The sequence below is a fragment of the Microtus pennsylvanicus genome, chromosome 17 (genome assembly GCF_037038515.1).
Source record: "Microtus pennsylvanicus isolate mMicPen1 chromosome 17, mMicPen1.hap1, whole genome shotgun sequence".
NCBI classification, from domain to species: Eukaryota; Metazoa; Chordata; class Mammalia; order Rodentia; family Cricetidae; genus Microtus; species Microtus pennsylvanicus.
The window spans coordinates 17,587,993-17,648,940 of NC_134595.1; the positions used below are offsets into that span (position 1 = coordinate 17,587,993).

Sequence of the window (60,948 nt, forward strand, 5' to 3'; positions counted from 1 at the left end):
AACTCTACAAAAGGGGAGGGTCAAAATCTTATTTTTGTTAATTTCAACCTAATGCTGAGGTTCAATATAACTCAGTGTTTCTCAAAATCTACCCTGAATTAGAGTTACCCGCAGTGCTCACTAAGTATGGATTGCCAAGCCCCATTCCCTCTGTGCCTGATTTAACTTGTCTGTTGATATAAGAGGCAGCCTCCAAATTTGAGTCTTCTCACAATTTCTGGGCGATGCTGATATTGCTTGGCCAGTGACAGCAATTTCAGAAGTACAGACATAATAATCTACAGGACAAATGATGTCAGAAGATGCAATTGATAGAGTGTTTCTAATTTATTTTTAAAACCTATTGCATGGGCCCTCAACCACCACTCAGCCGGTCACATAAGGCATTTGAATTAACAGTATAAAGAAGAGCTTCTGCCATCTCCCACACTCTCCTGCCGCTAGGTTAACTCATGAGTTCTACGGGGTTAAGCAATATTGATGTGGGAGTGATTTCTTATTAATAAAGAAACTGCCTAGACCCATTTGATAGGCCAACCCTTAGGTAGGCGGAGTAAACAGAATGGAATGCTGGGAGAAAGAAGCTGAGTGAAGGAGTCGCCATGGTTCTCCCACTCCAGACAGACGCAGGTTAAGATCATTCCTGGTAAGCCAGCCTGTGGGCTACACAGATTAATAGAAATGGGTTAGATCAATATGTAAAAGCTAGCCAATAAAAAACTGAAACTAATGGGTCAGGCAGTGTTTAAAAGAATACAGTTTCCGTGTAATTATTTCGTGTAAAGCTAGCCGTTCAGGTGGCCGGGTGCGGGGACTCAGCCCGCCGCGCCTACTACTACAGAGTGGCGCCCAACGTGCTAATGAACTCCACGTGAAACCTGAGAGGGCTTAAAAAGGAGATAGAGATAGAGAGAGAGAGAGAGAGAGAGAGAGAGAGAGAGAGAGAGAATATTTAAGACAGCTTTTTGCTGTTTGTGGGTTGCGCGCCACAAAGAAATTGTCCTGACTCAGCAGCAGGAAAAAACTGGCTGTTTTAAAATGCCCGCTTTCTGGGCTGTGCCGCCATTGCGATCTCTGTCTGGCTTCTGCAGCAGACAGAGCTTTTGAATGGAGCATTTGGAGTAAAGCTCTACGGCTTGGTTGATGGCAATGTGGACTGCTGTGTGCCTGGAACTGTTTGTGGCTCAGGGACACCAAATGGCTCTGAGGCAGGAGCTGCTCGGCTCCGCCATGATGAACTGTGCTGGTCTCAGGTAGGAACTACCGTAATTACCATAAAAACAGCGCAGTTAAGGTTTAGATTGGGCAGGAAACAGGCTGTACCTTATTACCGTATTACCTGTACATGGTGCAACTTAAGTTTTTAAGAACTGCTTAACATTTTAAGAAATGCTCCTGGATAGTAAAAAAAATGTTACAGATTCACAATAAAACAGATTCAGACATAAAAGACCATACTGTTGGATGAATGTACGTAGGCTTGAGAGAGAGAAGAAAAAGAATATAGAGAATAAAGTTAATGGTTTAAATCAAAAAAGGTCAAGTCTTTAAAGAGACAGAGCACAGATAGTTAAGAGATTAAAAGAAATAAAGAAAAATAAGCCACATAAAAATGGAAAATTCACAGAGAGTCTGGATTATGTACATTGTGCTTTCTTTAAAATTTTTGACTCTAAAGGAGCTAATTACAGAGAGACATTTCATTATATGGGCTGCCAAGCTAAACCAGAATGGATATAAGGGTATTACGATTTTGAAATTTGGATCTAAGGATATGATACTTTGGAAAAGAGATTCTTCTTTTGTTTTCACAGAGGATCAGACCTTGTGGATTGCATTTATCCCGATTTGGTATGATAGACCACGCCCTCCTGAAGTGTTTGTGTGAACACCTTCAGAAAATTGCTTCGCTCAACTGCCAACTGAGATGAAACTAGCACACAGGTTATACCATGAAAGACCTAATTAACGACGCCCCCATTCAGCATGAAGCAGTTTGGAGAGAAAAAACTGCGCCCATGTTCCCAAAATATTGTTTATAAATGTTCTTTTACATTTAAAGGGGGAAATGATATAGGTATGAATTTTGCATCGGTATGGATCTTAAGGTCAATTTTGTTATATGTATATGTATTTCTGATCTTGATTAATGTATTGTGATTGTGTAGTTCATTAAAAAATGTAATGTATAATTAAAAATATAGGTTAATGGATAATCATCAATAATAGTCAAGCTTATAGTCATGTTAGTTAGATTTTCTAGGTATATAGAAATATATTTCAATTAGATAGACATTCTTCATATCTTTCAAAGACTGCAGAATATGGCATTTAATGTTTTAATAACTTAGGACTTTTCATGACAATGAGACACTCTGCTCCTGGCAGCACCAATCTACTTCAAGAAGAAGATGGGCATCGAAGAGGATCCTTATGGAGTTTGATAGCCATTTGGGCAAGAAACTGCTCTTGCCTGGACTATTGCATAAACTGGACACAGAGAACCCTCAGAGAGAGGACTGCTGAACTTGCCTAAAGGTGAGATGATCTTTTGGGGTTCATGACTCATGAAAGAGTCTGCGAGACATTCTGCAGGACACAGCAGAAAGTGACTGAACTGTCTTTGGAATTTCCTGCTTGATGAAAATGTCTGCTGGATACTATGGGCCTGAAGGCTGAAGATGGATGCCCCAACGGTACAAAAGAACTTTGGGTGACTGTCCAGGCAGCAAGATGTCTTTGTTATTTCTAGAGTTTGAAGTTTCTTAGTTCTTGTTTACTTAGGTAATATTATATCCTTCTGGAGTCTTTGATGGAGTTGAAGAATGGATAGGTAGTTACAGTTTTCCATTGTTATGATAAAAGATAAAATAGATATAAATATTGTAACTGTCATTCTTGCTTAATAACTGTTTTTGCTATATGTAATTTTACTATGTTAAAGTTAAAGCCTTTCTTTTTTGTTTAAACAGAAAAAGGGGAAATGATGTGGGAGTGATTTCTTATTAATAAAGAAACTGCCTAGACCCATTTGATAGGCCAACCCTTAGGTAGGCGGAGTAAACAGAATGGAATGCTGGGAGAAAGAAGCTGAGTGAAGGAGTCGCCATGGTTCTCCCACTCCAGACAGACGCAGGTTAAGATCATTCCTGGTAAGCCAGCCTGTGGGCTACACAGATTAATAGAAATGGGTTAGATCAATATGTAAAAGCTAGCCAATAAAAAACTGAAACTAATGGGTCAGGCAGTGTTTAAAAGAATACAGTTTCCGTGTAATTATTTCGTGTAAAGCTAGCCGTTCAGGTGGCCGGGTGCGGGGACTCAGCCCGCCGCGCCTACTACTACACAATATCATTTCAGTCTTGAAAAGATATTAGCTAGAGTGCTTAATTATGACATGGTTTCTTAGAAGAAACGCAGAGGACTTTGGCATCTGATGATGAAATGATAGATATACAAGCTAGAGTCTCAAAGAATTAGGTTAAAGTAGCGTAACATGGACTGGATCAGTCTTGTGTAGCCCAGGGTGGGCTTGAACTCACAGACATCTGTCTGCCTCTGTCTCTAAGTGCTGGGATTAAAGGTGATTAAAGCTGTGTGCCACCACTGCCTGGCCTCTATGGCTAACTAGTATGACTTAGCTCCACATTGTGATCTTCAGGCAAATTTTATTTGTTATAGCACAAACAAAATATCACCCACATTCCATACATACCAGGTATATGTGTGGTACATACACATATATGTAGGTAAACACACATATGCCTGAAATAAATAAACAAAATTAAAGCAAAACAAAAACAACCCTGGCTAACACCATAGGGAGTTGTGGAGGTAGAGGCAGCTCCTGTGGCATCTGTAACTCCAGGAGCAGAGGCCTAGAAACTGGTACTACTGAGGCTGTCTAGAAAAGAGCAAGATGAATCAGATGAGCCCAGACAAGAAGAGGCTACTTCAAAAAATGGCAATTAAACAAATTCCAGAAAATCTGAACTAGAAATGACTAGAAACACGTGCCTCCAAACTGTAAGGTAAACAGACAAGGGGAGGTTTTGACCAACAGTTTAACCAAGACTCAGGCCTGCATTTTTACCCAAGACAGGCAAGGAAGCAAAGAATTAAACCAGATGAGAATTAAATTCGGGGTAAAGAAAACTGGAAGTGGATAATGACTCACAAAACTACCTTGTAACTGAAGGTTTCTTTCTTGCCCGTCAGTTCCCAAATTACCATTCTAAGGTTTAATATGAATCACAAACTATTTGGCCTTTTAGCTCAGTATTATTATTAACTACTTCTTACAACTTAAATTAATCCATTTATATTATTCTATATTTTACTGTGAGGCTCACGACTTGTTACCTCACATTTTGCTTCTCGGGTGGCTGCTGGCATCTCTCTGACTCCACCTTCTTTTTTCCTTTATCTTTGAATTTCCTGCCTACCTATATTCTACCCTGTCATAGGCCAAAGCAGCTTCTTTATTAACCAATGGCAATCAAACATATTCACAGCATATAGAGGGACATCCCACATCACTACCTGGAAGGGAATGAATCAGAAGTTTACCAAGATTTGGAAAGAATTCTATTGTTGAAGAAATATGTATCTGAGCCAAAAATGTGTTTCCCTGCTAAAAATTCAAAACTCCTATCTGTGGGATCCTGGTTGCAACTGCTACTGATAACTTTGCTCAGATGAACCTTCCTTCTGGAAGAAAAGACGAGAGCTGGGAAATCCATATAATGAAGGTCTGAGCACACCAAGGAATTAACAATGCTTAGGCAATAAATGAAAACACATGGCCTACGCTTCCCACTCATCCCAACATTGGCCAAAACGTGGTGCCAAAGAGAAGTCCAGGCAGAAGGTGACACACAATGTCCCTATTACCCAGGAGACAAAGATTTGGGTTCGAAACTGTCCAAGGAAATGTTTTAAAAATCCTCATCGGGAATGCTACAAAGAAGAACCTCTGTAGAAATCCCCTCAAATCACTGAGTCACTTAAGTCACATACAAAGAGCAACTGGAACACAACAACAGGTGGAATGCGGCAAGTCCACCTGTCACCGAGCTTGCTGTGCTGCAGACTGTCTTGATAAACAACCTTTTTGAATGTTGTAGGCTGTTGGTTAATTTCTAGAGTTCTGGGGAAGTTGCTTCTGACAGTTTTGCTAGGATTCTCCAAGCTTATAACAGTGGGTCTCACCCTGTGACCCTTTAATATGGTTCCTCATGTGGTGGTGACCCCCAAACATAGTTATTACCTTTGTTGCTACTTCATAGCTGTCATTTTGCTACTGTTACGAATTGTAATACAAATATCGTATTTGCAGGGTATCTGATACACCACCCCTGTGAAAGAGCTGTTTGACTCCCATAGGGGTCGCGGCCCACAGCTTGAGAACCACTGGCTTACATGTAAAACCATTATCAGAGGTCTTTATACTTCCATGCTTGTTGACTTTACTCTAAGACTGTGATTAGAACACAGTTCCTCTCTTTGCTGGTAGATTCTTTGGATTATGCCCACGGCTAATGATGTGTATGTGTATCAGGATTACCTGGAAGGTTTGTTATCTATAGCTGGGTCTTCATGGGAGTTTCTGATTCAGGCCCGAGACTATACCTGGAAACTTACATTTTCAAAAACTTCTTAGGTGAAACAGATGCTGTTGTTCCGTGTGAACATTTTTCAAGACTACACCATACTGTGTGGTTGCTGCTTCAGGGAGTCCTTGCCAACTATGCAACACATAATACATTTACACTAGTACATACCATTATCTCATGTGCGCACAATAATACAGCTCATTAACTCATATGGATTTAGTACTTCGTTCTAGGTATGATTTTTTCATTTAATGGGTTGTTTAATCTGTACCAACAATGTATAGATGTGTATTATTATTTTCACATACTAAAATAGTAAATCCAGGTCAGAGAGATAAGTAGATTACTCAGAAGCTATAGTAGGAAGCTGCTTGTTCGTTTCCCGGCCGCCCAGACTCCCAAAATAACCACACAAAAACCATATTATTTGCAATATTGTTTGGCAAATAACTTAAGCATATTTCTGGATAACTCATATCTTAAATTAACCCATCTTCATTAATCTGTGTATTGCCATGAGGTTGTGGCTTACTGGGTAATGTTCTGGCATCTGTCTCAGGTGGCGCTACATGGCTTCTCCCTGACTCTGCCTTTTTTCTTCCAGTATTCAGTTTAGTTTTCCCCACCTAGCTCTGTTCTACCCTATCACAGGCCTAAGACAGCTTCTTTATTCATTAACCAATTAAAGTAACACATACACGGAAGGACTTCCCACATCATCCCCCCTTTTCTGTTAAAAAGGACGGTTTTTAAATTTAACATAGTAATTACATATATCAAAACAGGTATCAAAAAAGAATTACAGTTATAATATTTATATCTACTTTATCTTTTATCAAGATTAAGGAAAACTATAACTATTTATAAAGACTCCAGAAGGATATATTACCTACGTAAACAGGAAGTGCATTGTAAACAATTTCCAAAATTCTAAAAATCACAGAAACATCTCGCTGCCTGGACAGTCGCCCAAAGTAATGCTACAGGCACTTATTATTAGACTACAGGCCCATAGTCTCTGGCAGACTTTTCCATGAAGCAGGAAATTTCAAAGACAGTTCCACCTATATTGGCAATTTGTCAGTCACTTTCTTCTGTGTACTGCAGAATGTCTGGCAGACTCTTTTATGAAGCAGGAACCCAGAAGGATTGTCTCACCTTTAGTGAAGTTCAGCAGTCATTTTCCTGTGGGTCCTGTATGTCCATTTCATACAGCATACTACTAAGCAGTCCAGACAAGAGCAGTTTTTTGCCCAAATGGTTAACAAGCTCCATAAGGAGCCTCTTTAATGCCCATCTTCCTCTTGAAGTAGCTTGGTATAACCAGGGTCAGATGTGTCTTATTGTCATGAAAAGTCCTAAGTTATTAAAACGTTTTAAATGCCATATTCTGAAGGTCTCTGAAAGATTTGAAGAATACCTATCTAACTGAAATATATCTCTATATATCTAGGAAACCTAACATGACTACAAGCTTGACTATTATAGATGAATATCTATTAACCTATATTTCTTAATATAGATTATAAATAGGCTTATAGGCTATATTTATAATATAGGTTATAAGTATATTTATACTTATAAATATAAATAGACTGAAGATGGATGCTCCAATGATACAGAAGAACTTTGGGTGACTGTCCAGGCAGCAAAGTGTCTTTGTCACTTCTAGAGTTTTGGAAGTTGTTTACAATGCATTTCTTGTTTACTTAGGAAATAGTATATCCTTCTGGAGTCTGTAATGGAGTTGTAAAATAGATAACTATAGTTATAGTTTTCCTTAGTTATGATAAAAGATAAAGTATAAATATTGTAATTATAATTATTTTTGATACCTGTTTTAATATATGTAATTACTATGTTAAAGTTAAAACCTTTCTTTTTATTTAGACAGAAAAGGGAAGGTGATGTGGGATTCTCCTCTGTGTACTGTGAATACCATTAGTTAATAAAGAAGCTGTTTCAGCCAGTGGCTTAGCAGAATAGAGCTAGGAGGGAAAAACTAAACTGAATGCTGGGAGAAAGAAGGCAGAGTCAAGAAAAGCCATGTAGCCCTGCCAGAGACAGACGCTGGACAGAACTTTCCCTGGTAAGTACAGCCTCGTGGTGATACACAGATGAATAGAAATGGGTTAAATTGAGATGTAAGAGTTAGCCAATAAGAAGCTAGGGCTAATGGGCCAAGCAGTGACTTAATTAATACAGTTTCTGTGTGGTTATTTTGAGTCTGGGCAGCCAAAAATGAACAAGCGGCCTCCTACTACAAGAAGTACACAATTATAAATGCAGGAGTTAGTGTGAGGATTTATCTGTCTGGGCTTAGAGTTCATGCTTTCAGCCCCACCCCAGCACTTCTCAGACTGCAACATAAATCACTTGTGAGGTTTTGGACGACTGTGCTTGGGATATGTTTGCGAGATTAAAAACAATGACTCACATAGTGAGTAAGTGATTGCTATTTTGGATCTATTTTTCTATCCTTTAATGGCATTGCAATAAAAATGTCATTGAAAGCCAGATGATGGTGGTAGCAGCACTCGGGAATCAGAGGCAGATGGATCTCTGTGAGTTCAAAGCCAGCTTGGTCTACAAGAGCTAGTTCCAGGACATCCAGAACTGTTACACAGTGAAAACCCATCTCGAAAAACCAAAAGAAAAAAAAAAAGTCATTCAAGTGCTGTGTCTTTATCATGTCTGTTTGATAATGTAACCTTTCAAGAACAAGCCTTTAGTTGGTATATTAGTCAGGGTTCTCTAGAGTCACAGAACACTATGTGTGTGTGTGTATGTACATATTATATAGAGTTCAATATATATATGTATGTATATATGTAATTTAGTGGAATAACTTACAGACTGCAGCCCAACTAATCCAAGTGTCTACCTGTGAATGGAAAGTCCGAGAATCCAGTAGTTGCTCAGCCCCATCACGCTGGTGTCTCAGCTGGTCTTCAGTATATACTGGAAACCCAGTGCTATTGAAGGAATGGGGTGTGCTAGCTAGGCCAGATCAAACAAGTAAAGACCAAAGCTTCCTTCTTCCTTCTTCCATGTCCTTTTATAGACTTTCAGAAGGAGGCGGGCAGATTAAAGGTGTGTGTCTTTCCACCTCAAGATCAGGATCAGAGGTGTGTCTTCCTACCTCCAAGATCCAGACTAGACGTGGACTCACCCACTTCAAACCAAGCAGACTGTCTCTTACAGGTTTCAGTTCCAGTCAAGTTAACAGCCAAGAAAAGCCATCACAGCTGGCAACCAGGTTTGAAAGCTCTGATTTGGCGTTCATTTTACTCTCAATTTAGTTGGAAGGTGATATTGTTTTCCACTTATAGTACTCTCATAATTCTCTCTTTAGAAGTTGAAGAAAAATACATTAATGTAAAAAAAACTAAACTGCAAGCAGTATACACAGCTATGGTATGAAAACTATTGAAATTTGAGAATCCCCCTGCTTGCCAGCCGGTTAGTGTATTCAACTAAACCCATCTGCAAGAATTTAAAGGGGAAATTAGAGGAATGTAATTAAAATATAAATTCTCTTTCAAGAAGGCAAGGACTTGGAAACGCGTAAAAGACAGAGTAATATCATTTTCCAATAAAATATATGCTACTGTAGTAGTCTGGGAATTAAACTTGGTTTCAAAAATGTCTAGCCAATTCTCGTGGTCTAGGTTTGCATCGGAAATTTCCCACAAATTGTTTACATCAATGGCGGAAAAAAAAATAGTTCCAGTTTACTGGCGGATTTTACAGTTAAAGGACATCACAAGAAGTGGGGTCTTAATTCGTGGGGGGAGGCGACGTGTTAAATATATCCCGGGCTTTAGGCACCAGGCAATGGAGCTGGAGATGGGGGCGGGGAGGTAGAGAAGAAGCGGGCCGGCTTCAGGATGAGAAAAGAGGACACGTGCATCACTGACATAATGAACTTCAACTGTGACTGCGTTTAAATTAAGCAAGGTGTCCAGGGACTCCAGCTGTTGTATTTATTTTGGTGATGTGTGACGAGAGCTGTTACCTCCCAGCCTGACAACCGATTTAGCTTAGAGATGTCAGCTGCTTAACTCTGGTCAGGCCAAATCTACTCTACCCGCCCTATGGGAACAGAATCGGAGACCAGAGCGGGGGAGGGGTCCCCCCCGATCGGTGGCGCACCGCCGTCAGGGCGAGCAAACGACCACCTTCCCGCTGCTATGGGAACTGCCATCGTTTGGCGTTTCCTTTCCTTGTACTTAAACTGCAAATATTTTCTTGTACTTGAGCTGCAAATTCTAGTGGCGTCGGCCCGGAATCCAGCACCTCCATCTTGCCGGGGGCTGCGGGAATGCCGAGAAGTGTAACTGCGCCAGTCCCCCGCTCGGCTCTCCACACCCCCTTTCCTTTCAGGAGACCCCGCCCTTCTCTCCCAGCCCAAACCACAAAAGGCTGAACCGGCGCAGCGGCCCGCGGCGCCCCGCCCCCGCCCCAAACGTCGCAGTGCTGCAGGGGAAGGCGCAGGGCCAGACAGGAGGCGGGGCCGAGTGCGGCTCCCCCGCTCGGCGTCCAATCAGCGACGGCCCTCGGAGAGCGCCTGGGGAGCCGGGCGGAGAGACAGCCCGAATTATTTTCCCTTTTTCTGCCACGTCCAGCCACTGACGTAAGCCCACTTCTCGGACTCCGATTGGACGCATGCGTTTTCCTTGTCGAGGGACGCGGATCTTATTGGCTGAGCCTCCAGGGGGCGGGACGAAAGCGCTGACTTCCTCCGCCTCCTTCGCGGCGCAAGGGGCGGGACGCGCTGCCGCCGCCGCCACCGCCGCCGCCTCTGCTTCCGCCGCCGCCACCGCCACCGCCGCCGCCGCCGCTGCCGCTGCTGCGCGTTCCGGCGGGGGAGGAGTCGGAGGCGGAGAAGAAGGCGGTGGTGGCGGGTGGAGGATCGAGCGCCGATCTCGCTCTGGAGCCGCTGCACATTCCGGTGAGGGGACATTTTTTTTTTCTCTCTCTCTCTTTCTCCCCAATCTGGCTGGTTTGGTCCGAGGGGATCCGGGTGACGGAGCGGCTGCCCCGGCGCCTGGGCTTCGGTGGTGGCTCCTGCGGAGCGGGCCGGGCCGCGGCCGGCCATGGTGGGTGGGGTTGGCGGCTGGGAGGCCGCTCGCCTCCCGGGCTTCATCCAGCCCGATCGGGGCCGCGCTCTAGCCCGAGCCGCCCGTCGCGCCCTCCGCCCGCCCGCCCGCTCCCGCCGGCTCCCCCGCCGTCCTTGGTGCCCGGGCCAAGGACCTGGCGCCTTCCCCCCTCCCCCTTCTCGCGGCCCGCCAGTGCCGCCCACCCCTCGGGCCCGACGCGGTGGACCGTGGCGTCGCAGGCCTGCGGGGCCCCTGTCCGTGGGGCACGCCTTCCTCACCGGCCCCTCGCTGTCCCCCGTTTCTGCGTCCTCCCCGGTTGTCACCGAAGCCCAGCCCAGGCCCCCAGACACCATGTCAGATGGTGCCAGTGGCCTAGCGCCTTCTCTGGCAGCAGCGTTAGGCCCGAGCACGCCTGTCAGTGAGGCACCTTCAGGGCCGCCCCCCCACCCCGCCCCCACCCCCACCCCAAGATTCCTCCTGGTTAATCATTTTTGCGCACTTACAAAATGGTGAGTTGAAAGCTGCCCAGACCAAGTTAGAGAAAAGGGGAGAAGGTAAATAGTTTTTTTTTTTTTTTTTCCTGGAAGAATCGGGGAGGTTTTTCTCTTCGGGCATTAAAAAAAAAAAAAAACAAAAAAAACGTGTCTACACAGTCACTGCTTTGAGTCTCCTCGTTCTGCCAAGTATACGATTTTCTTTTTAAAGAGGCCTTAGTTCTCCTATTTTCATCACGAAATATTTGCTCCTATTTCTTTTAAGATGGCAGTCACCGTGGCTGAAGACTCCCAGGTCGTCTGAAGAGTATGTCAATAAACATCAAAATTGCAGAAATAAACGTAACCGTTTTTGTGCTCGTCTTCTGGATTTCATGTCGTTTTTATATGCAGTAACTTTCATCTTTTATTACAGACATGCAGCCTTGGTGTGAAATTAAGCAGTATAAAGGAAGGAGTCTTAAGTAAAATGTGAACATTGTCCCCCTCCGGTGCCGCACCACTATTGAGATTTGGTGGGCGTCCTTCAAAGTGCTTTCCCAAATGCACCTTTAAATTAGACACATACACGCAGAGTTGGCCTATGCGGGGGTGGGGGTGGGGGTGAGGGCTATACCAACGGAGTACGTTTTGTGTAAAGCCTGTTTCTTCACGTAATTACATGTCTTGGACACAATCCCTTGTTTCATGTTCTAAGAGTCCAACATATTTCCTTAATTAGATGGACTTTAATTAAACTTTCCTATTGAAACCCGTGTAAATTGATTACAGTTGGAAGGTACGCTTTATACTGAAGGTAGCTCACTGATTGGTTGATGCTGAATTGTAAACCTAAGTCCTTGATTTTAGAATGGTTCACAGTGTGGAAGACTGGAAAAATACTACCAGTTTCCCTTGTATTCCCTTCATCCCAAGATCCAGCCACTGTTTATCCCTGAAACACTTTTCTGGAGCACAGGTCCATAGAAATAGATTTGCAGAGCTAAAGGACTTGAGTATTTAAATCTGATAGACATCTAACCCCCGTTATTACTCTCTTCAAAAGTATTTTGACTATTTCTTGAGTAATTCTTCTAGGTGATCTTCAGACCAATTGTAATTTAAATTTTAAAATCCCTATTTTGAATAAGGTTCTGTATGAATTCTTAGAACTATTTCGTAGTCATAAACCCCCTCTCAAGTTTGTGCTCAGGTTTTTCTTCACGTCCTGCTTTATAGTAAAGCTTTAGTTAGCCCCCATATATGGTTGACATTCCTTCCCAGTATTTCCACTTCTTTATGGTTGGTTGCTGTTTGTAGATGAAAGGTAACTTCTTTTTCCTGTCTCTGGAAATACGAAAGCTTATTTTGTTCCGTTTTTCATGGAGCTTATGTTTTTATTTAGTTTCTAATTATCTGAAAATAGGCAGTTTTGTGGTTTTCTTTCTAGTTTTTGTAACATTTTGTTCATTGAATTGCCGGGTAGGTACTACATATTATTGAATAGTATAGTTAATAGTTAAAATACGGTGTTATTTTTTATTTTAAGGTGAATGCTAGCATTAAAAATATTTCACAAAGCTTTCTAATAGCCAATACTAAGTTAAAACATGGCCTTCTATTTTTAGTTTTCCAAGATAACATTATTTTCATTTTTAAAAACAGAGTGTGCACATGTGTGTGTTTGTACACGTGTATATTGCTACAGCATGCATGTAGAGGTCAGAGAACAACTTGTGGGAGATAAGTCTTCCATCATGGGGTTCTGGGTATTAGATGCATATTGTCAGGCTTCGTGGCAAGCACCTTTCCCTAGTGAACCATCTTGCTGACACCTATTATTTTCATTCTTGTTGATATGTTTAAAAAACCTTATTTATTTTTTTGACATCTTTTCAGTTATATGTGTGGTTCTCTTTGGATATTACCAGTACAGCTTGTATACTAGTTTTCTGAAAGAGGTTATCTTTTCAAAGAGTCAACTTTATTGGCAGTAAATTAGACATAATGAAATGTACTTATTTAAAATGTATAACTCATTTTGTTTTCATAAAAGTATACTCTTAATGGCCACTACCACAGAATAAAATATAACACAATCAGGATAGTATTTTCATCTGTCTGAAAACATTGGTTTCTCTTGGTCTGCAATTTCATATAAGTGAAATTATTTCTTTTGTGTCTGCCTTTTCCTCATATCATGTTTTTGAAGATAATTGTGTGTGTCTAACTGCTTCACTTGCTTTTATTGTGAAGTAGTTGATGATAGTTGATTTACTACTCTTTTAGTCATCTATTTATGGGTATTTGGGTTGTTGCTGATTTAGGGTTGTTATTAGTAAAGGTGCGTGAACATTCAATCTGAGTTCTTATGTGAATTAAAAACATTTTATGCCTGAAAAAAATATCTCTACAAGTGGTATTTATGGGCTTCTATGGAAACTGAATGTTTAATCTTTGCCCTGTTTTAATTGTCTGCCAATGACATGTCTGCTTTATCTCTACATCCTCACACCCTTTTAGTATATATGTATTACACTGATGTTTATTTTCTTGGTCTTTCTGAAAAAGAGATTTTGTTTTGTAGCTGAGATCGTTGTGAACTCACTATATAGTCTAAGCTATTTTTGAACTCTTAATCCTCCTGCCTCAGGTTTCTGACTACTGAGATTATAGGCATCTTATCATTCCTGGTTCACAGTGAATTTTAACTTGTATTTATTTACTGGACAGCAAACAATGCTGATAACCGTTGTCATTTGTAAAGGTTTCCTTCAGATCATATAGCCATTTTTAGAAAGCCGCTTTTCTCAATGAATTTTAAAGCTTTTGAAATATGATCTTTATACAGCATTGACAGGCAAGAAAACACACATTTCAATATGAAGATTTTGTTTTGTTTCCAAACTGTAAATGTGAGGTGTGGCATAATTATTTAAAAAACAAAAAACCAGAGACAGATATTGGGGTTCAACCTGAAGACCAGAAAACCAAAGCAGCACTGTCTCGTACCTCTACCTCAGTCAGAAAAGGCTCTAATACTGATTTTATGTCCAGGCGCAGACTGAGCCTTTTAGGCTTTAGACACAGTAATGGGAAGTTTCTTGGATGTTTCAGGATTCTCACCTTTGACATTCGGAAGCTTTCTAAATGAATTAATCTTACACTGAACAACCTGACCATAATAGCCAAACACTTGTTTTTTAGGCTTGTTAGTATCCTGTTTGGGCTTTTCTGCAGTTACTCGCATCTTCTTATTGTTTTAAGGGGACATGTCTGGTCTGATGTCATAGTCTGAGCTTGGAAAGCATCTCTAGTTGATAATATTACCCTTCAAGTTGTGTATTTCTGAACTGATTCCTTCATCATGTTCTAATGGAATGCAGTTGTTTTCAGTATTTTATCGGCCATTTCAGTTTTGGTTTCATAACTTTCTTACCTTCTTGAACCTGATATTCAGTTGTCGTCACTTGCTGTTCTCTGGATATATGATTTTCTTGTTTGTATGGAAACATTGCTTTTCATATTAATAGATATTCCTTGAGTTTTTGTTTCCTGAAGGCCAGCTGGTCTCTCTTGGTCAGGGACAGGTGCAAACATGGTGTAGAAGATACATTATACCTAATTAGACAACATGCTTCGGTTTTTTAAATCAGGGGTTATAAAATTGTTGGTTAGATTTTTTGTTTCTTTGTCTTGATTGTTTCCACAAACTAACATTCCTCTGCTACTCATTTTCCTCTCCTGGATTTTCTGGCTCTAAATCGATACTTGTTTCTTCAATTTTTACTTCCTGGATATATCCCTTGATTGCATGAGCCTCCTCAGTACTTTCTCCCAAATTAATATTTTCTTGACTCTTCATTGTTAAAATATCTTTCATTGTGTATGACATCTCGTCAATAGGCTGAGCCTTTTTCAAATAGGATTTATGATAGGTTCAATACATATCCAATATTTAACAAGTTTTTTTGGCATATGGAATATGATGAATCAGGTCATTCATTATGCCTAAAATTTCTTTTGGGCATCTCTTATTAATCAGGTTCAGGCATTGAGAAATTGTTTTGTTTACTTTTTCAGTAAATAATCTTTGTTTATCTTCCTGATAGTCCAAAAGGATCTGATGGGGTTTTCATTCCTTTTAGCTCAGACTGATTTGTTATTCAGTTAGGAGGTATTTTCAGCTCCTTTCTTTTGCCAGTTCTCTACTCAGTCATCTGAGCTTTTCTCTCTTCTGTGGTTTCTTTGGGCCAAACTGATTTATAGACAGCTCCTGCTACTGAGTATCTGCCCTAGTCAATAGTTTTTGACCTTTCAATCAGTCTGGTATTAGACAAGTTAGTTCTAGCTGCACCTTCAAAATGTTATTATGCTTCTTGATGGTGCCTTATCTCTTTGTGTCCTGAGGATGGGTATTGATAAGAGATACAACTAGTTCTGATCATAGTAATTCTTTTTTCAAGAGGCTGCAGTGGCATTTCATTTGTGTTTTGATAAATAAAGCTTACCTGAGGGTCAGAAAAGTGAAACAGCAACACACTGGCCAGCCGTATAGACGAGGAAGCAATGACACACACCTTTAATCCCAGTAATCATACTAGCTTGCCATAGAAACCAGGTGGTAATGGTACACACCCTTAATCCCAGAACTAGAAAGGATTATAAGATAGAAGGAGATAGCTCTCAGTCTCAGTCTCATTCTGAGGTTTCCTGGAGGCAGGATCACTTGTTTTCACACTGAGATTGATGTAAAAGCTTTGCTTTTTTGGTCTTCAGGTTGATCCCCATTATCTGTATGAGTTTTTATTAATTGTGTTTCAATTTGGCACCCAATGTTGGGGAAAGGGTTTTGCTCTTGTTTCCACAGAAGAAAAACTATGGATATCACCAAAATTAATCAAGATTCAGTTTGAAAAGGAGAACCTCTTGATACAGAGAAATGACAACTCATCCACAGAGGTGACAATCATATAGGTTGTAAGGAAACCTCATAAGGGTGTCATTGCAGGAAAATACCCATCTTCAAAAAGTCAAGAGACCTTGGATATCTAGAAGCCTAAAGAAGAAAAGATAGCTATCCAGAAAGAATCACCAAGCAAAGAGAAATTGAATACCAATATCCTCTGAAGGATAATATCCCACTACCTAAACAAACATATGTCCCTACTTCTCAGTATAATGGTAGTTGCTACTCATTTAAAAATCAAATCTGGCTTTGGAATTGGCTTCCTTCTCTAAATCTAAGCATGTTGTTAAAAGAAAAATTCAGAGTTTCTGTCTCTTATCAGGAGCTACCTGGTGTGGGACAGAAGGAAGATAAAATCTAGGGACTAAGGTTATCAAAACTCCTGTTTTCAAAAATTTTATTTCTCCCATACCTATTTTCATCTTTGTGGTAACATTGTTTGAACATATATCTGTTGAAATTCAAACTTTCCGTTTTGATATAAATAATGTTTAAGTTTTCCACATTGAACAATAAATTTTTCTATAGTTATCTTTGAAGTCTCCAGAAAGAGGATGGGGCCCCGGAATAACAAGTCTACCATGTTAATATGATGCTGTTCAGTTTATAGCACCACTTCAGATCTGCTTTGGACTACACACTGCTCAGAACAGTTTCAAGGTGGCTAACTGAGATGATCCAGCCTCACAAATTACTCTAGCCCGGACTTGAGACAAACCTGCACTTTCCCATTACACAGAGACCGGACAACAAATGATAGAGCTACCTCTCCCAGTACTTGACATTTAAACCAAATTTTACTTTCAGGATCTCCTAAAGATACTGTCACCCCCCCAGACAACAGGACGTAAATTTAAGAATACAATGCCCGCATTCTCAAGAGGTGGAGTGGGTGTGTTTTGGTTGTTCCATGGATTATGGCTATTATAGATATGATAGGATCAAAGACTAGATTATTGAATCTACTCTGAAAAGAAAAACTGAGGATCTAGATATGAGAAGATAAAAAGACAGATTACTGAATCTACTGTTTAAAAAGCAACTACTAGTTATAAATGCTTTATATTGGGTTGGACTTTTATTGTATACAAATTTTGTATATTGATACAAATTTGAGATTAATTTTGTTAAAACATAGAGTACATACATTTCTAATTTTGTCCAAGGTATTGTACCTATACATCTCATTTAATAATGTATTGCAAATTTCTAATCTTGAAAATTATTACAAACTGTTTAAGATAATAAGGAAATGTGGGTTAGTAATTAGTCACCTATTAAAATCAACTTGTAGTCACATTAGGTATGTTTTCAAGATCAAAGATATATTTTAGATAGACAAGTGGTTTTCAAACACTTCAGAGATCTGCAGAATATGGCATTTAATATGTTTTAATTATATAGGCTCTTTTTTATGACAGTGAGACATTTCTGCCCCTGGCAGCACCAGTCTGCTTCTGAGAATATGATGGACATTGGAAAAATTCCATATGGAGTTTACTTTCGTTGTGGCAAAGGTTAGCCACTGGGCAAGAAACTTCCCTTGCCTTGACTGCTAACATTATGCTGTCCAAACTGGACAATCAGGACACAAAAGAAAGTGACTGCCAAATTTTGCCAAGACAAGGTAGGACAGCCTTTCAGAATATCCTGCTTCACAGAAAAGTCTGTCAGTTTTGCTAAGTCTTTAATTCGAAAATGCATGCCCCAATGTTACAGAGAAATCTTGGGTGACTGTCCAGGCAGCCAGCTATTCCTGTCATTACTCACATTTTTTGGAAGTCACCTGCACTTCTTGCTTAGTTATTAATGTTACAAGAAGAGAGTCCCTTGTTTGTCTCAGCTGCCCAGCTAGCTTACACCCAAAATAACCACACAGAAACTGTATTCATTAAAACACTGTTTGGCCCATTAGCTGTAGTTTCTTATTGGCTAATTCTTACATCTTAATTTAACCCATTTCTATTAATATGTGGATTGCCACGTGACTGGCTTACCAGCAAGATTCTAACCAGTGTCCATCTCAGGCAGAAGATCCATGGCTTCTCTCTCTGCCTTTCTTTCTCCCAGCATTCAGTTCTGTCTTCTCTGCCTACCTAAGTTCCGCCCCATCAACTAGGCCAAGGCAGTTTTTTTATTCATTAACCAATGAAAGCAACACACAAACAGAAGAAACTCCCACACCAAGTCAGTATTTCCTTCTTGGGTCTCTGAAAGAGTTGAAGACCAGATAGTTAGAGTTATGGTTTTCCTTGTTTACCTGATGCAGAAAGCAAGTTATAATAGGAAGTAAATTAGGAACAAGACTTTGGACTCACCAAGATAGGATAGATATGGAGTATTTTCTCTGAATTTGTCAAATGCAAATGGACTAGGCATTGTTGATGTATTTATTGCCTGTATATATTGTATATAGTTATTTTACTTATTTTCTATAGTTTTTCTTATATTAGTTATAGCCCTTTTTATTTTAAACAGAACGGGGAAATGTAGTGACATTTCATTTGTATTTTAATAAATAAAGATTGCCTGGGGGTCAGAAAAGTAAAACAGCCACACGGGCCAGCCTTACAGACCAGGAAGCAATGATACACACCTTTAATCCTAGTAGCCACACTAGCTTGACATAGAAATCAGGCAGTAGTGGTGCATGCCCTTAATCCCAGAACTAGAGAGAATTATAAAATGGGAGGAGACAGCTCTCAGTCTCATTCTGAGATTCCTGGAGGCAGGATCACTATTTTGGACTGAGGTCGAGGTAAGAGCCAGTGGCTGATTGCTTTGCTTTTCTGGTTTTCAGATTGAACCTCAATATATGTCTCTGTGTTTTTATTAATCGTGTTACAAGGAGGATCTGGGGAGATGGCTGTACAGTAAGAGTGCTTGCTGCTTTTCCAGAGGGCCCAAATTCAGTTCTCAACACCCACATTGATCTGCTCACAGATGCCTGTTACTCCAGCTCTAATGTCTCTTGGCCACCACAGGCACCTTCACTCATGTGGCACACACAAAAATCCCTTAAAAAGAGCTTTTAGTTAGAATTAATTTGGCTTGTGAGTTTCTTTTTATTTTTTTAATGGTTTTTGCTTCTGTATTCTGAGAATTTCTTGCCAGTTCCAAATAAAATACAAGTTTCCTCATGTTTTTGGCTACTTATTTAATATTTTTGGTGTTGGGCTTTTTGGTTGGTTATTTGTTTTGTTTTTTCTCTTTTTTGGGGGGTGGTTTCAAGAAGACAGGGTTTTGGAATTCACTTTGTGGACCAAGTTGCCCTCGAACTCAGATCTGCTTGCTTCTGCCCCCAGAGTTCTGTGATTAAATGCACGTGCCACCATGCCAGGCAATCATTTTGATTTTTATATCAAGATACATTGTACATTTTGAGTTAGATTTTTGTTTTATGATGTGAGCAAAGGCTTTTATAGTTTGTTTTCTTATCAGTGGATATGTCATTCTAATTCTATTTGTTGAGAACATTCTTTTTCTTGTTGAATTTAGCTGACTATTAGTAGACCACAAATGTGATCTGCTTCTGGATTGTCCTGTTGATCTTTGTGCCTGAATTTTGAAAATACTGTATCATCATGGCATTTTTACTTTGCAATAAGTCTTAAAATCAGGATATGTAAACTCTTGGGCTCTTCTTTTTAAATATCATTTTGGCCAGGACTGGACTGGGGAGCATGTCTTACTTAGTAGGTGAAGTGCTTGCTTCTCAAGCAGGAGGGTTGAGTTCAGATTCCAAGCACCACATAGAAAAAAGCCCAGTAAGGCCATGTGCTTGTAACTCTGGCAATAAGGAATAAAGACAGATGGATCAGAGGCAGGTGACCACCCAGAGCTTGCTAGCCAGCTGGTCTACCCAATCTTAATGAGCTCAAGGTCCAGTGAAGAGACCCTGTATACATACATAAGTACATGCATGTATGTGTGCACACATACACATGAAGAGCAGTAGAGAAAGTTACCTGACCCAACACCTTACCTTGACCTCTGGCTTCCAGATCTTCATGACAGATGGGCACACATGTACATATAAACATGGACACATGTATAGTACTGGTAGTTTGAATTAGAAATGTTCCCGATTGCTTTATGCATTTGAACATTTGATCCACAGTTGATGGCACTATTTGGGGAAGTTTAGGTAGTACAGCTTTGCTGGAGGATGTATGTCACTAAGGGGAGTCTCTGAGATTTAAAAAAAAAATGCTTACTTTTAGTTTGCTCTGTCTTTGCTTCATGGTCTTGGTTGAAGTCATGTCTTCTTCATCATGAACTCTCATACCTATAGACCCATACACTAAAATGCACTCTCTCTTCCTTGAAGTTGTCTTTTTCATGGTGCTATACTAGTTATTTATAGAACCTGTAGAAGCGTTTTGTTTCTACAAAAAGAAAAGGAAAAGGAATTTTCGTTTGGATTGTATTAAAACAGATCAATTTGGGAAGAATTAATACCTAATTGAATGTCCTAGTTTGCAAACATAACCTTTTTTCAGTTATCTAGATCCTTTTGTTTGTCTTTTTATAAGCATACTATAGTTTCAATATTCAGATATTACACCAATTTTGTTTGCTTATATTCATAATTTTATGGTATTATAACTTTCCTGAGATTTGTTTCTAGATTATTGCTATTATACAAAAATGCAGTTGGTTTTTGTTTATTGATCTTGAAGTATGAAGCTTTCTTGTGGTAATTAATTTCATAGATTCTTTGGAAGTTCTTTGCCATTGTGGTTAAGGAATTTTTTTGTTTGTTTTGATCTGTATGTTATCTTCCCCTTTTTCCCTTACTGCACTGGTAGATCTTCCATCACCATTATGAATAGAATGGCAATAGCGGGCACTTTTGTCCTCGTTCTGATTTTAGTCTTGCAATATCATAAATTATGATAAAGTGTTACTTAAGCCAAGTGTTTGTGTTCGTCTCAAAATTTGTGAGTTGAAAATTAACTCCGTTATGGGAATATTTGGGAGAACTGGAGTTTTGGGGTATGTGATGTTGCCCCTTGTGGTTAGATCATTACCTTTTTAAAAGAGTCCAACAGCTACCTCACCCCCAAATAAAGATGCAGTGAAAAGCACTGTAGCCTCTGAACTGGAAAGCAACCCCTTTGCCAGGTCAGACCTACTCAGACTTGGGTCTTGAACTCCCTAGAGAAATGACTTGAGAAATTAATTTCTGCTGTATAAAAACCACCCAGTCTCTCAAAGTTTGCTAAGCAGCTTCAATAGAACAAAGCAAGTGACCATTTGTCATATTGAGTTCATTTCCATTCTCTTGGAGATACTGGATTTTAACTCTGTAAGTATTGAGTTTGGTCAAAAACAATTTTTTATTTTGTTTTTTACGATGTTTATGGATTAATCTTCTGTAGTTTTTAAATATAATAGTGTTTTTTTCAAATGTGTCACCTTGTAGTTAAACCTTAATTAGTATTTTTTTTTTTTTTTTACCTTTTGTCCATGAGGATATCTTTTTACCTTTTCATTTAATTCTTTTTATTGTGGTAATGCTAGCTTGGGAATACATCTTTTATATTTTCTAAAAAATATTTTTGTGCCATTAGTGTTTTTGATCTTATGAATGGTTACAGAATTTTTCAAGCTTAGCTTCCTTTTTTTTTTTTTTTTTTTTTTTTTTTTGATGGGGAGCTTCAACGTGGTTGGTCTTGGTATTTGTTCCATGTAGTCTTCAAATCTGTTAGTTTGAATAGAGTGGTCTCTTAAGTGCCAGGGAAAGTTGATTGATTTCCTTTACCTTAATGAGGTGGGTTTTTATTAATTCTTTTTTGGTTTGGGTTTTGGTTTTTTGTTGTTGTTGATTTTTTGTTTTGTTTTTGTAGTTATTTTGTTAATCATTTAGAAAAGACTTGAAGTCTCCAAATATAACTGAGAATATATCTTGTTTCTTTTCTCATTCTTTTTACTTACTGTTTTTAAACCTCTCTTTGTACACATGGATGCCTAAAACTATTATGCATTGTGGTATATGGACCACATTATTATTAACTAATACCCCCCATCTGAAGTATTCCTCACTCTGAAGTCTGTTTTAATATTAATACAAATTTTCTATCACTCTTTTGATCAGTGCTTGTGTGATAGATCTTTCCTACCCTTTAATTTTCATTCTTTCCTATTTAAAGTGTGTTTGCTTTAAATTGCTCTTTTTTAAAAAAAAAGTATTTGTATGTGCATGTGCCTAATTATATGGATGTGCACTATGTGCATGCAGAAGCTCTAAGTCAGCAGAGGTGTTGGATCCTCTGGAATTGGAGTTACAGACAGGTTACAAACATCATGTGGGTGCTGAGAACTGAGCTCCCTTCTTTTGCAAGAACAGTAAGTGCTCTTAACCACTGCAGAGCCATCTCCAACCTTGCAACTCACTTTTACTAACAATTTATCTTTTCATTGATATGTTTAGGTCATTTGCATTTAATATAGTTATTGGTAGGTGTGATAGCTGTTTTAGTTTAGGCTGTGAAGAGACACAATGACCATGCCAACTCTTATAAAGAAAGCATTTTTTAAAAAGAAAGCATTTAATTGAGGCGGCTTGTAACTTGAGGGCCTGCTTGTTGGGTTTTCTGTTCTGCCCAGTTCCCACAGCTGGTATGTCCCAAAGAAATCACACAGAGTGTCTACATTAATCATAAACTGATTGGCCCATTAGCTCAGGCTTATTAGCTCTTATCACTTATATTAACTCATTATTATCTATGTTAGCCACATGGCTCGGTACCTTTTTCGGTGGGGCAGGTCACATCTTCCTTCTTCCATGTCTGGGCAGGACTGCAGAGGAAACTTCCTTCTTCCCAGAATACTCCTGTTCCCATTGCCATGCCTCTACTTCCTGTCTGGTTTTCTCGCCTCTACTTCCTGCCTGTCTACTGCCAGTCAGCATTTATTTAAAACATAATTGATAGAATACAATTGTCCCTGGCTCCATTACAGTTTCAGAGGTTCAGTTCATTATCATTGTGGTGGGAGCATGGCAGTGTGCAGGCAGATGTGGTGCTGGAGTTGAAAGGCAAAAGGAAGTTGACTGTCACACTGAGAAGTCTGCCCCCACAATGACACACTTATTCCAGCAAGACTACACCTCCTAATAGTGTCATCACTTTGGGGGCCATTTTCTTTCCAACCACCACAGTGTATATTTTTGGTTGTCAACTTGATTATATCTGGAATGAGCTACAGTCCAGAAATGTAGGGCACACCTGTAAGAGATTTTCTGCTTGGTTTAAAGTGGGTAAATCCCCTTCTAGTCTAGACCTTTGAGGTTGGAAATCACATGTCTGATCTGGATCTTGATGTGAGAAGACGCAAACCTTTAATTTGCTACCATATTTCCATCAAGTGAAAGGGTCTCATTTATTCAACTACTGTTTAGGCATTATACATATTATTTTTGTTATTCAGAGTTTTCTAGGGGAGCAAAACATATATATGGGATTGACTTACGTGGGATTCCCCTCTGAATGGTGTGGATACCATTATTGAATAAAGATACTGCCTTGAGCCTATAGCAGAGCAGGGCAGAACAGAGGTAGGTAGGGAAAACTAAACTGAATGCTGGGAGGAAGGAGGCGAAGTTAGAAGCCATGTAGCCCTGCCAGAGACACACGCTGGAACTTTACCTGGTAAGCCACAGCCACATCACAATACACAGATTAATAGAAATGGGTTAAATTAAGAGATAGCCAATGAGAAGCTAAAACTAACGGGCCAAGCAGTGATTTAATTAATACAGTTTCTGTGTGGTTATTTCAGGGCTGCGCAGCTGGGAATGCATAAGCGGACTCCTACAACAAATTGGCATGCCAATGTGGGGCTGACTACTTCCACATAAAACCTGAGAAAGTTTGAAAAGGAATTCTAGACACAGAAAAACAGAAAAACAAAAGTTTGGGGTTTTTTGTTTGTTTGTTGTTTTTTTTTTTTTTTGGTTTTTCGAGACAAGGTTTCTCTGTGGCTTTGGAGCCTGTCCTGGAACTAGCTCTGTAGACCAGGCTGGTCTCAAACTCGTAGAGATCTGCCTGCCTCTGCCTCCCAAGTGCTGGGATTAAAGGCGTGCGCCACCATCGCCCAGCAGAAAAACAAAAGTGTTTAGCTGCATTTTATTTCTTCAGCTGGCATTTTGCGGCAGCTCCCTTAAGATAAGTTTTCCTGATTCAACAGTACACAGCTTCATGGGCCATACTGCCAGCACTAACTCTGGCTCTTTCAGGAGGCCAAGCACTCGAATGGAGTCATGGGCAGCATGCTGCAAGTTAGTTGGTAACAGCATGGGCCAACTGGTTATCAGAGTTGAGGTGGTGAGGATGGCTCCCACCCGACAGTCTCAGGCACTGAATAGACTTCTGCCATGTTAGGCTGGGTGGAGCAAGCAGGCAGGGCCATATTTCCCCTAGAAATGCCGCAGCTTAGGTTCTTAAGAAACACTTAGCATTTTAAGAAGCCATCCTGGTCAGAAAAGGATTATAGGTACACAATAAGGAAAGATTCAGACATAAAAGACGTCTAAATGAGACACTGTATGTTTAGAAAATATACGTAGCCTTGGGAAAGAGGAAAAAAAAACATAAGAGAGTTAGAAAAAGAAGTAAATTGTTTAAAAAAAAACCAAAGTCTTTAAAGAGATAGAGTACAGTCATAGATTAAAGGAGTAAAGATAATAAGATATTAAAAAGTAATATAATAAAAACAAATAAGCCACATAAAAATGGACACTGATAAACAGAGAGTCTAAATTATGAATATTGTGTTTTCATTGAATTTTTTGACTGTGAAAGAGCTAAGTCCAGAGAGACATTTCATTGTATGGGCTGCTAAGCTAAACCAGCATAGATATTTTAAATGTTTCTTGACTTCAAAATTTGGGTCTGAGGATAAGTTGCTTTGGAAAAGAGGTTCTTCTTTTATTTTTACAGAGGATGAAAACCCGTGAAATCCTTCCAAACTAATGTGGTTTGATGGACCAACACCCTCTGAAAGGTCACTGGTAATGCACCACAAAAGTTACTTTGCCCAACAAAAAGCAGAAAGCAGATTGCAGAGAACCACTCCCAAATTCCCAAATATTGTTTATAAATGTTTCTTTACATTTAAAGGAGGATATGCTAAAGAGATTTGCATTGGTATAGATCTTGGTTTATTGATACAAATTTAAGGTCAGTTTTGTTATATGTATATTTCTGCTCTTGATTAAGGTATTGTGTTTGCACACTTGAAATGTTTAAGAAATATAGGTTAATAGATAATCATCTATAATAGTCAAGCTTGTAGTCATGTTTTTAGATTTTCTAGATGTACAGAGATGTATTTCAGATGGATAGTTATTTTTAAAACCTCTCAAAGAGTAGCAAAATATGGCATTTAAGAACTTAGGACTTGGGGCTGGAGAGATGGCTCAGTGGTTAAGAGCATTGCCTGCTCTTCCAAAGGTCCTGAGTTCAATTCCCAGCATCCACATGGTGGCTCACAACCATCTGTAATGAGGTCTGGTGCCCACTTCTGGCCTGCAGGCATACACGCAGACAGAATATTGTGTACATAATAAATACATTTTTAAAAAAAGAATTTAGAGCTTTTAAGCCAGGCAGTGGTGGTGCACGCCTTTAATCCCAGCACTCAGGAGGCAGAGGCAGGTCTGAGTTTGAGGCCAGCCTGGTCTACAGAGTGAGTTCCAGGACAGGCTTCAAAGCTATAGAGAAACCCTGTTTTGAACCGCCCCTCCCCCAAAAAAACTTAGGACACTTTATGACAATGAGACACATCTGCTCCTGGCAGCTCCAATAACTTCAAGAGGTAGATGGGCATCAAAGAGGCTCCTTATGGAATTTGTTAGCCATTTGGGAAAGAAACTGGACATGCAGGCACCACAGAAAAATGACTGCTGAACTTGCCTAAAGGTGAGATGGTTCTTTGGGGTTCCTACTACATGAAAGAGTCTGCCAGACATTCTGCAGAACACAGAAAAAAGTGACTGACAAACTGCCAATATAGGCGGGAACTGTCTTTGAAATGTCCTACTTTGTGGAAAAGTCTGCCTGATACTATGGGCCTGTAGGCTGACGATGGATTCCCCAATGTTACAGAAGAACATTGGGTGACTGTCTATGCAGTGAGATGTCTCTGTCAATTCTAGAGTTTTGGAAGTTGTTTACAATGCACTCCTGTTTTCTTAGGTAATATTATATTCTTCTGGAGTCTTTGATGGAGTTGAAGAATATATAGTTATACTTTTCCTTAGTTATGATAAAAGATAAAGTAGATAAAAATATCATAATTGTAATTCTTTTTTGATACTTGTTTTGTTACATAATTACTATGTTAAAGTTAAAACTTTCCTTTTTATTTAAACAGAAAAGGAAAGGTGATGTGGGATTCCCCTTTGTATGCTGTGAATAACATTATTGAATAAAGAAACTGCTTTGAGCCTATAGCAGAGCAGGCCAGAACAGAGATAGGCAGGGAAAACTAAAGTGAATGCTGGGAGGAAGGAGGCAGAGTCAGAAGCCATGTAGCCTGCCAGAGACAGATGCCAGAACTTTACCTGGCAAGCCACAGCCACATGGCAAAACACAGATTAATAGAAATGGGTTAAATTAAGATGTGAGAGTTAGCTAATAAAAAGCTAGAGCTAATGGGCTAAGCAGTGATTTAATTATTACAGTTTCTGTGTGGTTATTTCGGGACTGAGCGGCCAGGAACGAACAAGTGGCCTGCTACAATAATTAATGGTTTACAGTCTGTGGTTCAGCTAGCTCATTAATAGCTGTCTACCATCTGAAGGCCCAAGAGTCAAGTTAGTTCTATTCACAAGGCTGGATGTCTCATCTATACACTGGAATCCCAAAGAAGTAGACTCTAATGCCAAAGCAAGAACAAAAAGGCAAAGAGAGCAAGCTTTCTTCTTCCATGTCCTTTGTATAGGCAGGAAATGGTGTGGCCCAGATTTTGAGGTGAATTTTCCTAATTCAAAAAATTCATACTACAAGTGGATCTTGTCACTTCAAATGATTTAAGAAAAAATAAATAAAAGTCCCTCATAGTTGTACCCAGCCACTTGTGTTTTAGTTAATTCCTGATGTAGTCAAGTTGACAAACAAGAATAGTTTCTTAGATAATATAACAGACACAGTGTTTTCAAATAAAATAAAAACAGGACATTTTAAGTTCAGTAGTTTACAGTAGGCATTTTTGTTACTTACCCATGCTTGTGTTTCTGTTGTTTTTTTTTTTTAAGTTTGTATAGCTTCTCTGGAGCTAATGCCATAATATCTTAGATAAAGTAATGGTATATCTCACCTACTAATGGGAAGATTTCAGACTAATGCTTCCTTGATCCTCGTTACTGCAACACATGCACACACACACACACACACACACACACTTTTAATTAGAACAATATAAAAATTCTCAAAGCATTTGGAATGAATAGTTACCACAAATAGAACATAGTCATACTAATTCTGGAGGAAACTATTCAGAAAAAAATTCAGAAGCTACACTCCCTGTTTACTTTAGGAACAAACCCAAAACTGGTAAATGAATCGTTTAATCCTGACCCATAACTATAATATTTCTGTGTCCCTTCTCCTTGTTCTAGTTTTCATACTCCAGAGGGGTCTGGAAATAGATAACACTGTCACAGATAGTTGATTATAGTGGCATCAGATAAAATAGAGAAAATTGGTATATACAGGGTCATTACAGTCTGTATAACCCAAGAACCATTATTGAAAGTAATAAAGAAAAGAGGAACAAGAAAACTAAATTTAAATTCTTACAGAGTATAGGAAAGTGATTTAAATATATTAGTCCATGGAATGAAAATATAGGAGAAAGTTTTAAATACAAAAGATTAGTCCATGTTGGTCAAATATAGAGATACTAGGAAAGAAAACAGACATCTTTGTGACACTGATTGAGGTCTATTCATTAAAACAGTTCAGCTACTGTTATGAAGGAGAAAAATTTAGTAGCCTGCCACCAAGTACATCCTTATTAAGACAAGATCCCAAATAGTGCACAGAGAAAAATGTAGGGTTTTTTTCCTGTACTGTTGAAACAAACAAACAAACAAAGTAAATTACTTTGATGTTTTCCTAATAGTAATAAGTATATTAGGAAATAATACCTTCTGGGTTTATAGGAATATGTTTTGGTTTTAACAATACTAAATTGTGATAGACTAATGAGGATATTTTATAGCATGCAAAAAAAAAAATCAGTTTGCCTTGTCCATAAATTCTCTGAAATAATTATTTGAGTATGTTCTACTAAAGGGAAAAATGGGGGGTAAGGAGGAAATACAATTCAAATCAGGTATCTCAATTCCGTATGCAGTCAGAAGATACCTCAACACTAATAGATGATGGGCCTTGAAAATAAGTGCATTGACATCAAGATATTGAAAGCCTTCCATGAGTTTGTTTGTTTTAGACACTGTCTCACTATATTGTTCTCACCAGCCTTGGTATCGGATGTGTAGAGCAGGCCGGTCTCAAACTCAGTGATCTGCCTGGGATTAAAAGTGTGTGCTACCACGTCCAGCCATGAGTATCTTTAAAAGACGCTGGTACATGACAATGATTTCTATTGTGATTCCTTCCCTCTCATCCACAGTCATGTAGGCTTGGGAAGACACCTTTCTCCTAGTGGTACTCTAGCGCTCTCCAGTGCTGTCTTTCTCACCACCTACCAGCTAGTTGTAAGTCTCATCATATTTGCTACTCTGTTGAGAATGGAAACAGTAAATGAGGGGGACTAAATTCTCATGTTAACTCTATTCAGCGCATCTGAGCGTTAACAGGAGTCACATGAGTAAAGTGTATAGTCACATGGGTAAGCTGCACATGGAGGGAAGCTACAATTAGCAAAAACATATTTTTACGTATAGGGCTATAAACAAAAGCCAGTTGTAATGAATAATTTGAAGTAACATGCCTGGGAGGGGCATGAAAGCATAATCAAAGAAGAGTTCCTTGTTTTTGAAAAAACTGAGGTCACAAGACTATTGTTTTAGTTCCTTGGAGTTTTCATCCAGCTGTATTAGAAGATGACATGTTTCTCAAATTTGTTGATTTTATAAATGAATATAGATATGTGCTCTCTGATGTATGCTTGTGTTTAAGTAACAATAGTCAGGCATAACAACCCATTTGCAGAGTGTTTTTCTAATAAGTTTGTGTTAGTGGTAGAAAATTACTGGTGGTTTGTGTACTCAAATATTAAAGTGTTAAGAAAAAATCAGCTTCTGCTAAACTTAAAAAGCCTTCAACTTCTATAATAGTTAATGTATTAATTTCAAACAAGAAGTTTTTTTTTTGTTGTTAACTGATATGTTAGTCTTTACTGGTTTAGAGTAGATTGTGGGTTAAATTATCTGATTGTAATTGATAAGAACATCATTACCTGTATACTTGAAATTTTAAATTTCCTATTAAATGTTTTTAATATTTTTAAACTTAATGATAGCTAAGTGAATTTATGGAAAAGCTTAAGCCAGCATGGTATAGTAAGCTCCACTATTTTATTTTATCACTGTGACTGTGATAAAACAGTGACCAGAAGCAGTGTGGAAGAGGAAAGGGTTTATTTGGCTTACAGGTTATAGTCCCTTGTTGAGGGAAAATAACAAGGCAGGAACTCCAGGTAGGAACTGAATCTGAGACAATAGAAGAAAGCTGCTTACTGGCTTTCCACAGCTTGCTCAATTTGCAATCCAGGACCACCTGCCCAAAGGTGGCACTGCCTATAGTGGGCTGTGCTCTCCAACATCAAACATCAGTCAAGGAAATTCTCCTAGATGTGCTCATAGGCCAATCTGTTGTAGACAATTCCTCAATTGAGGCTCCTTTTTCTCATATGTATAGGTTTGTGTCTAGTTACACGAACACTAACTAGCAGTGTTGCACTTTCCAATCAGTTCTTCAACAATATATTTGATTATTTACTTACAAGTTCTATGTATGATTGTTTGTGTTTTTGTCTGTTTATTGTTGTTTTTGTCAGATCAAGTTATATTTCTCTAGGTGATGAAAGGCCAGCAATCCCCACGTGCATCAGTTTTGCCATTTGTTTGTTTTATTCTTTTATTACTAATATTTTGTTCAATGCATTGTTTCTTTGTAGGAATTATTTGCAGCTTATTCGCTGTATAAGTAAAATCCAAATTACGTCCATAATTCTACTGAGCTGGGAGCATAGACGCTGCCATATATGTCACAGTACACTGAAAAAGAACCATCAGGTAAGGAAGATAGGTGTTTATTCTTCTACATTGAGGACTTCTTTTTCTGTTCCCTGGGTACTTTAAATGGAATATGTGGAGCCAGGCATAGTGGCTCACACTTTTAATTCCAGCACAGGCAGGAGGATCTCCGTGAGTTTAAGGCTAGTTGGGGCTATAGAGGGAGAACTTGTTTCAAAAAAAAAAAAAAGAATATATGTGATGTGTTATATCCTCTGTTAGGTGATTTTATGAAAAGACTGATTTTACACCATCAATAGCTATTTAATATTTGTAATGATTAATTTTTAACTTAATATAAAACACCCCCTCGTTTCTAGCATATGTTCCATTTTGGAGGCTGTTCTTTTGGAGTAGTAGTTAAAGATGTTGATTCTTATATTTTTGAGACAAGTGATTAAATACTTTACTTTTTTTTTTTTTTTTGGTAACAAAGTGTCACTGTGTAACCTAAGCTGCCCTTCAGTTTACCATCCTTGCCTTAGTGCTGGGGTTTTAGGTACACGTCCCTATGCCTGACTTCTTAACATTTATTTTGAGTTTTAAAATAGATAGTGGCTACCATCTAAATGTATTTGAAGGGATTAAAAGATGATATAACATTTTATGGCATTTAATAAATACAAGGTTGTCATTTATACTTTTTTACTTTATACTTGTTTTATACTTGTTTTACTTTATACATAACAAAAATAGAAAACCTTCATATATTGATTGTACTATGCACTGTGAGGAAATACTCTATTCTTACATAGAATATATAATAAATAGTTGCCTAAGCAAGCTTAATATATTTTTGCGTAATACTGTACTGTTTAATAAAAAGTGAATTAATATTCAAGTTTACATGCTGGGGCTTTTCTTAGCTTGATTTATACCATCCATTTGTAATTTTGGAGATGGAATAGCATGTGTTTGATTTCTTCTGTGACCATTTCCTCCCAGAGAATTTTATCTGACCCTTGGCTTCAGTGCATAACTATTTAGTTGTTTCTTGTCATCCCTGCACCACTTAAGCAGGACACCTGTTCAGTGGTGTATAGTTTAGTAAATAGTAGCATGTTTGTTGAAGCACTTTTCCCCCAAACTTGTTGCCATTGTAAAGGTTATTACTGACCTTCCTTACTTTAATTTGTATTTTCAGTAATGGATCAAGAATCCAACAAGGCAGCTTGGCCTAAACCAGCAGGAGGATATCAGACCATTACAGGCAGGAGATATGGAAGAAGACATGCATATGTCAGTTTTAAGCCGTGTATGACCAGGCATGAAAGAAGCTTAGGTCGGGCTGGTGATGACTATGAAGTATTGGAACTTGATGATGTTCCAAAGGAAAATTCCTCAGGTATGTAACATATAGTCAATTAAGGGCTAATATTTTAAAATTTATGTTTTTGATAATAAATATGGTACATTTTCTTTCTATTTGGAAATTTTTATTGAATTTAATAGCAGTACCATATACATTAAATATAGAAAATTCAATATGACCAGTCACTAAAGTATGACTAATTGTTATGGCAGTGATCACACAACCACATCCATCAGCTAATTCCTCTCCCAAGTCTTTGTCTTATTTTTAAATCTCTTCTGTTTATCTTTACAGCAGAAGTGACTGGATATTACTTTTCCATTCACAAACTTTGCTGACCTAGGGGAGTTTAGGATTTTGTTCTCAGTACCTTAGTTTGAAAGGTAGACCATGCCAAGAATTGAATGTGAACTGAGAATGTTTGTCCCTGCATACTATATTTATGTAACTTGTAACTTCTGAATAATTTAGCTTAACTTACTTATTTTTTTCCATTATTTTGTAAAATATAAACACCAAAATTTCTGGTAATAGTTATTCAGTTAAGCCTTCTTAATTATTCAGTGGTTTGAAATATTATGTACAGATTTCCTATACTGTAGTTACATAATTATATATAAATATATAAAATCTTCTAGTTTCATTTTTATGGTTCTAAGCAAACTGGATAATTATAGAATATTTTCTCTATTATTTGTAGATCAGAATCTGATGAATGATGAAGTTATTCCAATGAAGAGTCTTTTCTGTTATAAATTAAATTTAATTTATTTTATGATTTATGCATTAGGTTATAACAAATCTCAGTATCGTGAAACTAATAATAAAAGATAAAGTTGAAAATAATTATAGATTTGACTTTCAAGTGTCAGAATTTTGACAAAGTATGGCAAATTGAATCAGTATATTCACTTATTTTTAAGTTGTATCTCTAATACCTAAATTATAAATGTATTAACAATACATTTTGGACATAGAAATCTGATTCATGTCTAGGAAGTTAGATTTAATTTTTTAATTAACATCAAAATACAGTTAAAATCTTATTTCTCGTAGATCTATTACCTGGGGATAAAATTATATTTGTCATAAAGTGTTTTTTTGAGAATTTTAGAAGTTTCGTAATTAAAAGGTAGATTTGTAGAGTAATTAGAGAACAGATTATTCTGACTGCTTTTATTTCTCATTGTGTACCTTCCTATTTGCTTCTTTTTTTGTCATAGAAAAGATTTTTGATACTGAGACAGGGTTCAAAAAAATCTGTAAAAAACCCAAGGATAGGGTAATGAGAGGCTGTCCAGGGGTGGAACTGAGTTCGCAGGTAACCAGTCTGACTATAGTAAAGTTGGGGAATACAGAAACATCAGCATATTGCCAAATAGATCATGATTTCCATGGAATTGATATTATATAAAATCTTATCTAAATCCCTCCAAAATGCTTTCTTCTCTTTCTTTTTATGAAGGTTCCAATTCATTGGATCAAGTCCATCCTTCTTTACCCAATGAATCTACTTTTGAAAAAACTGAAACAGAAATTTCCACTTGTGGTCCAGCACTGAATCAAACCACTGAGAGCAGTCCATCCATTACCCCAGTATGCCCTAGTGAGGAAGTCAGGGAGACCTTAGAAAGCAAAAGGAATCTCCATAGTGGCGCTGAGACCAAGTATAGTCCAACTATTTATAATGTCTCAAGTCTCCAAAATGGAATTGTGTTGGTTTATGCTGACTCTAATGATCCAGACAGCAGATGTGATGAGAATAATGACTCCCTTCAGCTTTCTGCAGAAGCTGTGGAAGGTGGTAGATGTCAGGAAGTATTAGGCAATACAGTATTTGAGCTAGAAAATGGAGAGCCAGAGCTGTACGCTGATTTTTCCATATCTGTTCCCTCTCTCAAATGTGAAATAAGTGATGAGTTTGAAGAGCTAGATTCAACACCTTTAGAGAAAAATTCTGCTGGTGATAATGGGCAGGAATTCAAGAGGTCTTCTGAAGACATTGTTAGAAAGAGGCAACAAGATAATGCTGATCGGGAAAGACAGAGAGAAAATTCAGCTGAAGATGCAGACTGTGGTCCAGGGCATATTTGTAGTGAACACAATACTAATGACAGAGCCAACCACCACGGAAGCTCTCCTGAGCAGGTAGTACGGCCCAAAGTTAGAAAAGTGATAAGTTCGAGCCAGGTAGACCAAGAAATGGGTTTTAATAGGCATGAGGCTAAACAAAGAAGTGTTCAGAGATGGAGAGAGGCTTTAGAAGTTGAGGAATGTAGTTCAGATAATCCTATAATAAAGTGTGAAGACTATGATGGAGACCATGAGTGTATGTTCTTGACTCCACCTTACTCAAGAGTTGCACAGAGGGAAAGAGAACATAATCGTGCAACATCAGAAAATGGAGCCACAGCTTCAGGAAGGCAAGAAATTCGGGATAATTCCTTTTGGAATGGCTGCGGAGATTATTACCAACTCTACAACAAAGATGAAGATAGGTAAGCTTCATGCAGTATTTAGTTGATGTATGTATTATGCCAGATATTCTTTTCTTTTTAAAAAGATTTTATATTCATTATACAAAGTATAACATTCTCACACATGTTCATCTTGAACTTTACATGGTTGTCATGTAGTAGCCTGCCTTTCCACCTTTCTCTTTCTCTTTCCCTTTCCACTCACACGTCTAGATTCTGCACAAGAGAAGGCATGCAGTGGTTTTCTTCTGGGTCTGATTTGCTTTGCTTTCTTTACATGATAGTCCCCAGTTCCATCCAGTTCTCTAAAATGCAATCCATTTTTCTTTATGAATGAGCAAAACTATGTTGTATATGTATATCATATTTTCTTTATCTGTTTGTATGTTGATGAAATCTGGTCTGCTTTCTCAATTTGGCTATTGTGAATAATGTTGATAGAGCCAGTGAGATAGCTCAGTGAGCAAAGGTGCTAACTGCCAAGCTGAGCCTGGTGACCTGAGTTCAATTCCTGTGTTTCAGAAGGTAGAAGGAGAGACTTGGTTCCCAGTAGTTGGTCTCTGACCTCCACACATGCACTGTGGCACACTTGCATCTACATACCTACACATGTGTAGTGGCATAAATAAAGCTTGCCTGCAGATTGGGAAAGTAAAACAGCCACATTAGTCAGCCTTACAGCTGCGCAGTGGTAACACATACATTTTAATCCTAGTAGCCACACTAGTTGCTATAAATAAATGCAATATTAAAGTTTAAATAAAATAGTGCTGAAATAAGCAAATGTTCAAGCTCACCATGATGTGCTGACTTAGATTCCTTTGTATATTTATACCCAGGGTTTGGTCATTATTATGGTTCTGTTTTCACTCTGTTGAGAAATCTTCATACAGATTCCCATTTCCATCACCAGTGGGCGTGCATTCTTCCCTCTGTGCAAGCTCCCTGCCATCAGTTGTTTGTTTCCTTGCTTACAGCCATCTGACTAGGGTAAAACTGACTCTCAGTCAAGTTTCGTGTGTCCCTGGTAGCTAAGGATGCTAAACCTTTTTAAATATTTTTTGGTCATTTGTACTTTTGAGATCTGTCTATTCAGTTCATTTGGCTATTGTTTATACTAGCATTATTGTTTCTGTGTGCTTGCTTTTCTGCATTAATCTCCTATTGGATGTTAGCTGGTAAAGATTTTCCTCATTTCATAGGCTCTTTACTCTGTTAAGTGCTTTGTTGTGCAGAAGCTTTACATTGTCATGCAGTTCTACTTATCAGAAAGTCCTTGCCTGTTGATACTCAAAAGTGATTTGCGTCTGTTCTCCAGGTGGATACTCAGTTTCTCCAGCTCTGTTTAAGAGGCTGCCTTTTCTCCAGTGGGTGCTTTTGGCTTCTTTGTCAGAATCAGGTGCCCATAGCTGATGGGTTTGTTTCTGGGTTCCCTGTTCTATTCTGTTGTCCTGCATGTCTGTTAACAAAGTGCTCTATTAGTAGTAAGGTGTTTAATAATAGGCTGTCTTATGTGATAGTAAGTAGACATCTTGGTGATCATATATTCTGAGTATGAACCATACATGCAAACTGCAGAATATTTTGCTTTATTTGAGGCATTTTAATTATTTATGGAATTAGACTTTTAGATGCATAATGATTATTACAAATAGTTTAGGTGCTGATTATTTTAATTGTATGTTGATGATTGAAATGCAAAGTATAAATTTATTGTATTTTTTTAAATCTGTGTTAAGACAGTCTGTTTAAAGAGTGATTAAGGTCACTATTGATTGGCAATATTGCATTACTTTTGTTAATAATGTCACCCATTTCTTTATTGGGTCCTTGTTCCCTCTTTTTATCACTTAAGCTTATTTATTTCTTTAAAAATTAGTTTCTGTGTATGTTGGTATAGACCTGTAATCCTATCATTCATAAGATGAAGTTCAAGTATCATGAATTCAAGGCTAGTCTGGCCTACATAGGGAGACCATATTTCAAGCAAAAATTCTCATTGGCAGTTGTATGTGGTAGGTACTGGTATGTCATAAAGTATGTAAGTATTAGAGCTGAAATTTGATACCTTGAACTCCAAGAGGCTATATTCTCTATGATTGTACTGTTATTGTCAAGACTTTCTAATTGCTTTTCAAACATAGATTTCTTCCCCGTTCCCCAAACCATGAAACAGCAAATGGTGGGGGCGGGAGAAGTTTTTTGAACAGCTGCTCTCTTTTTATTGCCAGAGTCCAGATTTTTATAAATCTTTATTTTTGTTTTTCGAGACAGGGTTTCTCTGTAGCTTTGGAGCCTGTCCTGGGACTCGCCCTGTAGACAGGCTGGCCTTGGCCTCTGCCTCCTGAGGGATGAACTAATATTTAGTAATACTAGCACATTTTAACATTGGGCCTGTTTTTGAAGAGACATGCTGTCTGCATTTCTATCTATCTATCTATCTATCTATCTATCTATCTATCTATCTATCTATCTATCTATCTATCATCTCTATCTCTCTATCTCTCTCCCTCAAGATTTTTTTTAAAGAAAACAAACTATCTTTTTTATTTTACATATCAATCCTAGTTCCCACTCCTCCCTTCCTCCCATCCTTTTCACCTTTCCCCCTCACCCCCCATCCACTCCTCAGAGAGGGTAAGGCACATTGCTTTGGGAAAGTACCAAGGCCCTCCCTACCATATCTAGACTAAGCAAGGTATTCATCCAAAGAGAATAGGTTCCTAAAAAGCCAGTACATGCAGTAGGGATAAATCCTGGTGCCACTGCCAGTGGCCCTGCAGTCTGCCCCAGCCATACAACTGTTACCCACATTCAGAGGGACCTAGTTTGGTCCTATGCTGGTTCCGTCTCTGACTGGAGTTGATGAATTCCAATTAGCTCAGGTAAACTGTTTCAGTGGATGTCCCCATCATGGTCTTGACCTCTTTGCTCATATTCTCATTCCTTCCACTCTTCAACTGGACCTTGAGAGCTTAGCCCAGTGCTCCACTGTGAGTCTCTGCCTCTGTTTCCATCATTTGCTGGATGAAGGTTCCATGGTGACATTTTAGATACTCATCTTTCTGACTACAGGTACACTCTCCTCTACTGCTTAGGGTCTTAGCTGGGGCTATCCTTATGGATTCCTAGGAATTTCTCTAGTGCCATGTTTCTTGCTAGCCCCATAATGGCTCCCTCAATCAAAATATCTCCTTCCTTGCTTGCATCTTTGTCCTTTCTCCATCTCGACTATCCCATTCCCTCAAGTTCTCCTGAACCAGCCCCTCCTCCCCTTCTCCCCCTCCTCTTCCCCTTCACCTTCCCTTCGCACACACCCGCCATGCTCCCAATTTTGTCAGGCGATCTTGTCTATTTCCCCTTTCCAGGTAGATCTATGTATGTTTTTCTTAGGGTTCACATTGTTACTTAGCTTCTCTAGTTAGGGTCATGGATTATAGGCTTGTTATCCTTTACTTTACAGCTAATATCCACTTATGAGTGAGTACATACCATGTTCATCTTTCTGGGTCTGGGTTACCACCCTCAGGATGGTTTTTTTCTAGTTCTATCCATTTGTATGCAAATTTCAAGGTGTCATTGTTTTTTACCAGAGTAGTACTCCATAGCACTTGAGACTTCTTTGAGAGATCTTCCTGTCACTAGGACTTAATCTTACTTAAAAGGTTAAAGCAAAACATAAACACCTTAACATAGAGGAAAACTTTTTGAGACAAATAATTTTGAGTCAGGCCTGGAGTCCAGCTGCAGAGGAGGCTAAAGCAAGAGGATTGAAAAAGTTGCAGGTCTGCATGGGATACTGAGTAGTGAGTTCAAGGCCAAACTGGCTACTTAGCAGGACCCTACCTCAACATACAAAATAGAAATAGGTCGGAGGTACAGCAGAGTTGGAGAGGCTTGCTTGTATGTGTGAGGCCCTAGGTTTAATCCCTATAACCACACGAATATAAACCAAAAACAAAAAAGTTTTTGTTGATATTGTTGGGAAAATAAAATGTAGATTAGCTTTTTTAGTTTAGTTTGATGTATTAAAAGGCCCCAGACTCTGTTACAGAATAGATACTAATTTTCTCCATTCCCATGGTGATCACCCAGCCTTACAGAGAAAAGGACAGAATACACAAGCTCCTTGCTGTAAGGCTGAGATTGTCTTTCCTGATCTGTATACGTTGTCAAAGTAACAACAGAAAGAACTTCTCTGAAATGCAGGTACCACAGCCAAGAAAAAAACATAAAACATCCACAAGAATCCAAAGCAAAGTCTTTAAATCACATGCTTAAACATTTTAAAGACATTCCTGTCTTGTAATCCCAGCACTTGGGAGGCAGAGACAGATGGATCTCTGAGTCTAGGAAAGCCAGGGCTGCTATTTGCAAGAGAAACCTTGTTTTGGAAAATTGAAAAGCCAAATAAATAAATAAACATATAAATAATAATTAGGAACAAAGTAAAAAATTAGATACCTCTTTGATCTTCATTGTCCGTAGGTAGCATTTAGAGTTATATTCAAAATCAAAAAATACCTTCTTTACACATTCAGTTGATAACCAAATAATTTTTTCAGGATATATTTTTTAATAATTGAGACTGTCATACAGTGAATTTTGATCATAATCACTCCCAGCTTCTCCCAGATCCACTTCTACCTCTGACCTCACCTTCTGTTCTATGGCCTCTTCTATTTCTTTTTTTTATTATTACAAATATTTAATAGTTCAATCAAATAAAATACTTTATATGTAAATCTCAGGTGAAAGTTAAGATCAAGTACCATCCAAAAGCAACATCTTATTCTCTGACTCTCCAAAGAAGTGTTTTTTGTTTTTTTTAGGCAAGTGCCTGTGTGCGTGCATGCCTGCATGCACACACACACACACACACACACACACACACACACACACACGGTATTCAGGGTAGAACCATGTCCATATGATGGTATCTTTTGTCTGGACCTCAGCTCTGAATGCAGTTTTAAACAGATCACTATAGAGTGGATATTTTTGATTTTGTGAACAAAAAAGCAGAAAAGGATCTTAATTTAAAATATATAGAACTACTTAGATTAGAATTGTTTCTATATAAAATTGGAAAAAAAATTACCTTATTTTCTATGTCATGAAGAAACAGGTGACCTAGTTTGGGTGATGGTCTAGGGTATAGTTTGCTGCTATGTAGTGTAAAAAAAGAAAAGTAGGGTTTCCCAGGAAGCTGATGTTACCCAGACAAATGAGATGTGTAGAATAGCTTTTCTTTGACATAGAAAAGAGAGAAATAGTGGTGAGCCAGTAAGCAACCCACTGAAATACCTAAAAGGATATACCATGTTTTAAAAGAAACTAATGATTGCCTTTTAAAACTATTCACCACTTTCCAAATTTGTACTACATATTGTTTCCAGGTCTTACTCTAAATACCACTGTAGGCTTGGAACCTGAATATTAATACTGCCACTTTATAGAGGAGGTAATTAATGCAGAGAAATTACTCTGGATTCTAATCCAAATTTGTTTGATTTCAAAGCTTGTTCATAGAAATTGAGTATCATCAGTACTGTTTGTGTGTTCAGTAAAGAAATTGGCTATGGAGGGCTGAAATTTTTAGTAGTAGAAAGTTGCAGTGTCCTCTGACTTTCTGAGCCAGTTTAGGCTTTTGAAGTTACAAATTAGTAATAAATACTATATTGACATAATAATGTTCACATTAAATAATACTAAAATGGTTTGTGTATTTCTGTCATTCATCACAAATTTGTATATACTTTTGGAATATCCTTATAAAGAAATAGTACTAAAATGGTTCATGTATTTCTGTCATTCATCACAAATTTGTATATACTTTTTGGAACATCCTTATAAAGTCCTACTGCTGGCCTTTTTCAAATCATATCATACTAATAGAATTTATATTTGAAGCTGTATGATTGAATAGTCTTTAGTACCTACTAAGAGCTTGTAAACATTTAACTGCTGGTAAGTTACTGGTAAACTTAGTTATTAGTTATTTTATATTTATATAACTAGGAAAATACTTTAGATCAGTTAAATTTTGTAATGTCTGTTTTAGTAAAATAGACATTCATGAATTGGGCAATCTCCCAGAAGTAGAGCAGGATGAAGAAATTACTCCAGCAACGCAATTAGACAAAATTTGGAAGATGTCTGGAAAGCATAGGAAAGAACTTACTGAGAACATCTTAGTTCTCAGTGTCCGTCAGTTACAGCCTAGTCCATTGGCTAGAAGGTCATCATCTTAGTTCTCAGTGTCCGTCAGTTACAACCTAGTTCATTGGCTAGAAGGTCATCATCTTAGTTCTCAGTGTCCGTCAGTTACAGCCTAGTTCATTGGCTAGAAGGTCATCATCTTAGTTCTCAGTGTCCGTCAGTTACAACCTAGTCCATTGGCTAGAAGGTCATCATCTTAGTTCTCAGTGTCCGTCAGTTACAGCCTAGTTCATTGGCTAGAAGGTCATCATCTTAGTTCTCAGTGTCCGTCAGTTACGACCTAGTCCATTGGCTAGAAGGTCATCATCTTAGTTCTCAGTGTCCGTCAGTTACAGCCTAGTCCATTGGCTAGAAGGTCATCATCTTAGTTCTCAGTGTCCGTCAGTTACGACCTAGTCCATTGGCTAGAAGGTCATCATCTTAGTTCTCAGTGTCCGTCAGTTACAACCTAGTTCATTGGCTAGAAGGTCATCATCTTAGTTCTCAGTGTCCGTCAGTTACAACCTAGTTCATTGGCTAGAAGGTCATCATCTTAGTTCTCAGTGTCCATCAGTTACAGCCTAGTTCATTGGCTAGAAGGTCATCATCTTAGTTCTCAGTGTCCGTCAGTTACGACCTAGTTCATTGGCTAGAAGGTCATCATCTTAGTTCTCAGTGCCCATCAGTTACAGCCTAGTTCATTGGCTAGAAGCTTTGTGGAACTAAGCTGTAGGTTGTTCTACTCTGTTAAACATCAATCCATTGTGAATGCTTAAGAAAAATAAATGCAGTGTTAAAGAAATAGCTGCAGCACAGTGATTTGGACTGAATAAGCCAGGTACCCAGTCCATGAATAATTGTCCCCCTTAAAGGGGGATAAATTTTATCTAGAAGCATCTTGAAAGAAATGAAGTCTGGTCTAGTCTTGAATGGTAATAGGCACCAACTGGCTGTGAACACATTTTGATGAAGAGAGAAAGCAATGTAGTAGAACACCTTGTGTACGGGAAGAAGAGCTAGTTATAAGAAGGAAGTGGGATTGTGTTGTAAATTACAAGTGTTATTCAAAGAAGTTTGAATGCTTTTTCTGTAAACTAGCATTTCCAAAGAAAACACATCAGGTGGCACACAGATTAAGGTTTGTGAGTTTAATCAGTACTTGTTTGAATGAGTTTTAAAACTAACTGGGATTTAACAGATACAGCTTACTCTATAAACTAAATGTATTTGATTGGAAATATGTTACGGAAGTGGTTTTGCTGACGATTATTGGTGTCTTTCTGTTTTGTAGACACTAGTGTAGTGACTGATATATATTTACTTCCTTGTGTCTCACATGAGCTCAGCAGCTGTTAGATACTGTTGCTATGTTACAGAGAAATCAAAGGCACGCAGCAGCTTTCACCGCCTGTAAGAGCTGGGTTTAAATCCAGGAAAGCTAGCATGAGAACTGTGTGGTCATCTTCTGTGCTTTAGGAAACAGTGCAAATACTGGGTGGGGGTATTGTGAAAGTGGTAGGTGTTCCAGTTAAACTTGTGAAATACTGCTTTAGGGGGAGAAGAAAAGCTTTGAGCAATTTCTGGGATTCTGATATGAATGTACCAGTTAATGTGTAAGTTGAAATGATGATAATATTTAGAATGCATTTGTGAGTTGAGGAAGTGAGATTAAATTTAGGAGACTCGGTTAGTAGATGCTATAGTTATAGGCTTGTAGAAATCGCCTGGATGGTTTTGTTTTGTTGCTGCTGCTGTCATTGTATTGCAGTATTCATTCATTCATTCATTCATTCATTCATTCATTCATTATTTTTGATAACAGTAGAAGTGAAGAAAAGGGCATTAGGCCATATACAAAGAGAATGGAAAATGAAGGATTTGAACATAGAAAATTGGGAAAGAGTTCAAAATTAGTAGCTTCTAAACTAAAAGCATGGTAAGATAAGGGACTCATCTGGCAGATGGATTTTTATAGTAAAAAAATAATTTGAAAGGTGAGTGGAAATATTCAGCAGCTGGTTAGTATTAATAAAAACTTAGTAAGGTGCTCATTGCTTGCTAGGGACGCAGTTTCAGAAGTTTCTCCTTATTAAAGGGTTACTATGAGTATTAATAATATAGGCCTAGAGTCTATAAGTACTTTTTTTAAAAATGGGGGGCATTGTGTAATAAAAAAATTGTTTCATTTAGATCAGGTGAGTTTTATTCATTCCAGATACCATTTTTGACTCCCAAATTACATTTAAATTTTTATGTAGAAATGTGTCTGAACTCTTATATATGTCATGATCATTTGAAAGGGTTACATCTGTTGGGTCTATTTGCTTCTGTTTTTTTTTCATTTTTATGTTTTTAAAATGAATGAGCACCTGAGTAACCTTGCCATCAGTAGTCCTACATGTCCCATAATGCCTGATAGCTGTCCACATAATGAAAGGAACTTAGTGTGTAATAGTAGCTTGTTTCTGTTCTCGTTTGCAGTTCAGAATGCAGTGATGGGGAATGGTCTGCTTCTCTGCCTCACCGATTTTCTGGCACAGAAAAAGATCAGTCCTCAAGTGATGAGAGCTGGGAGACTCTGCCAGGAAAAGATGAGAATGAGCCTGAGCTGCAGAGTGATAGTAGTGGCCCTGAAGAAGAAAATCAAGAATTGTCTCTTCAGGAGGGGTATGTCTTAAAGTGAGATTAAGTTTTTAAATGTGTGTTATGCAAGAATGGCATTCGCCACATTCAAATGTTGGGTGTACATTTTTATGGTTATAATTACATCATAAGCTCATGTGTTGAACAAGTGGTACTTTGGTATTTGTAGGGGGCAACTGTAAATGCTAGCAATTTCAGTGTTTTTCTGAAGATACAATGCATATTTTCATGTTTCTGTATAAAGGAGATTTGAGCATTTAAAACAGTGGCTCTCAGCCCTCCTGATGCTGTGACACTCTAATACAGTTCCTCTTGATGTGATGGTCCCTAACCATAGATTATTTTCACTGCTACTTCATAACTGTAATTTTGCTACTGTTATGAGTCATAATGTAATATTTTTAGAGATGGAGTCACAACCTACAGGTTGAGAACTGCTGATTTAAAAGGTCATTTCAGCTAAATTAGGAATAATTGAGTTAATGTTGCCCATTGCCATACAGTGAAGAGACTTGGGAGAACAGTCTGCCTCAATTAAATCAGCATGGTAAACTACATTTAGCATTGTCATGGTAGTTCAGGTGATTGATTTATAGAATGGGATAGTTGCAAATGAAGTTTTAATATATTCTTATCTAGTTTGGTTGGATAGTTTTAGAACATCAGTGGTCTGTGGTAAACATCTCTGACTCTAACTTGAATGGAAGGAAATATTTCTAATTTAGGAGTTCTCAGACTTAATTGGTGAGAAGCCAAATAAACATTGTTGATTTTGTGTGTCAGTCTCTGTTGTAGTTCTTATCTGTTCTGTTGTAGCATAAGGGCAGCCATAGGTAATATGTAAGTGAAGTGGTTCCTGGTATGCAGAAAACAGTGAATTTTCTCCCCAGTAGCAGGAGGAAAAGAACTGAAGCATGAAAAAGAACATTAAAATCCATCCAAAAAGAAAAAGTTAGAAAAGGAGAAAAAAGTAAAAAAAAATAGACTATAGAAATAATTCTTGCAATCACTAGTTGCAAAAATACATATACATTGACTAATCTTTGTTTTTATAAGGCAGAGCTTATCAGAATTTTAAAAACTAAAGAGAGACACATTTAAAGGACAAATGAAAGGAAATATAATATTTTAGGCAAATACTATCCAGGAGAGAACTAGGACAGTTAACTACATTAACATTTGCAAACTAGACTTAAAGATAAATAAGATATAATTAGAGGCTGGAGAAATATGTCAGTAGTTATATCTCTTGCTGAACAGTCTGAGGATCAGAATTCAGATACCTGCACCCTAGTTAACAAGTCAGGCAGCTCGCTCATCCTATAACCCCAGCTCTGAGGTGGGGCTTGCGAGTCCTGGGTTCAAGGAGAGATTTTGCCTCGAGGGAATTGGCAGAATATTACAGAGGGAGATACTTAGTCCCTTCTTTTCGCTTCTGAGTCATGTGTAAAGACATGCACAATCTGTGCATTCACACACATATACAAAAAAAAATCTTCTAAAAAGGGGTTTGTGTGTGTGTTAAAGGACAACTTGTGATATTAGTTGTCTCTACCATGTAGGTCTTAGGACTTGAACTCAAAATCCTTAGGAATGGTGATGGAACTTTGATCCACTGTGTCATCTCACCAGCCTCTTTATTTTCTTTTGAAATGCTGTTGCAGGCGAGGAAAACTGTTATTTAGAATCATAAGTAACAAGAACTTAAAACTACAAGAACTCAAGTTACATGTATTAAGTAGAATGATTATACAATACAGAATGATATGTTTGAAAGCAACATTTTGTTACTTCCTTTCAAATGTATATATTAGGGAACAGACATCGTTGGAAGAGGGAGAAATTCCCTGGTTACAGTACAATGAAGTCAACGAAAGCAGCAGTGATGAAGGAAATGAGCCTGCCAATGAGTTTGCACAGCCAGAAGCCTTCATGCTGGATGGTAACAACAACCTTGAGGATGACTCCAGTGTGAGTGAAGACTTGGATGTGGACTGGAGGTATGTAGCCGTGTCACTACATGACACTACATGTTCCTCACCCAGCAGAGTTAGGGTGGGTGTGGACTGGAGGTATGTAGCCGTGTCACTGCATGTCACTGCATGCTCCTCACCCAGCAGAGTTAGGGTGGGTGTGGACTGGAGGTATGTAGCCGTGTCACTACATGACACTACATGTTCCTCACCCAGCAGAGTTAGGGTGGGTGTGGACTGGAGGTATGTAGCCATGTCACTGCATGTCACTACATGCTCCTCACCCAGCAGAGTTAGGGTGGGTGTGGACTGGAGGTATGTAGCCGTGTCACTGCATGTCACTACATGCTCCTCACCCAGCAGAGTTAGGGTGGGTGTGGACTGGAGGTATGTAGCCGTGTCACTGCATGCTCTGCTACTCACTGAGCGAGTTATGGTGGGAACAGCATCTGATAGGTATGATAGGTATGATAGGTGTCTTCCAGTCTCATTTCAGATGTCACTGTCTCTATGGACTATTTTCCTCTTTTCTCACCCATCTGTTGGATGAGGAGGGCTGCTTGTTGGTTCCTGGCCACCCAGCTAGCTTAGACCCAAAATAATCACACAGAAACTGTATTAATTAAATCACTGCTTGGCCAATTAGCTCTAGCTTCTTATTGGTTAACTCTTACATGGTAATTTAACCCATTTTTATTAATCTGTGTATTGCCACGTGGTTGTGGCTTGCAGGCTAAAGTTCCATCTTTCTCTCGTGGGCTACATGGCTTCTCTCTGACGCTGCCTTTCTTTCTCCCAGCATTCAGTTTAGTTTTTCCCGCTTACCTAAGTTCTGCCCTGCTATAGATTCAAAGCAGTTTCTTTATTCATTAATGGTAATCACAGCATACAGAGGGGAATCCCACATCATCCTTTTTTGACTTTCACATCTTTTATAGCATTGATTTTAGGAGAATATTTTAAAAGGTTTTTTGTTTTGAATATGTCAATACCTGAAATATTTGGAGACTTAGAGAAAAGTGTACAAAATGATAGAGTATTCCAATATATCCTTCCTTCACTAAGATTCTTTAAATGTTAATATTTTAGACATATTTATTCTATTTTCTCTTTTCTTCCTGTATTTATGATTAGGATTCTTCTGGCCTTTTTATGAGTAAGTCTGCAGATATAATTTATTTACCTATAAAAATTCTAGAATGAATTTCTGAAAAACCAAACTTTTTACAGAATACAGAATTGTTCATAAAATTAGTGTTGATATAGTGCTAATAATTTAATTCCTAGAATTTATTCTAATGTCAGTAGTTATCTTACCAATGACTTTACAGAAAATATTTATCTGATCTAGGCCAGGACCATCATTATATTTAGTTAAATTTTTTTTAAAGTCTGGGCATAGCCTCAGTTAATCTTTATTTTTCATGTCTGACAAATATTTGAAATATTTGTGGACTATCCCTCACATTGTATTTGTCCCATATCATACATAGTTGTGTATTTTTAGCAAGAACAGAAAATGATGCAATTTGTCTTTATAGTAAATATCAAAAGAGACATTATGGCATATAATTGTGTTACTAGTGCTATTAATTTTGGTCATCTGGTTATTATGTAGCCTTTCAGATTCTGACTGTCCAATTACCATTTCCTCCTTTTTAATGGCTATTTTGAGACTGTAAATAACCTGATAACTCTCCAACTATGAAACTTCCATCTGCTAGCATTGGCATCCACTAGTGATTCTTGTCTCAAACATGAGTTTTAACACTGATTATTCTTCAGTGACCTGATTACAACCATATATCGGGTCCAGAGTGCCTAGGTTTGCTTATGCTATTGAAGAAAAGAATAATTGGGAAGTAATTTACTTCAGTCATTGGATTGGGCTTTCTTCAGAAAGTGGATGTGTTTGTGTTTCAGTAGATAAATATGGAAAAGGTAAAAGTTTTAAGTAGAAGTACTGTTTCAGGTTTAATCTGACCTATTATAGAGCAGGGTGCGTGGAAGTTTTGTTTCTTCTACGTGCCTGGATTTTCTGATTTTGAAATAATTAATAATTCTAGAGCCAAGGAAAAATGGGAATCTGATTTATAGATAAAGGAAGCAGTTTAACACCAGAATCAAATATATTTATCTTCAGGGCTCATAGAAGTCATAAAAATGAACAGTTTGGCTGGGAAGTAGTGGTGCACATTTTTAATCCCAGCACTCGGGAGGGAGAGGCAGTTTGAGGCCAACCTGATCTGCAGAGTGAGTACCAGAACTGCCAGGGTTACACAAAGAAACCCTGTCTCAAAAAAACAAAACAGCAAAAAATAAACAGTTTGAAAAAATAATTTTCAAGCTATTAATAAGTGAATGAGGCCTGATTCTTAGCCAAGGGGAAGAAGAGCGATTAAGAAAGGCTTGAGAAAATAAAATTTGGCAAACCAAAAGTAATTAAGCAGTTCAAAATGGGAGATAAAATAGGTCTTGACTAACTGGTCATAGAATTTAAATACAATAATTTCCTTTCTCATATTTTTACCTTCACCCAGATTGGAAACTAAAATTAGCAGAAAGAAAAAATATAGGGAAATGATTATATGTGTAAAAATACTACCATTCAGCAGGCTTTTAGTCAGGAAGAATTTCCTGCGTGTGCAGTGAGGTAGCAGACTGGTGAGCAAATGACGTCATTTTAGCTCTTTAGAGTTAACCCTTAGCTTTTCTGTTCTTTTTCTCTTCTTCAGCTCACACAGTTTTACTTTTCTTCTTACAGAACTTTTACAGCCTATGAATATGGTAATATATAATTATCCTCACTGTAAGGTTTCTGAAATCATAGTTATGGATCTTGTTTTTTCAGCCTGTTTGATGGCTTTGCGGATGGACTCGGAGTTGCTGAAGCTATTTCTTATGTGGACCCTCAGTTCCTCACCTACATGGCACTCGAAGAACGCTTAGCCCAGGCTATGGAGGTATTTTTATAACTGATAAGTACATAGAGAATTGGTAGAGTATAAAATAATTTTAAAGGTTTAATTTTTTTTAACTTTACTGAAGAGAATGTGAATAGCTTTCTTAGCAATTTAATACCTGCTGAGTTGTTACTAGTGTATGTATGAAGTTACTCGCTGTCATGCCAGCAAATTGCAGTAGTTGTCAGTTTTTTCTACAGAATAAGAACTATTTTGCTTAAGTTTAGGAAATGCAGTCTTTCCCGGTCCTGAACTCTAGGTATGCAAGTATGAATGTTTTACACATGTGTACACACAGGCACAGAGAGGCAGATCTAAGGACCCTGGACAGAGCTTTCCTTTGTCCTCCAGACTGCACTGCCTTCTACAGTTAGGCTTGCTTTCCCATACCCGTACATGTGCATGCTTTCCAGCAGTGGACACATCTGCCACCTCTTCTTGCCTGCTTCCTGATTGTTTGAACTAAACACAACCTCATTCTGAAATGTATCTGCCCAAAATTAAAAGCCCAGACATTTTGACTTGGGAGCTTCCATAATACTGGTGAACCTTATTGAAATAAATTGCTCTTTAAATCACTAATCATAAAATGACTACAAGCTACTATAGGAGTACTGAATAGTTGAATGAGAAAGAGGTAGAAAATAAGTGGGTAAGAAGGGACCTCCAGGAACATGATGACAGTACTTTATCTTGAGATTTTCTGAGTAGAAAGTTACCTCCAGATTCATAAATTAGGTAGTAGGCAAACAGATGGGTCCACACGTGCAGACATTAACTCCGCGTTGCGTCACGTCTTTGAGCGTCTGTGTGATTCTCCATTAGAGTGTTGGTGCCAGCTATGCTCCAATAGTGCGTTGTTCTCAGCAATCACCATCGCAGAAATAGTGTGTACTAGAGCAACCAACGTCAGGAAAATAGTCGACACCCAGGACTGACATGTGCACAAGAGTGGTGTGATCTGATAGCTTGCCTTAGACATAATACATGGCAGTTGCAGTGTACCTTTTGAGTCAGCAGAGTGAAGCAGATTCATTTTAGCTTTTGGTTTCACAATACTTAAAACATCTTTCATTTTATTGTCTTAGGTTTTTATTTCCTTGACTATGGAGGTATCCTTAAAATGTTGAGAATAATGTAAAAATTTATTCATTACTTCTAATGGACAGTGTGACAGTTGATTAAAAGAAGAGCTTAAAAGATTGGTCATGAGGGGCAAGCCCTACAAAGTCACCAGGAGTGTGGCTAGAGACAAGGCAAGAAAGAGCATGGTCTGTCTAGGAACTTGCAGCCTCACCCACTGTTGTCTCTGCTAACGAGAACCCATTGAAGTGTTGCCACTTTCAGAAATGTCCTGTGTCTCTGATGAGACGTCTTAAACTCGCTCCTGTCTCCACAGCATAAACAGTCTCATCACATTTTAGCACTCTGCATTACTGATTGAGATTTTTATTGGGTTATTTCACATCTAGATTATCGGTACAATTCCATTTTCCTGTCACACTACAGAAATAACTTTTTCATGTCTAGAATGCATTTTTTTTAATTTTTCAAGACAGGGTTTCTCCATAGCTTTTGGTTCCTGTCCTGGAACTAGCTCTTGTAGACCAGGCTGGTCTCGAACTCACAGAGATCTGCCTGCCTCTGCCTCCGGAGTGCTGGGATTAAAGGCGTGTGCCACCAACGCCCGGCTAGAATGCATTTTTTAAATAGTTTTAAAGCATAGAACTGAAAACTTATTTTTTAAGACAACACTGGGATTCTTTAAAACAAATATTATTTTTAAAAAACCCACAAAATTCTGCTTGCTTTTATTTAACTAAGCATCCCACCTCTTTGTCAGTAGTTGCTTTCATTTCTATTTCTTTTCCAATACCAGGTCCATCTTTCTTTAGATAGTAGCTTTTGTGGCAGATCTTGGCAATATACATTGAGCTCTTATCTGTGTCTCATGTTTGAGTGAGCACATGATAAAATAGCAAACATCCTTATTTTTTTATAACTGATAATAGAGCTATCTACATAGTCCTAAATCTGAAAATCCATATACTTTCACAGATTTATGTAGGCATTCGAAGTTCTCATCATAAGTCATGTGGGAGAGAACCAACTCCAGGGCGTTGTGTTCTGGCCTTCATTCCTGTGTACACATTCATATATATATATATACACACACAATGAAAATGTAATTAAATAATGCAAAAAATGGTTTAAACTGTTACAGTTTCTCATTTATAATTACAGTTACTCACAGATAAATTAAAACTTTTGGCTATCACTTAAACATAAAATTTTACTGGAAATGACCTTCCTTAATGAAATGGAGGGAGGCTTTTTCTCTGTCTAATAATTTTTTAAGTTTGTTCCTAGAATGAAACATGAATGAATAAATTTTATTTTTCATCTGTATGAATGTATGATTGAGGACTTTGTTGAAACAGATAATAGGAATATAGTTTAATCATAGCATCATCACTTAGTTCTTTGGCGACATTTTCCAAAAGTTATATCCACTACCTTCCTGGGGTGCTTGTTTTGTTTTTATTTAAAGCAAAGGATTTGTAAGCCTCCTAAAAAGGTTTATTTTTCTGTTGGAATCCATGTTGATCCCAGTTGTTTAGATTATACCTCTTAGTTACTAATTTATAAAGTGTGGGGAAGGCTAGTATACAAGGAATATGAGATAATATTCCTTATAATAATATAATTCCAATAATACTTAATAGGTGCATGTTCATGCAGGGTAGTTTTAGGAAAGACTGCTTAGGTTAAATAAGTTGTTTTTCCCAAAACGTCCATACTTGTGACCCCTTCAAGACCTTTTCAGACTCACAAAGCACATTATATACACTGGGCTGTGAATTAGAGGAACATAATAGGCCACATAGGCCAAGAACATGAGCTCTTCAAGCCCCGGAACCCAACACAGAGGAAAGAACCCACTCCTACAGGTTGTCTCCTGCCCTCCCTTAGGCACAATGTGCATCCATGTACACATAACTGAATGAAATGGAAAATCTGATTTCAAGAGCATGATCTCTTAGGTTGATAGGCTATCTGATCTTGGACTGTACCCATAACCTCTAAGCTTCAGGGGCCTCATCTACAAAATGGGATTAATATTTCTCCACTAGATATTATAAGATTACATTATGTATTAAATCATGTACCATAATATTGAGTATAGCATTGGTAAGTTCTCAGGACTATATTTATAACTCATTTTAAATCAACAGTCAGCCACGTTTCAGTCACTCAGCACTGGGTTCATTAGGAACATGTAATGAAAACTGACAAGGGACAGAGACAAGGCCTGCCTATCATTTAATCTAAATTGGAATCTCGAAGAGGATGTTCATATTACATGGCTATGAAACCCTTTGTTTTCTCCAGCTTTCATAGAATAGTCATTTACACAGATATTTAACCTCTAAATGAAGTTGGCCAGGCAACGTAGTAATCACATAGTAACGTGATTACTAGCAGTGTGCATGTTCTAATTCTGTGCCAACAGTAGGTGAAACCACTCAGATGTCTATTGGTTGTTTTCACCATATTTTATCTCATGAAGTGAGCTTTTCTAAAAGTGTTTCTTTTCCTAATATTGATCTCACATAACAACACTCAAATTGGAAGCGTGACCATCATCTGAAAAATACAGTTATAATGAGCAAGTAGATGATTACTGAAGGAAGATCTTTCCTTGGGATAGTTTGGACTTTCTGCAGACGTGTGTGTGTGTGTGTGTGTGTGTGTGTGTGTGTGTGTGTGTGTGTGCGTGTGTGTGTGCGCGCTGGTGAGAAACAGGAATTTGACTTAATGATCAGGGCAGTGGTTCTTTTGGAAGGTAACTAAAAGGTCAAAGAATAATAGGAAGAGAATATGCCAATATGTTAAATATAATTTGATATGACAACTTAAAAATAGTTCCTATTACTATTTTAAGGTATCTCCTAACAAAGAAGTATACTTTCTCTTTTTCAGACTGCGCTGGCACATCTAGAGTCTCTTGCAGTAGATGTTGAGGTGGCTAATCCACCAGCTAGTAAGGAGAGCATTGACGGACTTCCAGAAACCCTTGTTTTAGAAGATCACACTGGTAAAGTCACACTTCTCAGGTTTGGGATGCCATGTTGTATATTTTGATAAATTATTGGGGCACCAAGGAGATCAAGTAGTTACTATATTTTTTATAAGCCAGAAGCTGACAAACTTTCACCTAGTAGAGAATACTTAATGAAATGATAGATTAAGACCAAGTATTTACCCAGTCAACTTTTGAAAGAAGGAATGCTTATGGAATTGCACATTACCATGCTAGGATGGTGCTGTCCAGGTAATTGATAAACTACCTCTTCACCTTCCGTGGCCTTCGTGGGGACCAGTGCTTGATGGGTGCGCCTTGTTTGTGTTCTCAGCTATTGGTCAGGAGCAGTGCTGTCCCATCTGCTGCAGTGAGTACATCAAGGACGACATAGCCACAGAGCTGCCGTGCCATCATTTCTTCCATAAGCCTTGCGTCTCAATTTGGCTACAGAAGGTGAGTTTTGGATGTGCTTTCCTAAATACTTCAACAGTATTTCAGGCTAGAGACTGCTTTCTTTTGTAGAAATTTACACAACAGGAACTATTTAATATATACTCATTCACAGCCCTGCAAATGTCTACAGAAATAGCTCAGAAGATTCTTTTACACCACTCAGAGCATACTGTGATAATGAACAGTGCTAGTATGAACGGGTGGTGCTGAAAATGCGTGAAAAAAGTACAACCAATCAAATAACCCCTCTTCTAGTTTTTATTTACCTACCTTGAAGACTTTCCAATAATTTCCAGTGTATTTGAGTTATTTCAGAAGTAGAGTTTACTTACATTCCATGATCTCCGTTGTCGCATCAAGGTCCTTACTATCTAGCTCAGTAGAAATCCCCAAGTTTCTTTCTTGGCGTTTTTCTTATAGTTATAGCTCCCTCCTCCTTATAAACACTTCTTCCCATTTCCATCTTCTTCCCTCTTTCCTTTTTTTTTTTTTTAACTGTTTTACTTTTTACTGTCACTTTATCTTCTTGAAAATATATTTTAAAATGTCTGGGGCTGGAGAGATGTCTCTGTGGTTAAGAGAACTGGCTGTTCTTCCAGAGGACCCAGGTCCAATTCCCAGCACCCACATGGCAGCTCACAACTGTCTGTAACTCCAGTTCCAGGAGACCCGACTCCATCACAGGAATACTCATAAAATTAAAAAAATAAAAATCTCTGAAATCTTGTGTAGAGGTGTTCACCATTCTTTTACAGAATCTTAGGAATCCTTGTTGCTGGTGCCTCCTATGTTGTGGTTAAATCATACTCAGTTTGTACTTTTCTCATTGGCTGAAATCTTCATTGTTCCCCTGGCTCCCACAGCTGCAGCTTTGCCTCCAGTAACCAGAATTCCCATTCACCATGGGCATGTGTACATGTTCCCCAGCTGTTGACATTTGTGTGACTGGTTTTTATTCTCCCCCAAAAGGGTTGTACAGTTTTTTAATACATAATATTTTCTAATTTTGTTCCTAAGTACTTATCTTCTGTCTAAACTTTAAAAGCATTTTATTTATTTGCTTTTCTCCAAAACTAATTCATTTTGATTGGAGTTTATTATATGATAGCACTAAATTTATACATCCTGTTATAGACTTGCTCTGAAATACTTTTATTACAGTTAAATTAATTGGACACAAAAATATCCATGGTGTATCATGCAGTGCTCTTTGAAATCAGGTGTTCTACACCTAATTACTGCTGGCTCTTTTTAATTTTAAGGTTTTTCTAAACATCCATCATTATGGTGATATGTATATTGCACAATATTTTGAGAACTAGTGTGAGAACCTAGGAGGCAATCAGTACCTAATAAATGTTGAAAACATAAATTACACCAGCACTATTAGTAACAATTAGAGAGGGCTTGTTAATAATGAGATGACAAATATAAGCTTAATTTATGGTACAAGTCACAAAGACCTGTCAACAGCCTTCGGTAAACTGCGTGTTAACAAAATGATTGCTAATGGATTAGTGCAGATAATGGCATTCTAGGGGATTTTTTTCTTAATCTGTTTATTTGGCATTAATGTTGATACAGCATAGATGGCTATATCAAACAATGTAATCTGTCTACCTTGAATTTTACATGAAGTTGAAATAGTCCATATTGAATTTAATGAATTACTTGATGAAAAGTTTTTACATTCCAACAAGCCTCTCTACTGATGCAATAATCCTAATGAGACCAAATCAAACTATGTTAGAAAAAGCCTAGGTTTAATGGATGCCAGCGCTCCTGGGTGGCCTTCCCGGCCTCCCAGGGATGGAGAAGGGAAAGGAAGACCAAGAAGACCACGTGTTCGTTTTCTGGGAGGCAGTTTAAGTAGCCTGTGGGAGTGGTCTTGACCTTCTCTGGGGAGGGGAGTCACCTTTTGGCAGGCTTTCTCAGAGGTGGAGCCTAGACTGAGGCAACTCCCAGGGGAGGGGGCTGAGATGGAAAGTTCCACCCAAACATTTTAGACTATTTAGATGTAGGGATGTTAGAGGCTGGGGTGAAGCCTTAACCCAAACACTTATAACAAATACCTGGAATGGTAAAGTAACAATAAGCTAGCAGAAATTAAGGTGAGAATTAAGTAGGAAAGAACTTGTAATTCCTGTGTGTGATGGCAGAGGTGACGTTAGTGAGAAGATACTTCTGAAATTAATAGGAAAGCAGAAATACAGGCTCCCAAACCTGCACCGCTGTATGTGCATTCCCAAGCTGGTAATTCATGTCTACTCCCATAGACTTTCATTCCTCATCTTCATTATAGGAATTGTCTAAATTGCAGCTCTGGTTGTGTTACTTTGTTTGCCTTACAGGTGAGAAATTAAGGTTGGTTTTCTTTCACTTGCAGAACAGTGGGATGGTGGATTTCTGTCTTGGCTTTCAAAGCTTTCTGTGCTCTAACCCCCAACCTGTTAGAAAACCTACAGAAGATTTTCTCTTCTGTACATTTACTCCTGTTTCTATGCATTTGTTCCTGCTTCCCTCCATCCCGTCTGTGAGATGAGGTGATCTGAGTAGATAAGCTCACCTTCCCTTTGCTATCTTTGACATAACAAGCTTTCTTTACACTCTCAGTTACAGACTTAGGAAGAGGACTCTAGGATTTGTGCAATCAGTTTCAGACACTACTAGATGATTCCCCTGTGTTTGCCCACTTCATCTTCACAAGAACTGGAAAATGTACTGGTGTTCTAGTCCCTATTCCAGTGACTGTTACCTGGGTTAAGATGATATAGCTAGTACCTCCTAGGTCAGAACTACACTCCTATGTAGGATGCTGTGGCTGGGACACTGCCATGTGCTATATAGCACTGGATAACAAACTAATTTTTGTCCTCTGATGAAAGAACTTAGTATAAAGCCACCCCTGGGAAAAAGGGTCCTAAGATAAAGTTCTTTGTCACCTTCAACAGCATTCTAGTTTCATCGCCCTTCTAGCAGGGAGATGTATTTGGGAAAAGATCAGATTTGCAAGGGCATGATCTGTCATCTGTTAGATTGATTGATCTCTGTGGTCTTCCATTGGTTGTAAAACCATCTTCTTTCCCAGGTCTGTGGTTGGTTTGTTTTGTTACTAAGAAGACACATAACTGTTTGTTTTTAGAAAGGGATTACCTGGCTAATACAGTAAGGTCTGAAGCCAGTCTGTTTTATACATCTGTCAATACTAAAGTGAGACTTCTATACATGTATATAATAAGGCAGGCCTGGTGGGCTGTAATTTGGTGGGGTCACTCGTCATGCCTAATAGATAAAAGTGAGTGGATTCAGGTCATTGCTAAGTTTAGATGACCTCCAAGAGACAAAGCATTGATTCTTTGTCTTTGATGACAGTGTCAACTCTAAATAAAAATTCAGTAAGTAAAAGGCGAGTTGAATCCAATGTGCAAACATGATCATAGCACACTGTTTTGTATAAAAGAAATTTGAGCTGGGCAGTAGTGGAGCTCACCTTTAATCCCAGCACTCGGGAGGCAGAGGCCAGTGGATCTCCAAGTTTGAGGCCAACTTGTTCTACAGAGAGAGTTCCAGGACAGCCAGGTCTGTTACACACACATACACACACCCGAGGGGGGAGGGAGGAAGGAGAGAGAGAAGTGTTTATGTTGTGTGGGTTTGAGGTGTATTTTGTTTTTAAATACTTGATTTGGGAGCTGCAGAGATGACTCAACAGTTAAAAGTGCATGTCTCGTCGTACAGGGGAGCTGAGTTTGGTTCACAGTACCCATGTCAGGTGTATTGCAAATGCTGTACCTTCAGTTTTGGGGGAGTCTTAACACTGTCTTGTGGCTGCAGTGGCACCTGCACCCATGTGTATAGACACACACACACATCCAAAATATAAAATCTTTTTTTGAATGATGCTTAATTTGTTTATAGGATAATGATGCCATGATTTTTCTATAAAGACCAAGGCTGTTGGTATATTTCTTCTGTTGACTGCTAATTGGTTTGTTTGTTTGTTTTCCCTCCAGTCGGGAACGTGCCCTGTGTGCCGCCGTCATTTCCCACCTGCAGTTATTGAAGCATCTGCAGCTGCTTCCTCAGAACCTGACCCTGATGCTCCACCTGCCAATGACAATACTGCAGAAGCCCCATAAAGTGTAACATTGGAATGAGATCTAAATTCTATCACAGTAAATCTGCAAATTTCTTCTAAATCTGATGTGCAAATAATTATATATAAATATATTTAAAATGCTATATATAGTATATGCCATAGTTTAGAAAGAGAATATTAACCTTTCTAAACTGAACTTAGGCTTGCAGAACATACTAAGCATTTTCAAGCTGAATGTTGAAGCAGTGCATCCATTTTCTTTAGTTGACTATGTTGGTGTTCACTGTAAAGTGAGTAGTCAGCTCTGTGGCATATGTGGCTGTTTTGTCTGAAGTGCTGCCACTAAGAGATCATAATTACGCTCTCCTGTCCACATCAGATGTGAAGACTGTGATCACAACAGTAGTAAAATTTGGTTTCCTTGACAATAAATGGAATTCTAAAGCATGCTTTTTCACTGGTCCCTTTGCTTCTGCTACATTGAAACTTCTTGGTTTATAATACTGAGAAGGTTAAGGTTAAAGCTTTTCAGAATGCCAAACAGAGACTAAACTTTTGACCAGAAAAACAAAAGAAATTTACATCTTAGATGTAAACCTCCTGAAGTGGTTAGGTGGTAAAGGATTCAGTGAACATTGGTATGTTTAAAGAAAGGCTATCTGAGCATGTGAATAATCTGATGTGCTCAGTGCGGCACAGTTACATGTGTTTGGCCTTAGGAAACACTATCTAAGCCCTTATCCAATCTGCTTCTACTTGTTAAATACTTGAAGGTCCAGAACACTCTTCACATATTTGTTGAAGAAGTTAGATGTAGCTAGTTTAAGGTAGTTTGGTTTCTGAAATATTTTAGGTCTGAAGATTTGCACATGGTCATGTTTGTAACTATATCACCCCAGATTTAAATTGCACAGCTTTTAGAGGATCACACGGAGTAGGCAAGTCCATGCAGACACGGGTGTAGTAGGTAGCTTTGACGAGCCCTGATGTCCACACTGGGGAACAAGGCTTAGGAGGCAGAGCACTAGAACACGAGTGAGTGCACGTCCACCTGGTCCCCTGCTCATCTAGTTTTGGGAATATCTAAATAGACTCTGAAATGCACAGTTTCATTTAATTTGTGTAATATCTCTGAGTATTTATATTCTTTCTTTTTCTCTCCATTCTTAAAAATAAATGAATTTTTCACTGTTGGCACATTTGAGGCTTAAATATAAAAAACATAACACTTGCATTCTGATTTTTGCATATATTGTAAATGTGGCTGGTATTTACAGCAAAATACTGTGTATCCTTTTATGGGTAAAACAAAAGTGAACATTGCATGCAAATAATGTGGTGAATTTGTAATTTAGGGGTTCTCTGGGGCTTCTGTGACTTTGGATGCTTACATTCAGGCCTTAATGTTGCTCTAGCTCGCATGCTTCCTTCTGATGTATATAGTCAATGTTGTATAAACTAATCTTTGCTTGTTTTCTACTCTGTGATCTTTCCATGCCATATTTCATTGATGATCAGTTAGTGTCAAGAAGTTATACCAGATTAACATTAGTTCTCCTGTGTATACTGTGGAAGTGTGTGGATTGTGTGGTTTGTTTTCTTTTATGTGCTGTTGATTCGTTGTGGCACTTACTGATTAAACCCACATTGCTGCAGATTGCTTTGTAACAAGCTACGCTATGTTTAGTCAGTATTAAGGGACCTTGGTTTTATTCTCCTAGATAGCAGCTGTCCCAAAGAAAATATTTCTTCTTTGTCTATTAAGATTTAGCTGTTATCTGCCAGTTGTTAAGAGGTTTGGTTCCAAACTCAACCAGAGAGTTGAACGTAAGATAACTGTTGTGCTTTTTGCTTTCCATCTGTTACCGTCCTTCATTGTTGACTCCTGACTGCGTATACACAGCTGCTGTGAAGGAGAAGGCGGAATAAGACTTGCTTTAGATTTTCTAAAAAGGAAAATGAAGTTTAGAACTTTGATGGTAACAAGCCAGTATAAGCTGAGGCTGACAAGTTCAGACCCCAATGTATTATTTGATCTTATCTTGGATCCTTTTTGAAAAGTTAAGAATATATGAAGGTAAATTAGAAATAGTAAAAATATTGATAAAATGCCATTTATCTTATTTCTCTACTTTTTCGTTGTGACTTGGCCTAATAATTTTAATTTTTTGAGCATTTTCTTATTTCTTGTAATATGAATGCTGATATTTAAAGTTAGGCTCATGTGGATTTCTTTTGTGTTTCTTAGTTGTTTATCTCTAAGCTAACTAACTTTTAAGATTATTTGTGATATGGATTTATATATAAGCTGTTAAATATATATGAGCTGTTAAAATGGAATGCAAGGTTTTCAAAAGCCCAGGTCTAACTGTAATGATTGGTTTATTGTTCTACAATCCCAGCCCGCCATTTTCCGTGTAAATCATAAACAATAAACAGGATATACTCGGTGGTCATTTCTAATATTTAATTGTGTGATCCTATCACTTCTACAGCATAGTCCTCTGAGGGTTTAGAGTCAGTAACAAAGAACACAACTATTAAAGAACTCTATACTGAACAGACAGGATTGTTTTTGTTTGTTTTCTAAAAAGATGTAGGTTACTTAGACAGGCAGCTGGGGGACGTGTGCTGTTGCCTTTCCTGCCTGACAGTCTGAGCAATCCCACAGTCTTCTGCAGAGCCAGGCTCCTGTGCCGGCTCCACCTGGGGAGACACTTGCGAGTTCTGTGGTTCCTCACTTGAGTGGCGTCTCCAAACCCAGTGTGGGACTGCTGGCCAATGTGCCCACTGAGAATGCTCTCTCGTGCTTCATAAATCCTCAAGGGCTTATTTTTGAGTCAATTGAATAGTAGATTTTGTCCACATTATTAAACAAAAACTAACTTTGTATAGAAGGACTAGAATTCTATCTTTCTAATAAACATGCTAGAAAAACAGTATGAGAGTTAAGAGTAGCAGTGGTGTGCGGATGCCTCTGCTGTGGGGAGAAGCTCTTCTAAAGTGATGCCTTGTCTGTGCAGCCTGTGGCCGTGCAGAGGCAGGAGCTCTCTAGGATCAGCACCACGCTATCTCTAGGTAGCACGCATCTCCTCTATGTGCTCACCTCTTTGTATCCTGCCTCAGGCTTCACATTTTAAATGTTCCATGATGTCTGATCCGGACCAGTCCAAGGCTGTGTCTTTTGATCATTCACTTAAAATGTTATGCCCACAAGGTAAACAGTTCTTTTGTAATCTGACTAAAATACATGGTTCAGAGACATTTTTGCCAACTTCACGATTATTCTAATGGCATAGGTGCAGTTAGTTGCTATCGTCATTCTTGGGCAAGCGTATGGCACCACTGTTAAGCTGTGTTCTCGTAACCTATTGAAGGGCAGCACTTATCCTCGCTGCTGTTGCTGCAGAAACACCCTCTCAGCCTCCGTCAGCTCCAGTCTTGGTAAAGCATGCTCTCCGTGGTGGGTGGGGTTTGTTGGTTGTTTCCTGGAGTTACTGGTAAGTGTTGAAGACTACAGCGCCCCAGGAGAGCACAGCAGGCAGCCCTCTAGGGTGGCTCTTCTGGTTCACGACTACCAGTCGTCACCTTGTGCGCTCATTTCATCCTTTCCTGGAAAAGACACCAGAGAATTTGTGCCATGTTTCAAAGATGTGTCTTTGAAAATAGTTGTAATCTGCTAGTGTACTAAATTAAGAAAGGAAAGGAAGTCAGCTGGAAATGCCTCCTCCTTAACAAAACTGTAAGCTCTGTTTCCTGTTGCTCAGATGCCATCTGCTCAGTAGGCTGTTCTAGAATTGATAAGTCTTCAGTGTCAAGTAAACGTTACTTTCTCAAACCTACCTTTTCCATGCTCAAAAATTGTCTTTGAAATAATATGACATTGACAAGTTACATAATTACTCTACTTCTGATTTTGCTATAAAGTGATAAGTCTAATTAGATCATGAGTAAAACTTAGAAACATTTTTTTTTGTTTATATACAGTCCTGATGAGAATATCGAGTGCTTAGTTTCTGTCATTACTTTTAGCAATGCCTTTGGAGTTTGATGGGCATCGCACATATAAATTGTCATCCCAGGGCTCGGGGAATTTTGACAGAAAAATGTTAAGTAAAATAAATACGGGCGCCAAGAGATGACTCAGCAGTTAGGAGCATGTGCTCCTCTTTCAGCACTCAGTTCCCAGTCACCTGGAACTCTAGTTCCAGGGTAGCTGACACCTTTCCTGGCTTCTGCAGGGACCTTCACTCACTTGAAATCACATGGACACATACACATAAATAAAAATTTTGTAATCTTTAAAATA

General features: G+C 38.4%; 1 protein-coding gene across 1 annotated transcript; it reads left to right on the forward strand.

Annotated features, from left to right (window-relative positions):
* Positions 1-10,412: 10,412 nt before the first annotated feature.
* Positions 10,413-59,091, forward strand: Pja2 (praja ring finger ubiquitin ligase 2). Its single transcript, XM_075951910.1, has 10 exons — positions 10,413-10,569; positions 30,314-30,431; positions 31,576-31,776; positions 33,209-34,241; positions 42,903-43,088; positions 44,879-45,064; positions 47,889-48,000; positions 51,985-52,099; positions 52,419-52,540; positions 56,554-59,091. Exons 2-10 carry the CDS (start codon positions 30,401-30,403, stop codon positions 56,677-56,679), a joined length of 2,112 nt encoding a protein of 703 aa, XP_075808025.1. The 5' UTR covers positions 10,413-10,569; positions 30,314-30,400; the 3' UTR covers positions 56,680-59,091.
* The last annotated feature ends 1,857 nt before the right edge of the window (positions 59,092-60,948 follow it).

Coding starts and splice junctions, on each gene's coding strand:
- Pja2 (XM_075951910.1), top strand. CDS start 30,401: ATGTCACAGTACACTGAAAAAGAACCATCAG. Junction 31,777..33,208: donor TCCAAAGGAAAATTCCTCAG/GTATGTAACATA, acceptor CTTTTTATGAAG/GTTCCAATTCATTGGATCAA. Junction 45,065..47,888: donor GACTTGGATGTGGACTGGAG/GTATGTAGCCGT, acceptor TTGTTTTTTCAG/CCTGTTTGATGGCTTTGCGG.